Source organism: Nannospalax galili, unplaced genomic scaffold (genome assembly GCF_000622305.1).
Source record: "Nannospalax galili isolate Female #2095 unplaced genomic scaffold, S.galili_v1.0 scaffold829, whole genome shotgun sequence".
NCBI lineage: Eukaryota > Metazoa > Chordata > Mammalia > Rodentia > Spalacidae > Nannospalax > Nannospalax galili.
In genome coordinates this window covers 4,632,950-4,705,038 of record NW_008360329.1, presented here as the reverse complement: position 1 = coordinate 4,705,038, position 72,089 = coordinate 4,632,950, and the positions used below count along the sequence as shown (strand labels likewise).

The following is a 72,089-nucleotide window of genomic DNA, read 5'->3' as shown; positions in this document are numbered from 1 at the left end:
CCCCCTATTTGTCCTGACAAGCACACTATGATTACATTTAGGGTTCTCTTGCAATCCAGGACAATCTGGATTTGTCTTATCATGCTTTTTACACATCTGATGAGTCTCCTTTGGCATATAAGTTGATATCCATGAGTTCTAGGGATTAGGATATGAGTACTTTGGGGAACTTTTACCCAATCTATTACATACTGTGATTGTAGTCCAACATGAAATACATTACCCGTATTATAGTATTTCTCTAATATATCTTCTGCTAGAAATTTAGGTTTTGTTGCCTATGGAATTCTATTTCTTTTGAAAGCATTCCTACATATGCTACACAAAACTTTGTACAAGGGTATTCACTAAAGAATTTCTAGCAACAAAATGGAAACAAACTAATTAATCATCAACAGGAGATAAAGAAAATAAATTTGGGAATATACATCTTGTAGAATACATCTTATAGAAGCTACAAAATACACAAATATGTACTGACATTTAACAATCTTTAAAACATAGATATAAGAAGGTGAATAGCAATGTAGTTAATATAGCACTTATATTGATACAGCCCTATATAGAGTAAGGTTGCCTGTACAACATTATAATGAGCTTAACGCCATTGAAGCACACATTTTCGATCGTTAAGATAGTAGATCTGTGTTATGTGTACTTTACCACAATACAAAGGTATAGCAGAGAAAAAAGAGCCCAATTTCAATTGCATATAAGAACGTAGGTGACGCAGCAGTAGTGGCTTTCTGTGTAAGACCTGCACAAGACTGAGCCAACCAATGGTCCGTCATGGATGGGGGTGATCATGAGGCCCCACCTGTTGCTGAGGAACAGTCGATGGTTGCTGGGGGAGGGAGTCACGTTCCTCAGTGGTGTTGCCCTTGTTCATGTTGATAACCCACACCCAAATTCATCAGACAATGCAGTAGGCCACAAAAAAAGACATGAAAATGGGAGGGGGATTTTTTTGTTTGAAAAGAAGAAGTTCAGGGGATGGAGAGATGGCTCAGCAGTTAAAGGCACTGACTGGTCTTGCAGAGGACCCGAGTTCGGTTCCCAGCACCCACATGGTGGCTAACAACCTTCTGTAACTCCAGTTCCAGGGGATCCAACCCCTCTTCTGACCTCTGCAGGCACTGCATGACATGGGTGCACTTACATACATGTAGGCAATACATTCATACACATAAAATTTAAAAATTAATAAAATATTAAAAAATAAGGGATTCAATGGGTGGGGGAAGGGGATAAGAGAGGGACTATGGTCATAATATATTCTACCTGTATGAAATTGTGTGAAATGCCTGCAGTTGTAAAATAATAAATAAGTTCTTAAAACCTTAAAAAGGTAAGTTAAAAAAAATAAATATTTGAGAAAATCCACAATAAATTACTATGTTTCCATGTGAAGTAGACGGTGTTTGAGGGGAATTTTTTTGGTTCTGGGTTTTGAGACAGGGTCTCATTATATATCTCAGAATGGCCTAGAACTTACTTCTGTTGCCTTAGCCTCCTGAGTTCTGGGATTGCAAGTGTGTGCCACTGTGCTAGGCTCAGGTTCATAGCTCTAATCAAATTATCAAAGAGATCCACAAGTCAACAAGATTGATAACTGACTGATGGGCCAAACAAAGTCTAGAGACTAATTTATGTCCGTCAACAAGTAAACAAACTCTGACATGCAATGGTTGTGCTGATAGCTTTAGATATTTGAATTTGGGCCAGCAAGATGTCTCAGTGGGTAAAGGTGCCTGTCACAAGGATGACAACCTGAGTTTGATCCCTAGGACCTAACTGGTGGAAGGAGAAAACTGACTCCCTCAAATTGTCCTCTGGCATCTAAAAACAGGCCTTGACTTACACACATATCCCCACACCATAAATAAATAAATACATAAATAAATAAAGTAATAAAGTAATAAAGCAATAGAGTAATAAAAATAGATATTTAAATTCATACAGCATTGTCTGCTTATTTCTGAAACCTCTTACATAGCAAAGAATTATACAAACAGAATGCGTCCTTGAGGGCAACAACAAGTGTACCCATTTGTCCACTTATCTTCTTTCTAGGAGTAGGAAGAGCCCGCAGGAAACTGGGCTGTCTGGCAAAACCCACTGTGACCATCAGTACAGAAGGAGATGTGATCACCATAAAAACCAAAAGCATCTTTAAGAACAATGAGATCTCTTTTAAGCTGGGAGAGGAGTTTGAAGAAATCACACCTGGTGGCCGTAAAAACAAGGTGATGCTTGCAACAGTCCTCCAGAGACCTTTCATATGGATGCTAATTAAGATACTCTGTTAGGCAGCAATAGTGAACATACATCTGTCTCTCTGGTGTTTGTTAGATAAACCTTTGGCCAAACACTAAACTGAAGATGTTGAGAGCTAATATCCACTAAGATCTCTTAGGATCCTTGTGGAAAACACGTTACATTTTGTCCCTTATTCTAGTTTCATTTCTGTCACCAGGACAAGTACCCTGACAGGAAGAAAGGGTTCATTCAGCCTCTACTTCCAGGTCATAGTCCTTCTTGAAGACGCCAAGGCAGGACACAAGCAGCTAGGCACATCACATTCACAGTCAAAAGCAAAGGGAGAAAAAAAGCACACCCTCGCTTGCTCCCGGTTCCTTTTTTCCTCTTTTACTGTCCAGGACCAGCTGCCCAAGGAATGGGGCCACCCATAATGGGCTGGGTCTTCTACATCAATTAGCAATCAAGACAATCCCCCACAGATAAACCCACAGGCCAACCTGATCCAGATAATTCCTCATTAGGACTCTGTTCCCAGGTGATTCTAGGTTGTGTCAAAGTGACAGTCAAAACTACCTAGTATATCTTGCCTGGGTCAGGGAATGAAATCTGTGGTGAGCACCTGAAAATGCACTTTAAACATGACCCTGGTGCAGATGCACAGTGGTTCACTTTTACAAAACTATTTCTCTAGATTAGTTATGTAGCCCTCTCAAAAGCAAACATTCTCCATTTTCGTTTGTGTTAGCTGGTATAAATGAGATCATGACCCTGCAATGAATGAGTTACAGGTTCTCAGTGGCTTAAAATAATGGGCAACAGACCAGATAAAACCCAGCACAGAGTGGAGGAAGTGGGCAGCAGGCCCCAACCGTAGCCAAAGAACTATTGGCAGCTAATTACTGCTGGGTGAGGAACAGCTGATCTTCTTAAAGCGTGGGACTTTAGATAGGCTAACTAGACCTCAGTTGATGAACTTACGCTAAGGGATGTTTGGGGACATTAGCTTGACTCGATAGGCCTTAACATAAATGACAGAATGCACAAAATCCACTGAGGGGGCTGTGGGAGGTGCCAGTGGGGCAAAGGGTATAAAGATGATTAAGATGTTCTGTATGAAAAACATAAACATTCAATAAAAATTATTTTAAAAAAGAAACTATAAAAAATAAAAATAATAATGGGGAATAGTTTCTCAGTACATATAAAGTGTTGGGGTAGATACAGGGAGTTGAGTTGTGTGTGTGTGTGTGTGTGTGTAGGAGGATAGAAAGGATTTCTGCCCCTCTTAATCTCTCAGGGACCAAGGCCAAAGGAGAATCGAGTACCTTGCAATTGTACCACTGTAACTTGTGTTCTCTTCAGCCAGCAAGAGAGGGAGATTCTAGGCTGATCATTGTTACAACCTGAAAGAAATATGTAATTTTCACCACATCTCATGCCTCCAATTGAAATATATCATTTACTTATAATACATACTTTACCTGTATTTACCTGTATTGCCAGTTTCCTCATACTAGAGGGTGCCACATCAATGATGGCATGTCTCATTGGTTTCATAGAACCCAGAGGTTGGTATAGAATAGTTGATCAACAAATCCTTGCTATTTGAATGGTTGAACTCAATAGAGGATTGTTAATCTCTGCCAAGGGCACTATTCTGATAGAAGGAACTATTATGCCTTTAACAGATATTTGCTCAATAAACATGAGACTTCAGATTCCTGTACCATATGAAATGAAAGAATTTTGACCTGAAATAATTAATAAAAGTTGTCTCTGGCAAATTTAAAAAGAAACTAAAGAAACAAGTAAAATTAAAAAAAAAACTGGGAAATACTTTTGGGTAAGAAAAAGAACGAGGACTTTTCCCCTTTAAGTTTCTACATTGGAGTTTGAATTAACCTTGCGATGTTGTTAAAACTGACAATTTGTGATTCTTTATGCATAAAGATAATATACTTTCTGGATACAGTAAAATACAATAAAGTTTCACTTCCTTCAAGTTATTTTCACTCTTGTCAGTCTGGTCAACCGACAATTGCTATTGAACAAATTTTCAAATAAACATGGCAGTAATTGTCATCTTAAATACACCATGTCACAGCAGATGAAGAATGTAGCACCTGCTAAAATGCTAGTGTTCAAATGTGTCAACCTGAACTTGGTTCTGTTTTTCAGAGTACGGTAACCTTAGATAATGACCCCTTGGTTCAAGTTCAGGACTGGAATGGTAAAGAAGCTACCATAAGCAGAAAGCTGGTGGATGGGAAAATGGTGGTGGTAAGCAGTTTCTTGAGTTTTTTCTCACCTACTGTGGTAACACCTAATAAAAAAATCACTGAAGTAAATTTGTTCTAAACCACGAAAATGAATGTCAAACATTTGCAAATAAATGTATAATCATAAGTATTATAAATGTGTATGGATTGAGGTATTGAAACTCTAAAGAGAATTTTTAAAAAGTGCTCAGATTCCCCCATTCATGCGTGAACCAGAGCAAGTACAGACTTGGGTAATAAAGGTTTCAAAAGGGGCTGAAGATTGTCAGTCCTCTACCCTATAGCAGGATTGATTTCTTACTGTTTAAGGAGAAAAGGAAGTTGAAGTTACGGGTGTGAAGCTGAAATGGGCTTTGATGTATAGATGATTGAACACAGGTAAGGTGAATATTTGTTTCTACAAATATTTTCATGTATTATTGACCTAATCCTCAGTATAATCCTTCAAGGTAAAACCTAGTAGCCCATCTAACAGATGAAGGAACAGATTCACACACTGACTTACACAAGCAGAGAAAGCTAGAAAAGTGTGGTAATGTTGTCATTAAAACCCCATTTGTTGAATTCCAATTTATCCTTGTTTGAGCCCTTCTGCTCCCTTTCAGCATGGCTTCCCAGGTCACTTTTCCCACTTGAACAGAGGGAGCCAGGTACTGGTTCTCATTCCCAACACCACCAGCACCAAAGTAAATACAGAGGTAATGTATAACACAATGTAACATAGTTCAAAGGAAAGGTGCCAGATCTGTGTGGACAGAGGAAAAAGATATATTCTCACTTCTTAATAAGGAACTTTTTTCAGTGAAAATACAGTGAAGATTCTATTTTAGTCTTTGTAATATTAGACAGGGAGGATTAAAAATAATAAAGTTTATTGTTTCTTACAGTATCATTAAATCATAAATAGGTAAATAATGGTTCAATAAATAACAATTAATAGTTCAGGAAAAACACAAACTTAGAATCTGAGGGTATGGATTTCATCTCTGTCGTTCAGAATTTATAGGACTTCAGGCAAGTCAGTTATCTTCCTTACGATTCAGAGTTCTTACCTTTAGGAGGTAGGGAGTATCTTCACAGGTTTCCTGAGAGAATCAAGCATCATCATGTACATCTGTCTGTGGTCTGATAATCATGCAATGCTATATTCATGTAAGTTAGTGTTCTTATTTAAAAACTGTACAGTGTAATTTTAAAATAGCAAAAATGCTTCAAAGCATCAACTTAAAATATTTAAATAAAAGTTTCAGATTCCAAACTGTCTGCCTTGCTCTTTTCACATATCCAAATATATACATAGACCATATATTTACACTACTCGTATTATATACATGACAAGTAATATCTATCTGTATAATCTATATAGATCTGTTTTCAAAAATTTCTGGGAATGTCACATGTAGAGAGCACTTAGTTTGTTTTCTGGGTGTCAGTTTTAGAAACAGTACTGAAGCATTTTTCTGCCTTCTTTCGTCTTCTAGGAAAGTGCAGTGAATGATGTCACCTGTACTTGCAAATACAAGCGAGTATAAGAAAAGTCAGTCTCAAGGTCTTGTAACTGTAAACTGTAACCAAACTGCTGAAGCTGTTTGACTAAAACTCCAAAGTAAAATTGTACAACTGCTTGCACAAATATCATTGTTCTGGTTACCTTTTTTAATACGCCTGTGTAATTGAATACTTTAGCACTGGAAGCTCTGGGGTCAGGGTGGCAGAACTTGGACAATGCACAGCCAGGATCATCTCTCTAAATATCAGAAAGAACTTCATGTTGATTTTTTCTCTCATTAAACATAGCATATCCAGTCCAATTAAGTATGATCTTCACTACACTGAGAAAATAATATCACCTGTGAATAAAGGACTTAGGACATAATGTTAAACCAGAGTTGTATATGAAAGAAGCATTTTGGATCTAAGGCAACACTCTAATGGAGTGGCAAACTGTTACAAAGGGTGCCGCAACCAAAGCCACCATCGCTGAAGGTCGACGTGACACAGAGTGTTCTGCTTTCTCTGTGGCAAGCTTCATGCAGTGTTAGGCCTGGGAGTGATTTTAGAAACCACGTGCTTCCATCACCTTACTCTGTAGGTGGATAAAAAGGCCCTAATCAGTTCACTGTCCACATAGGCATCATCACGCCACACAGATAGCATCAAAAAGAACTGGAACCAGACTCCCTGTTTCCTGTTTCCCAGTTTCTAGCCTCTCAACCATCGCGAATCAGTTCACAGTGAACAGCCATGAATAAAGCATGCTGCTCTTTCAAACGGAGAAAAAAACAAGCTTCATTTTATCTTAGAATGTGTGGCAGTATGCCAATACTTAGTCCCAGTGAAGACGTGGTATCTAACCATGTGAGCTTTGCCTGAAATAAGATATGGCAAACATTGGTATTTTGGTAAAAGTAAGAGAGGGTGCTTGCTTAAGTTTGGTTGGATGATGAGGACATGAAAGCGTAGAAAAACAGTTGTCCCCTGAGCTGTGTAATCTAGGCAGAGAGGGTTACAGGTCTCTCCCAAGGTCTCTCAAGGCCCTGGGAAATGTGTTGCCTCCAGAACCCTCCGAGAAATGCACATATGGTGTCTGAACGTTAGTGCATATGTACACCTGGGGGCTGTGTGATAAGGAACACAGTGCTAGACAGGAGAGAATTCCCTTAGAGTGGTTTGTCAGAGTAGTCCAAGGGGCTCCCAGAAAAACACAGGCTATTGCCAGGGCTCTTGGTTTTCTCCCAAAACCGGAAGACAAGGCCCTACTGCTGAAGATAGGGCATACTTGGGACACAGGACTTAGAGCAATGGAGCAGAAACTGACCTGGAAGCCTTTACCTGAAGTTTAGCACTCATAGTTCTAGAGGATATTATGCAAGCTGCTAAGGGAGAAAATCAATCAATGGTCCAATCTTGTCATAAAGCCTAATAATCATAATGACCAACATAGCAAACTACCTCTACTGGTGCAGTAGTGGCACTGTTAACTGGGGGGCAATCAACAGCTATGTAATTGGACTTAAAACCCTCTCAATGAGCGTGAACTCATGGGTGGTACTGTAAACATGGCCAAAGACACATGGATGGCGAGGTCATAGATCCTAGAGAAAACCCTATCTCTGTCATATCTCTAGACAAATGAAATTTCTTACCATATGCTAAATATGGATCCTTATATTAACAGACAAGCATACCGTACACCACTCATCAAAGAAGCTTCTTTTTACAACAGATGGCGGCTAATGCAGAGTTCCACAACTGGTCCACAGCTGCTTCCACACAGAGAATATACATCTGAGAGATGCCCAGTCCTAGGTGACACATCTTCAGTTGAACCTCTATAACTAAGGTTCATGGAACACAGCAGAACAAGGGATAGAGAGAAAACTAATGCATTCGTCAACTCTCACCAGTGAAGCTTCCATATACAACAGCGCATGATCACACAGAAGGCCACAGCAGGCCAAATTTTAAAGAATAAGAGACTGCAAAGTGTATCCCTGTATAGGATGCCTATATTGAACCTCACCCACTCATGGCTCAGGGACCATTGAGGAAGAGCCAGGGGGCAGATTGTTAAAAAAGGGGGAAGAATCAGGACTGGTTCATGAACACAGGGAAGCAGAGGGTTTCAGGACACTGGAAGCTTGCATGTGTGAACTTGTGGCAATGGTAGCATTGAACACAGGATCAGTGCCAACTCAATCAGACAAGAGCCCAGAGTGGAGTGAGAAAAATGGGCAGCAGGTCAGCCCTAGTCTGGGAACTGTTGGAGACTGATTACTACTGGGTGGGAGAGAGTAGACCTTACCTATAATCTCTAGATAGGCTGACTAGACTTCAGTAGATGAATTTGTACTGACGGACATCTGGGTACAAATACTTGACTGGATAGGACTTAATATGTATGGTGGAATACATGAAGTCTGCTGGGGGTGTATGGGGGTATGGATGGGGGTAAGGATCTAAATTTGATTAATAGCTGTTGTATGAATTGTACAAAAGCTTAATAATTTTTTTAAAAAGTCTTATTGAGATACAGTTCATATTCAATAAAGTTCACTTGTTAAGGCATAGAACTCAGTAGAATACTTCACATATTTACAAAATTGTCAACCATAATCTAATTTCAAAACATTTTTATCATCTCCCAAAGAAACCTTGTATTACTAGGAATCAAGGGGTATATTGTTTTCTTGATTTTGAGTAATGGTTTTTGTAGTGGGCCTGGAACATCAAGCATCAATTTCACAAATGTGGAATATGTATGAAACATAATATTTTATGTTTGGAAGTATTTACTTTGTTTATTCCTTTAAGGAGAGACTAAAATGTGCTTCAAAATAATAGTGTCCTGGTATGTTCCAAATTGCAAACACTTTGGTCAATTTAGAGCAGTTCAGCCAGAATAATTTTGAGTCCAGATAGCAGTGCCCTTCTTCCTCTCAGTATTGCTTTGGATATTTTGTTTGTCTTCTAGAGAGTTAAAAGGTATGCTCTCCCCCACATCCCATGTTAACTCTTAAATACATCTATTTAGCAGACAAGGTTATAGACTGGGAATTAGCTAAGTGGTAGACCATTTGCCTAGCATTTGCAAGGCTTTGGATTTGATCCCTAGCACCATAAGGAAACAAAAACTTTCTAAATATAATTTTATGAAATAAAAGTTTTGTGTTTCTGAAGTGAGCTTGTAATAATGTTATACTCCATACAAAGATGGGACCAACAGGTATTTGGGGACTTGTCTCTAGTCTTACTGTTGTCACAGGATTGGGGTTGCCTCTGTGTCGTAAGTGTCTAGAACACTGGATGAATATCAGAAGCAGCTCTTTTTAGAAGCGAGAGAATAGGACGTACAAGACCAGGGTGTCTTGGAAAAGAAACTATTTGGCATGGGGCCCACAACAGACTCAGCTTTCTGTGTAGGGACATAGCCCTGATGGTAGTGCTGAGACTTAGTTGTAAGAGCACAGTGGCTTCACTGCATTTTGAACAAAATTTTAAGGCAGCTGGAAGAGGTGAGCAGGGTTTGGGAGAGAAGGGAATCTATAACCAGTGTAAATCTGCAGGTCATTGCTAAGGGTGCCCTGTGTGTACAGAGAGATCCAGTGAGGCCTGGGGAAGAAAAGGCCAGATTGCTGTGGAAAGAGCAATCACCAGACCTTAAAGAGGGCAGGGACTGAGGTTGAGACCAGATAGAGTAGACAGTCTCAGTACTCAGCATGGTATAGGGAAGAGACCTGGGATGCTCTTGTCTTGGTATTAAGGTTAACCTATTCCTAGAGGAAAAATGATGCTAGATTCAGCTTAATAAAACTTAAGACTTAGAAGGAATAAGCTGAGTTGCAGGGGTGGGTGACTATTATCAAAATACATTGTAGGTAAGTATGAAATTCTCAAAGAATAAATTAAAAATGATATATTAAAATTATTTAAAAGACTAAAGTAAAAAATAGTAATGACCAACACTCTTTAAATGAAGACAACAAACACTTTGGTGCTCAATAATATTGCATTCATAATGTCCATGCAGCAGAACAAAATTGTTATACACCACAAGAAACAGGGTCTATAAATGGAAAAAATATGATTTCAAAATGGACCCAGAAATGACAGAGATGATGGAATTAACAGACGAGACTTTAAATAATAAATATTCTTAAATGCTGATGGGTTCTGTGAACTTAAGCATAATGAGATAAATGGAAGATAAAACTTCTAGAACTAAAAATCAATGCAGTACATGAAATGAACATTTACTGATAGGATTAAGAATTAGAAACAGCAGAAGGAAAGCTTAGAGATTTTGAAGACATAGCAATACAGTCTACCCAAGCTGAAGCCCAGCTTTTGGCTAAAGAGAGCTCTTTATTAAAGTGTAAGCACCTTCCCAGAGAGAAGGGCAGCCACAACCCAATAACTGATTTGAAGGGGCCATCATTCCAGGATGGGGTCGTAGTTGTGAGCTTCGGAAGCCAAGCCTTTTAGCAGTTAGGGAGCAAAGCTTCAGTCCTGTAAGTGAGGTACAGTAGTACGCCCTCCACCTACCATATTTCTTTTGTGAACAATCTGGATTGTCTATGGAATGGTACAGATAAACCTTGATTTACACAAATCTCTCCCATAAAAACTCATTACAAAAGAAAACCTTGTAATGGTCTTCCTTTAAGTAAAGCTTCCTTTAAGTTTTTACTACATTTAAAAAATTAATTTGGATACAGCTACGCCTATTTTTTGAAACAAAATTGCCATTCTTCATAGATAAATTCCAAGAAGGAAGAGATTGGGTTTGGTTTTGGTTCACTGTATTCCCAGCAGGTAGAACAGGGCTTTGCATGAAATGCTATGTAAATATTGGATGAATAAACCAATGAAAGACTCAGGTTTCATGGACCATGAAGTAGTATTTCCCAAGCTTCGCCTCAAGGTGGTGCTATGTACAGTATTAAGGGTCACCTATGAAATGTGATTTTTTTCCTAATACAACCTTGATATCTGATCAATTTTTCTTGTATTTTTTAAGTCTTTTAAAACTTCTTCGAGTGGTTGGGGTGATGGCTCAGTGGGTAAAGTGCTTGCCTTGTAAGCATGGGGAATTGAGTCCAGTTCCCAGCACCCACATGGTAGAAAGCAAGAAGCAACACCTGCAAATTGTCCTCTGACCTCTACATGCATGTTATGGCATGCACACATCCATACATATACATATACACAAAATAAATAAATAAAAATATGGCCAGATATGGTGGCACATGTCTTTAAAACCAGCACTTGGGAAGCAGAGGCAGGCAGATTTCAGTGAGATTGAGGACAGCCTGGTCCAGTTCCAGCTGGGCCTCAGGAAATCCTGTCTCAGAACAAAATCAACCAAAATAAAATAAAAGCATATAAAGAAAGTTTTCCATCTTTCTTACTTTTTGGTATCTGAATTCATGTTCTTGCCCTCACCCTGTGCTGGGATTGAATCCAGATCCTTGACAGTACTAGGCACATTCTCTACTCCAAACGCAACTTCAGATTTGTTCATGTTCCTTGGAAGACACTGATGGCCAGAAGTCTTGACTTGTTTGCCTTTTCTTCCTGCCACCCATCTTTACCTTTATCTTGTCCCCCTAGCCTTTTCTTTGAATACTTTGTGAAAGACATTACATCTTAATCTTCAATGATTGTGTCTATCCATTATGATAAAAAGATTTCTCTGATACATTTAATATTTTATTTTCTAATGAATCATTCATTTCTTTTTATTTATTCCTTTTTTTCTATCACAATTTGCTAATCTATTCTCTAATGGACATTCTCTTGAACTTGAGGCTATGATGTTGTAAACATTTGTATGTAGACCTTGGTATGAATACTTTGATTTCTCTTGGGTAAATTCCTAAGGGTGGAATGGCTGGATCATATGGTAAACAAGTGCTTAATATGAAGGAAATGGTCAAATGATTTTCCAAAGTGGACTGCTACCAGCACTCCCACCAGCAGGGCATGAAATGCCAGTTTCTTCACATCCTTGCCAATAGATAGACGAGTCTTAACTTTAAGCTATTCTGGTAGGTTCTAAACCATCAGTTTTCTTTTTAGGTTTGATATATTTTCAATGTTGTAGAAGCTCTTTAAAACTTATGAGGTTTAGATATAAAGGTAAAAATGTGTAAGGGAAAAAATTCCTTCTAAGAAATAGAAGGAATAAAATCATAGTTACTTGTTTTCTAAAAGATTTACTCCAGACATAAGATCCAAGCATTCAGTGTTAGCCTTGCATATAGAAGACTAGTACAGGTCTAAGAGGAGTAACTAAACCCTTTCTCACCTTTCATCCCTCTTCCACGTCCCCCATAATCTCATATCAGAGTCCTCCAACGATGCTATTTTCTTTGGCTATTCAAAAAAATTTCTGTCTTTGAGATCCCTTTTAAAGCCAAGTATTGCTGGGAAAAAGAGTAGGCTTATCTCAGGAATTTCCGAACACTGAAGGAGCACAGGGCTCACCAGGTCTTTTGGGGGATGGAATGCAGACCACGGAGACAAGGTGGGGGTGGGCGATAGAAGTGGGGTTATTGATGCAACCCTAGTATCCCCAGGGGTTTGCTCTCCTCTCTGCTCTCTTACAAAACTGCAGATTTCAGTTTATTATTAAATTCAAACACTTGGCTGAGCTCTGAGTAGCATGAAAGAGAACAGGGCAATTCCAGCTCTGAAGAAACACTGCTAACTGCAGACCTTGTGCATTCTCCTCTGGTCTTCCTGAAATTGTCCAATTCAAGCAGAGATTAACACAAATATAAAATAATTATGTCAATTATGATAAATGTAAGCCAGCATTTGTCAACTCCATTAGCATAAAGAAGATATCATTTAAAAAAAATGGAAATAAAGAATCTTTGATTCCTAAGAGAATCTTTTCCAGGTTGTAAACAATTTATTCTTATAGAGTGTTATTTAAATTTAGGAGATAACATAAATTCACATTCAGGAGGTATGGTATTCATATACATACACAAATGAAATGGTAATAAGTAGGATGATACTAAAATAGCCTTATAGATCAAAGGTGGCTTACTCTATTAGAAACTCGGGGAGTCGTTCATTCTGCAGAACTTAACTTCATTTCCCAGTGAAGTCATCTAGCATCCCTGGTAGGGATGGTGATGGGCCTCTGACAGGGGGCACTGGATAGAATTCCTTCCTGGAGTGGGTATGTGGAGCTCAGGGGACAAAGATCATGGCAATGACTCTCGTGGCCACAGTGTCTTTTGTGCAGCTTGGGGGAGGGGAGTCAGTGTACCAGAAAGCTTACACATGGGGACACAAAATGGGGATTTTCTGTTCTGTCCAAACTGTAGTAATATTTGCCACTGGCACTTGTGGTTAAGTAGAGGGACTCTGTTGCCCTGCCATCTGGGTTAATTAAACAAGCATTTCTATGCCTTAGTCTACTCAACTGTAAAAATGAGATGCCAATTGTACCCACATCATAGCGTTTTTGTGAAGACTAAACTTTTTAATCTACATAAAGTGCCTAGAACATTGTCTGGCACATAGGAAGCACTACGGAAATATGACTTATTATTAGAGAGTTGGAAGCCTAAGAGCACTGCCTCTGAAAAACACACAACTAGCACTAGGACGAGACAGGAGGATATTCTAAAACCAAACTGATGAAGTTCAAGTCTCTCATACTTTAGAACTATTTAATGTACTTAATTTTGAGGCAGGAAAGGTTTACGCATTTTTTTTTACTTTTGCTCTTATTTCTAACTCTGTGGATCTACCATCGCTGTTAGCATTTCTGTCCTAGGTTTCAGAAGCTATCTTTTGCCTTTGTCCTGTGACTTGGTTTCCTTTGTTCATGTCCTTAGCCCTCATCAGTGTTGCTACAGTTAGATACCTTGCTTTTCTCCACCCTCTGACTACAATTAATTCAATTTCCCTCCTCCTCCTCTTCCTCTTCCTTCTCCTCCTCTTCCTCCTCTTCCTCCTCCTCTTCCTCCTTTTCCTCCTCCTCATCTTCCTTCCTTCCTTCCTTCCTGCCTGCCTTCCTGCCTTCCTGCCTTCCTGCCTTCCTGCCTTTTCTTTTTTTCATAAGTTCTCATGTATCCCAGGCTGCTCTCAAGTGACCATGTAGCCTAGAATGACCTTGAACTCTTGATTCTCCCACCTCCACCTGCTGGGTGTTAGGATTACAGGTATGAGTCACCATGCCTGGCTAATGGTGTGCTGGAGATTGGACCTGGGACTTCATGGCTTCATGTATGTTAAGCAAGCACTCTAAATGAGCTATAATCTCAGCTCCAATGCAATTAACTCTTTCAACATGATTTTTGTTAATTAAGACACACTTAATGGAAACATTTATAAATCTTCCCAACTTTGGGTACCTATTAAAATGAGAACCTCTGAAACAGGAGCTAGTTAAGGCAAGGACTGAGTCTTAGGAATGAGAATTTTCAAGAATTTGTCATCCAGATAGATATTCATTGATAGAAACCAGAAGTTCCCTGAGACAAAGGCCTTGCCCTAGCCCCACTGTCAGCAGTTAGTCACATCTCTATCTTGGGCCTGATAGAATGTCAGTTTCCAGACAACCCGCTCCTCTTGCCAGGATGGCTCTCTGCTGTCCTTACTCCAGGGTTATCAAACTAGCCACATTCGAGCTAAACACTTCTTTGTTCTGCTCAAACCAGCAACTCTAGGAAAAGGGCCCAAGGATACCTCAGCCCAGACTGCACAGCTGTGTGTGTGTGTGTGTGTGTGTGTGTGTGTGTGTGTGCCTTCTTTATTTTCTAGCAATATATAATTCAGCACCCCCCACACCTTTGCACAACTTGTCTTCCCACAGGGAAGCTATTATCACTTTTGCTGAACTGAATAAACCCTGTTCAGTCTGCTGCAAATCTTTTACCTAAACTTTATTTCTTTCTCTGTTTTTCTAAATCTAACATTCATAAGCACAGTGTTGAAACAAATGCTTTTAGTAATTAGAGATGATGACTTGGTATTACTTTTGTATAATTTTAGTATTAGAAAAGGCCTTGGAAATTGTCCATCATGTCTTTGCTTCAGGAAAGGCATCTCAGTTTCCCCAGTTCTTACATCAGTGGCAGAAGTGAGGCTAAAACCCCTGGATTACTAGTGATCTTTACACCATGTTTTCCTTTCTATTTTAATTTAATTCTGAACCCAATCTCATTTAAATCATTTTATAGTATTTTGTAGAATTAAAAATGCATTTCTATTTTATTGTTTTTTCTTTTGAAAATAGAAATAACAGTTAAATAGTAAGCAGAGGATACAACCATAGTAGTCAGGCAGGATAAACTAAAATTCTTCTTGAATGAATAAACATCTATAAGAAAGGGTGGTGATCATTGCAGACCTCATCTTCAATTCTCACGTGGTTCTCAGTTCATTAATTCATCTCAATCCATGAAGGTTTCTAAATGCTGGTCAAACATCATAAGAAAGTCACAGAAGCCAGCTGAACCAGTGAACACAGGAAAAGTCATAGTTCTGTGCTGTGAATATAATTTTCCACTTTAAGTGATTTCTTAGTCAACAAGTGAACTGGAGACTTTATACTGCTTAGAAGGTCTACCCCTATAAGAGAAGGATGCTCAAAGAGGAGAAGCACCGCAGACTTCTGATTTGAGCTGTATCACCAACCATCCACCCCACAGAGGGCTCTGTTCTCAGGCTGACAATTAAGGGCTCAGAATGGAAAAGACCATTTCTCTTCATAACTATAATGACCTCTATCTCACTGATATAGGGCTAGTGTACTCATTAGGCAGGGCAGCACAGTGTGGATGGTTCATCATACTTTAAAAGACTTGTGGGAAAAAAATTATGGCAGGGTTTCATTCTGTGGTCATGGCTGACTCAGAACTTGATGTGTTCACCAGGCTGGCATCAAACACACAGAGATCTACCTCCCTGTGTCTCAGTAGAGCTGGGATTCAAGCTCTGCATTACCACACCTGGCCAGAGGCCTGTGACAATCTTAATGTCTCTTTGTTTGTTTCTTTGTTTGTAGACAGGGTCTCTTTGTGGCCCCAGCTGGCCTGGAACTCATTCTGTAGACTAGGCTGACCTTGATCTCACTGACATCCACCTGCCTCTTACATCTGAGGGCTGGAATTAAAAGTGTCACCATGCCTGGCTAATCTTAATGTCTTTTAAAAGCAAAAGGGAAGAAATGCACTTCACTAAAGAATGTTTCTATTTTTCTCTCACACCAGGAAAATGTGAAATTTTAGGGCTCCTAAAAAAATCTATTCAATTTTGTCTGTAATAGAAAAATATCTCAAATGTTTAAAGTTACAGCGAAACCAGTTTTTAATATTGATATTATGGTGGGAGGGACCTATGAGGACCAAAAATGCTGGCTTATCATAGACATGGTTCTGCTTTATTGACCAGTAACTTCCGGTACATTTGCTCTTTGATTCACCCATCACTAAGCCTTAGGTTCCAATACTTTTGAGATGGTGAATTTGAGTAAACTCCCTAGAAGAACAATGCTGCCAGATGTAACCTTTGGATTGTTTTCTTGTTCAATCGTGGCTAATAGAGCTATTTTCCTGTCACTTGCTTTCTTAGCTCCTTATTTCGCCAGTCCCCACCCTTTCCTGCTTCCCTTTCTCACACAGAACATTTTGGAACACTCAAACAATGTCAAGTAGATGGTCAACAAAACTGATTATGGGATAAAATAACAATTTGCAGTTGTAAATTTATTTTTGTATTCAGTCACAACCAGTTTCAGACAAAGATGAAGTTAAGATAATTTTGGACCACAGAAAATTAATTCTCTTTGAGGAAGACATGAAATTCCTTTCTGCCTGCTGCATTTGCTTTCCTTGAATGCATGCAGAACTTCCAGAGAGATGCTGGTCCTCAGCACATGCTGGTCCTCCCATTGAATGCTGCCTATGGAATCCCTTGTTTAGGAAGTTCGTATTCTTCCCCTTCCAAACCCAAGTGCCTCAAGTTTCGAAAGTGTGAATTTAAAAAAAATTATTTTATTTGCTATTTTTATTTTATGTGTATGAGTGTATTGCCTGTATGTGTGTAAGTGTACCCATGTTGTGCAATGCCTGCTTTGGTCAGAAAAGGCTTGGCTCCCCTACAACTGGAGTCAGGGCAGTTGTTAGTTACCATGTGGGTACTAGAAACTGAACCCAGGTCCTTTGCAAAAGCAGTCAGTGCTCTTAACCACTGAGCCATCTCTCCAGCCTTTAAAAGTATGAATTTAAAATAAGAAAACATGGTTTTGTTTTTTTCAAAACTAGACCCATTAAAGCTGATAACTAGACAATATTTAAGCATCTTCTGATACTAAATTTGTTAAGAATTGTGAATTCTTATTGCAATCCTGCATCAAAGAAACTCTTTTTGTATCACTGTGTGTGTGTGTGTGTGTGTGTGTGTGTGTTTGTATGAGTGTGTGTGTGTGGAGGTCAAAGGGAAATGAGCTCAGGTGTCATTTCTCCTCAGGCACCTTCATCATGTTTATTGAGACAGGGTCTCTTACTGGTCTGGAACACAGCCAAGTAGGCTATGCTGGCTGGCCAGTGAGCCCAGGGCCAGTCTCTACCTCCCAGCACTGGAGCTCTAGGCATGCTCTTCCACACTCAGCTTTTTTGTGGATGTGGGGAACCAGATCAAGTACTCACACTTTAACAGCAAGCACTTTACCCACTGACCCATGTCCCCAGCCTCCTTAGCATTATATTTCAATCACAGTTAATTTCTCCATAAGCCACAGACAGACTCTTACCTAGCTTAGTTTGTTGTTGTTATTGTAATTTAAAATTTCCCTTTGGAAAATAAATTCAGACCCTTTCCAAATCAAAAAGTTTGGATATATAGACACTAGAGTGTTAATCATATTTAGCTAATGAAACCTCTATTCTTAGACATTTAAATCTATCACAAAAACTAAGCTCAGGGTTAGAGAGCTAACTCAGGGGTTAAGAGCATTGGCTACCTTTGCAGAGGACCCGAGTTCTGTTCCTAGCAGCCACATGGCACCTAACAACCATCCATAACTCCAGTTTCAGAGAATCTGACACTTTCTTTTGGCCTCTGAGGCACTGTATGTATTTATATGCACACAGGGAGAACACTCATGCATATAAAATAAAAATTAAAAAACTAAGGTTGAAGTAGCTATACAGTCATCTTTGCAGTGTTCTATTGAATATGCATGACTGAACATGCATATTCTTTTTAAAAAGATTTTTTTCTCGTGTGTATATGTGTATTTTTGTGACTATATGCCATGTGTGTATGGGTTCCCTGGGAGGCCAGAAGTGGGCATTGGATCCTTTGGAACTGGAGTTACAGGCAACTGGGTTTCAAGGGTGCTGGGAACCAAACTCAGATTATCTCTCCAGTTGCCCTGAACATGTATAAAGTGATCAAGACACTGGTTTGTTTTGCTTTGATGAATTTAGTATGTATCCCATACTGGTCTCAAGTTCACTACATAGCCCAGCTGACCTCAAACTCCTGATCTTCTTACCAAGTTTCTAAAGTACTCAAATTATAGGTCTAAACCACCATGCTGGCATAAAACTGTTTTTGAAACTATAAACATGTTTTGTTTCAGTTTCATAGCCAACAGGAATAGTCTCTGCTAGCAAGATAAAAGTCAAAAGGTAGACTTAGCAAAGATGGGTGTTATAAAGCAACAAACAGCTGCTTCAGGCCATAGCAGTAGTGGGACTTCAAATGTTTTAAGACTTTAAAAGACAGAGGAGGCAAATTCTAAGTAGGAACAGTTTCAGAGAGAGGATGGATTCTAAATGACATTTGCATGAAGGGAACTGTGTAAATACAGAGTCAGTAATGAATCATCAGAAAAGACTGATGAGGAAAATAACTGAATGGTAGGCTTTAGAACCAGGCACTACAGGAAGAGATAATCAGATCTAGCCTCATGGCTCTAGGGAGGTAAAGTCATTTTTGCAAATAAAATAACCTGTAGAGAGGTTACCTCATTTTTTCAGATACAATAACTTAAGACCAAAATACCTAGAAAGATTAAATTAGGTGACTAAGCCCTTAGCCCAGTAATTTTCTTTTTCATTGCATAGACAATTAATTGTTGTTTCTCCTGTTATAGACATACCACCACACCTGGCTTTGCATAAGAACACTTAAAAAAATTATGTGTATAAATGTGTGTGTGGTGCTCTGTGTGTGTGTGTGTGTGTGTGTGTGTGTGTGTGTGTGTGTGTGTAAGTGCAGTACTGGTGGAGACCAGAAGAGGGTGACAGATCTGCTGGAGCTGGAGTTATAGGAGGCAGTGAGTCACTTGGTGAGAGCTGGGAATTGAATGCATGTCTTCTGCAAGAGCAGTATGTGCTCTTAACTACTGAGCCATCTCTCCAGCTCTTACATAAAGACATATTTTAAATGTGTAGGTTTCTAAGCTCACATCCTAGGAAGTCTGTCTTGAGAGCTGGAGATGAAGCCTGGGATTTTCATGCTGTACAAGGTCTTCAGATGGTCTCCAAGTGGGAAATCTCATTTGGGAGATGGTGCTTTGAAATGTAGATCATCAGGGAATGGGGGAACACCTGTACCACATTCCTGTGTTAGGAAAGAAAATCTTGTCAAGCTTTCTTTGACTCTGGGTGGATAAATAAATATTTGCTTTATCATATCACTGGTATTCCTTATCCACATTTCTTGTTTTCAAAACTTCTTTCATAGCCAGAAAATGGAGGTCTACTATTACTGGAATTTGCAAAGGTCACCCACCTCTGAGTCCAGACTCCTCACAACTTTGGATGACAAATCCCATGGAAGACCTGGGCATGCTGGGTAGAATAGAACATTGAGTTGAACCCAGGTTTGAACCCCACCTTTGTCCCTCTGAGGCTGATGGTGCTTTGCTAAGTACCTCTGTGCCCTCTTCAGTAGGACCTTTACCAGTGTGCTGAAGTTTTAAGGAAAAGAAAGATAGTACAGAAAACTATAGTTTCTCCAAAACTGTAAAGACCAATACAAATTATAAAAATGGTCATAAGCATTCAGTTCAATAAATTTAAGAAATTTACATTTTTATTTATTATTCGTGTTTGTGTGTGTGTATGTGTATGTCTGTGTCTGTGCATGAGTGCTACAGTGCAGGTGTGGTGATCCGAGGATAACTGGGAGTCAGTTCTCTCCTTCCAATATGAGATCCAGGTATCAAACTCAGGCTATCAGGACTATACAGCAAGTACTTTTATCCACTGAGCCACCTCATTGGCCCAATCCAACATACTTTAGTAACAATTAAATACCCACTACAAACAACCCATTGTAGCAGATATAGGAAAGTAGAATCCTCAGCCCTTCTTCCAAGAAGGAAAAGTTCCATAGATGAACTGCATACTTCCCTCGTCCCTCATCACCATAGTCTTTCATTTTTTAACATCGATCACAAACACACCAACAATATCTCAACTGTTCCCTTTTCCTAGACTGAGATGGAAATTAATGGGGTTAGTTTTGAAAGGAATTTATATTAGTTACTTTTCTGTTGCTGTGATAAAATACTATGACCAAGGCAACTTACTGAAAAAAAGGTTCATTTTGGCTTATGGTTCCAGAGGGTAAGAGTCCATCATGATGGGAAGGCATGGTGGCAAGCAGCAGGCCACCACACCCAGCTCTTGTGGCTTCTTGGGAAGTGCTATGTTTTGGGAAAGATTCAGAAAGCTTTTTAAGCCAAGCGTGGTGGCTCACGCCCTTATTACCAGCACCCCTGAGGCAGAGGCAGGTGGATCTCATGATACTGAGGCCAGCCTAGTGTACATAGTGAGTTCCAGGACAGCTTGGACTATAGGGAGACCCTGCCTAAAAAAAGAAAGATCTTTGTAGGCCTTGGGAAGGAGACATTGCCTGATGATGTGCCTGACTCTGGTGTCATACTCTTTTGGAGAAGTAGCAAAGGGTGTTTGTAAAACTTATAGTTTATTATTAGAGCCAAATTCCCAGTAGTAGGTAGGGATGATGTATGTTTGGTTTACTAAACAGCCTGTTTACTATATTTTGGGAATCCTGAGCAGCTTCATTCAGTTCATCCAAAGTTAGATTCAAAACCGGGGAGGTAAAAAAAAGCTGTGGAGAGAAACTTAATTTAAAAGCTTGGTGACTGTGTATTTAGATGTGATAAGTGTGGCGTGTTTTGGAAATGTGGAACTGGCTGCCACAAGCACCTATATTATCTATCATCTATCTATCTATCTATCTATCTATCTATCTATCTATCTATCTATCTGTCGTCTATCTATCATCTAAGATCTTTCATTATCTAGCCCAGGCTAGCCTTGAACTCCTGTAGATCCTCCTGCCTCAGTGTTGTGCTACCACATCTGGCCAGCACAAGTATTCTTGACAAAGGAGACAATGGTCAAGAGAATAGGGTATGAAAACCCACAGGAATCCAAGTCAAGGACCTCCCTGTGTAACTTGTTACATAGTTTTACTCCTGGCACTTCCTCTGTCTTCATTCTACTTGCCATCTCTTAGGGTTTTTTTGTTTTTGTTTTTGTTTTTTTTTTTACATCTACAGTAGCTTTAATAAAAGGGGACATAGGGAACTTTTCTAACTTGTCTCCTAGTCACAATTACAAGAACTCCAAGTCATTCTGCCACTTGAACTATCCTTTTATTATTTAAGTAAATGGGGGGTCCTTTTTGAGACCTTCAGGATCTGTGGTCCTTCCCCTTTCCCCAGCTATCTTGGCAGGCCACCCTTCTTCAAAAGGAGTCACCTCAGTGGCTAATCTCTACCCTTCAAGCTCTTTTAGCACTGAACTACAGTTTTTTCACTTATGCACGTGTATATGCTCCTCTTCCTCTCCCCCACCCATTTCTAGACTTAGCCACCATACTCGGGCCTGGCCTCCTCCTCTGCCAGGCAAACTCTAGTTCATTCTTCAGCACCAAGCTCAGGCAACACTTCTTAGTGAAGTCTCTGTGGGTTCTGTGGATGAAGTTGGTCTTTCCCTAATAATCCTGGACTAAATATTTCTAGGTTGCAGTGAGATTGTCCTCTATGGATTTTCCCAGTCAGATGAGTGAGCAGCCCTGTCATTGGAAGGCCTGCGCTTCAAAATGAATTTTCTTTTTCCCTGGAGGTAAGGATAGTTCACTGGTATTGGTGTGCTACTCTATACACAGGTGTTTACCATAGGAAGGCTTACGTTTTACTATAGAAAGCCCATCCCCTTTCCTACTTGCAAGTTTCAAATGATCTCTTACTGGAAAACTATTTTTAACATGATAGTGAATTAAAGGACAACTTTGAGTTATAACCAGTACTCTCTTGAAAAACTTTTGAAGAAAAAATTTTCCTTTCATTGTCCCCATTTAGAAGGCAGTAAAATCTTCCTCTAATTAGTATGGCCAATATTGTTTCTTACGGAGCAAAAAAGCTTTGATAGGTGCAGCCATGATGGGGTTAATTACGCCAGAAAAAAAATCTGTGGGAACAGATCTGTTTTAAGTGGTAACTAATGGAATAATGCTCTGTTTTCTCACTTTAAAGGCTTCATCTCATATTAAGTCATAAACAATGGTTCCTGTAGTCATTAGATTCTACAAGACCAGTGTCTGACTCTTGAGCTATAGGGCCTTGTTAGAGTCTAATACTATGGACAAGGATTACAAATCTGCTTTGTTACTGTTTTCATGCGTGTGCATGGTGTGTGTGTGTGTGTGTGTGTGTGTGTGTGTTTGTGTTTGTGTGTGTGTCTGTATGTCTGTGTGTATGCGTGTCTGTCTGTCTATGTATCTGTGTCTGCATCTGTTGGGAATCCTACCCAGAGCCTCATACATGCTAGGGAAGCACTCTATAACTGAGCTCTATTCTTAGACTTTGTTCTTGTTTGAGACTGCAAATGATGTTGATACAGAATCAGGCTTGGGAGACACTGCCATGAGATGAATACTTCTCATTTATTCAAGCTGCTTCACTGGAAATTTTTCTTCGTTCCTAACTCCCATCCCATCCCCCAAGCAGTTCCATTATAGGATTAGATTCCTTTCAGATTTAAGCAACCTCATACACCCTGTCAGGTGAGCCATAGAGAACTGATGATCTTGACTTTCTCAACTGGAAACACAGGCATTCCCTGTGCAAAGGGAGTTCCCTGGATTTCTGGGGCCAGTGAAGGAGGAGAGAAAAGGGCTCTGATGCAATTGATTAGATCAAAGGTAATTCTTTGTCCCATGTCAGGAGGTTTTCTGCATGATGTGCATCTTGTAAGTAAGGCACCAAGTTAATGAGTGCTGTGGTCATCTGGCTGTTCCGTCTCAAGGCCATCTCTTAATAGTAATAAGATATGAGAGGGATCTTCTTTCATCTCAGCTTCTTTGTTTTCCAAGATCTTCTGTGGTTAACTCCATAAAATTGCAACTCAGCCCTCCGTTTGTAATTATAGCAGGAAAGGTCAGAAGACTAATTATTTCATTTATTCAAACACCAGGAAGACAATCTTGGAAATGGTTTCTAAATCTAAGTGTCCAGCCCCTAGGGATACCCTTGCAGAGTCAGGACTTTGCTCAATCCTATGCCGTCACATCTGCAGAGGGATGGAGCTTACAAATCATTTTTTAAAGTTCAGTTAGAGGATGAATTCAGAATAAGTTCAGCAGTGAGTGGTTTCCCCTAGGGTTCTCAGAGTCTCCCCTAGCGTGATTGTAAATGTGTGGATTTTATGTCCACCTCAAAGGGATTCTGACTACTGGCTAAGGTCTAAGAATGGGCATCCCTAACAGCATATAAGGTGCTTCTGGGGCAGGTGGCCAGTGTTTGACAGAAAGGGGTAGGAGGGAAAGAGAACATGGGCCCATTTGGGGAGCTCAGTAGTTACCAGTTCAGAACTGGGTGCAAGGTCCTCCAAATTACATCTTCATGCAGCTACAAATCAGGGGGAGGGGAGAGAAAGAAAGAGAAGAGAGAGAGGAGAGGGAAGAGAGAAAGAGAGGGAGAGAGAGAGAGAGAGAGAGAGAGAGAGAGAGAGAGAGAGAGAAAATGGCTACAGGGGCAGGCTGAGGTCCGGCTGTGACTTCCTGATTAAACTTCCTGGCCTCCCTGACTCTCATGGTCCCTTGGCTTCTCTGCTTCCTTTTCAGCTCCAACTTTTACATTAAGAATTAAAAAATATTTTACTTATCATTTTTATTTTATGTGTATGAATGTATTGCCTGCGTGATTGTTAGTGCACTCACATTGTTCAATGCCCATGGAGGTCAGAGGAAGGTGTCCGATCCCCTGGAACTGGAACTACAGATAGTTGTTAACCACCATATGGGTGCTGGGAATCAAACCCTGATTCTCTGAAAGAGCAGTCAATGCTCTTAACTGCTGAACCATCAGCCCCAACTTTTACATTTTACCTGGACTTACTTTTTTAAGATAATTTTTGTTTCTCCATGATTTAACAATTTCCAAGCATGCACAATAATTTTCCCATGCCAAACCCAGACTCCCTTGCAACGGATGCTCATCATTTAGCCCTTGGACATTTCCAGCTTTGTTTTCTGTGCTGATTCATGAACAATCAGATGGTGTCACAAAGAAATGCCCCTGCCTGCACGTCCTTTCAATAACTATTTGGTGCACTCTCCACCTCTCAACCTTACACCAAAGCATCATTCATTCTATAAAGGCTTTTCCAAGTGGCTATAATATCCCTTCTGAATCTTGGATATAGGTGTATGACAGTACACATTACTTTGTATTGAATTTATTTATTTTAAGGTCTATCATCCGCAATGCAAGAACACCATGTTTGATATTGTCACTAATATTAACAAGAGTACAAGTCACAGTGGTAGCTCTCCTATGTCACTGCAAGGTGCTCTGCTTTATGCTTATATGAACTAACTCATTGGTACTACCTATGTAAAACACCATCCCAGGTGAGAAGATTGTGTGTCTCATTTGATAGTAGGTATTTTGTATAATTACACATTTCTTAAATATTTATTGAATGAATGAATGACTGGTATGCCAGTAAATAAATAATGGCTATTTTGTTTAGTTTTGTTTTTTTGAGACAAGGTCTCCTGTAGCCCTAGCTGACCTGGAACTTGCTATGTAGACCAAGCTGGCCTTGATCTCCAGCCAGAGATCTGTTTGCCTCTGTCTCCCAAGTGCTGGGACTAAAGGCATGTGCCACCATGCCCAACTTAATAATGACAACTTTTGAAAACAGTTTCTAAATTAAATAATATTGACTCTCGCTACTCACAGAAACTATCTTCAGGAAATCCTGGGCAGAATTTCTATCTGTAGACAGAATCAAAAGGAGGGTTAGAAATGATTCTTCGTGAAATTTTTCCTCTGAGAATTAGTTCTTTAGTTGCAAGCTTCAATAGGAAACCTAGAAAACAGGTATTAAAATAATACACACATGTGAAGAGACACATAGGAGAAGTGATCTTAAAAAACCAAGTCAGGGGAAGAAAGTGAAATTGTGCCATACTGTTCCATCCATCCCTGAGCCCCATCTTGCCTCTACCTCTGGAGCAAGTCCTGTTCTGAGAGAGCACCAGGCTCTGGCTTGGTCCTCACTTGGAAACAGCATCATCTCACCCTTTGAGTTTGCGAAGAGTTTCTAGGGCACTGGTGTCTCTGTTCTGGCAATTGGGCTTTCTTCTTACATTTTACTCCATAGTGCTTCTTCTGTAAACTGCATCCACTGATGAAATTGCTGTCTTATCCTAGGGTCTGGGCCTGATATTGTTAATCAGCCTTCTGCTCAAGTCCCAAGAAGTGCCTTGTCATCAGGATACTTATATGTGCCTGGGGAGAGGTGTACAGCTAAACCTCTGAATGTGCTGCCTGTCCCCATGAAAAATCTCTTGTGACACAGCAGCTGTGATTAGTGATCACTGGGTTAAGCCAAGGCTTGTTCATCAGTACCTGCTATGATCACTCTTGTCTTCGCAGTGGCTAGGCAGGTGAACTGAACAGGGAATTGGGAAGGCCACAATCTCAAATTGCCTGAAACCTTTGAAGATGATATAGACAGTGACAATCATTCCAGGGGTGCAAAATTATTTGTGATTTAAGGCCTTGGCTGTTTGGAAGAAGAAATAGCTGGTCCAAGAGATAATGACATCAAGAGACTCTAACATGGTAAACATGAGAAGTTGATGGGGGCTGGGTGTGGTCAAAGTACATCATATACATGTAGGAAACTATTGTAATTAAACCTGTTATTTTGGGCTGGAGAGATGGCTCAGTGCTTAAGAGTACTGACTGCTCTTGCAGAGGACCCGGGTTTGATTCCCAGCACCCACATGGTGGCTATGAACTGTCCTTACCTCCAGTTCCAGGGGAATCCTAAGCCTTCTTCTGACCTCCGTGGCATTGCACAACACGGGTGCACTCACATCCATGCAGGCAATACACTCATACACATAAAATAATAAATAAAAAACCCTGTTATTTTGTAAAAATTATATATGCTAAGAAAGAAGAAAATATAAGATGCTTAAGTGTATTCAACATGAATGATAAAAATATAATCATAGTCACTCCTCAGTTTCTGTGAGTCTCCCTCACTCACATAACAAAATCCATAGATGCTCAACATTTGAACTTCATTTACACCTTTGCACCCTATTCCTACACTTTGAGCATCTCCAGGGTACTGATAATACCTAGTACCAGGTGAATGCTCTGTAAATAGTGGCCAAACTGCTTTGTTGAGAGAAGAATGTCAAGACAGAGGAATAGCACTGAACGAAGTGTCAAGATGGAAGACGGCATGGATATTAAAGTGAGGTGAACTTTGATTAAACTGGTGTCTGTTCTTGCTGACTGAGTTGTGTCTACGTGGTTTTGGAGAGGCCATATGTCATACTGGGACCCTATTTGCTCATCCACAAACAGAGAATTCACTAGAGGCCACTGACCTCAGAATAATCTATGGTTTTTCTAATTACTTTCTGAATGTCATTGTGAAATTGCATTAATTGAAAGAATCAAGGAGAAAAGTAGAATAATAAATTTACTAACAATATAACATACTTCATGAAGAAAAAGAACATTTTAGAAAAATAACTTAAAATTATAGATTATTTATCTATGATTCTCATGTATTTCCTTCTGTTACTCAAATTTTAAATTTGTATTTCCAAATCATATTTCTAGGCAACTATCTAATGAGTAAATGAAATACTGTACTTTTTAAACATCTGTTCAGCAAGATTTAATGTTTCTGGCATTTTTTGCAGCCTATAAAATGATTGTGTTGTGCTCTGGAATACTATTCTGTGATAAATGTGTTTTAAAATAAAGATAATATATATTGAAAAACCATGAATATGAGAACTGAGAGATCTCTCACCTACTTGATTTAAAAAAGTCTAGGTTCTGTATTTAAGAGGAACCCAGGAGTATGTCAAAGGACACAGAAAAAAAAAGCCATCTATAACTAAACTAAGGACAGTGTCCCAGGGCATGATTTATGAGAAAACAAGAATGACATTTGCATAGCTTGGCAAGGCAAGTAGGGGAAAGAGCAAGATGTGATGACTGCTTCTGTGCCCTAAGGAAACCAGCAGTCAGAGCCCTGGGCTGGATGCGCGGAAGCGACTCTGGAAGCACCAGCAACACTCAGGCTCATAGTTCTGGCCGACAATGTTATTGAAAGGATGCTGATTCCTTCCTTTGACTCACCCAGAAGAGGAAAACAAACACATTTTATAAAGCATACACACTATAGCAAAGGAAAAGAACAGGGCATTGCCTAAGATGCTTTCCCCAGGCTGGGACTATTTTCTTTGAGAATTTAAGAAATTAATAAGGAAACTTGAATAGCGTGGCATTGCAAGGGGACTATGCATGCCACAGCAAATTAACAATAATAATAATAAATAATAAGTCTATGAAATGTTAAGTGTATTCTAAAAATTCTTAGAACAGTGCAAATGTTAAAAACAATACAATTAAACTTCAACAAATATTTGAAAAAGCGGAGACTTCAATATGCTAATGAGTTTGAAAATTGGAAAAAAATTTCTTTACCAAAAAGATCGAATGAGTTCCCAGAAAAGGGGGGGGGATAAGCAAAATCCCTTTAAAATAATAAATTCATGGCAGAACGATGCTAGCACACATACACAGCGAATGGTTAATCAATTCAAAAGTGATCAAAGGGTAACCTTTTTTGCTGTATCAGATGGCACTTGCTTCCTGGAATTTTCAGCTATCAGTATGTAACTCTAGAAGTTGGCTGTCTCTTAGCCAAAATGCCTGTGACTAGAAGTATTTCAGAATTTGGATTTCTTCAGATTTGGGAATGTTTCCTCAAATATTACAAGCTGTCTTGAGCATAGGATCAAAGTATAACCAAAAAGTTCATTCATGATTCATGTACATCTTATATGTAGAGTCTGAAGGAAATTTTATATAGTATTTTGAGGGCACCTGAATTCTGGCTGTGACTTGGTACATGAGGTCGGGGTGGGATTTTCCACTTATGGAATCATGTTGCCACTCAGAAAGCTTTGGGTTTGGAGAATTTCATATTTCAGGTTTTTTAAATTAGATAGCCCCTGACACCTGAGAGTGCTTTTAATAGACATGCCCAAAGACTTTTTATTTATTTATTTATTTTGTCATTTGTGCTTGTTGATAGACCTTTGAGAGTGACTGCTGCCTTTATAAAGGTAAAATGAAGTCTTGGTAGAATTCCTTGCTCCATGCAGTACTGACCATGGGAGGCAGCTTTGTGGTGTGCACAGTGTTGGGGGGGGGTGTAGAAATGTGAAAATGGTCCTCAAGCTGCTTTCTTTGGTATGGAAATTAGCATTGAGAAATCCAGTACAGTGTCCTGAATGCTGTCAGACTTTATACTCAGGTTCCCTAGGTCTATTTTGAACACCTATATGGTTGAAAGGCATTTTTGAATTAGCATGTACATTTATTGAATATTTACACTTAAATTGATTAATCTATCTAATTCCTTATATGATAAGCTAATTCATACAACACAGTATAGCCTTTAATACATGTAGGACATTCTGTAGTATCTAGTATCTATGCACTTCTGAGAATAAGCATTCGAAAATAATTTGAATCATGAATTTTTTTATGCCAGAAAGAACGGCAAACCTTTTTCCTATACTTACAATAAAGAGGGCAAGGTAGAGTTGGTCTTCTTTAAGGGAGTGACAGTAGATATGCTGACCAGGCTCCAGTGGAGTAACTCATGCCAAGGGACATCTGAGGACAAACTTAATAGGCCTTACCATATATGACAGAATGCGTGAAATCCAGTGGGGGACTATGGAGGGTGCAGATAGGGGAAGGGGTCTAAATACAATCAAGATACAGTGTATGAAATGCACAAAAATTCAATAAAAACCATATATTGAAAAAGGAAGAAAAAAAGAGAAAATCATCTCTCTTGGGAAGTGTAGTTATAAATTCTTAACTGTCCAGAAGGCACATAAGGAAATCCATATGTTGTAAGGTTGTGATTGATCTTGAGAGAGTAGTTATATCCCACACATAGACACTGCAATGCAGAAAGCAGTTGAAAACACTCAGTTGAAAGCCACACCTTCCACCCTTCTTACTAAAATATGAACCACCTCCCTAAGCCTTCTTAAGAGAAGTCTTAGAATCCTCACTTCAAAATCCCCACTCACGTGTTTTCATTTTAAGCACATCGTGAATGCCACTGTTTATCCATAATGTTATTTCCTTAATCAATCATTTGACCCTTCCCAAGTCATATTCTTGATGATTTTTGGCTGACCAGTCAGCCAATCAGGCTGTCATCAAGTGTATTGCACTGTTGACTTCTGTGAACTAGGTCTGCTGAAACTTCTGGCTCTTGGTCTAGAAGTTGAGTTTTTACTTTTTAATCTACTACCTATTTTTGTGACTATGATGATTATTTCAAAATAAGTATCAACAAAAGCAAGTTTCAGTTGAAGTTAGCTCGACTGAGAGAATAAGTCACTCTTGTAGGCATTTGTATAACACAACTTCAGTAACAAACTAACATCTCAATGATTATACAAGTCTACCTGTAGTGTCTACTAAACATAAAATACTCACGCAACTAGATGAAGATAGAAATGTCCAGAAATATGTAGTAGTTTTTAGCAATGTAAACTTGACGTATTGATTAAAATTGGCAACAATTTCCTAAAAACATGAGACACGTTCATTGATGTGAAGAGATGACCGTGGTACATCATTAAGGAAAGATGAAGGTGAGGAGGGTAGGTGTGCACATAGCCCTGATATTTTATCCAAAGTCTCAACAAAGAGCATTTTAATATCCCATGTGTATGTTTGCACATGTGTAGGAAAGTACTGAGAGAATACACCCGGAATTATTGAACTTAAGATCACCCTAGAGTTGAACAATTTCTTTTTCTTCCATATCTACGCAATTTTAATTTTTGAATTAAGCACTACATTTTTTTTTTATTTTTATTGAGACAGGGTTTCAGTACACAGCCCAGGCTGGCAAACTTGCAGTCCTCCTGCTTCAGCCTCCTGAGTGCTAAGATTACAAATGGGGATATGCTACCATGACCAGTGACTTAATGCTTTTTTTAAGTATCAAAAATATTCTCATTTTGGAGCTGGGGATGTAGCTAAGTAGTAGAACGTTTTCTGAGACTATGTATGGCCCTGGATTCAATCCTTAGTATTGTAATATATATGTATGCAATATATATGCGCATGTACATATATATGTATATATTTCTCACCAAGAGGAAAAAAGAGCATATTAATATAGTATTGTCTCTTGAAAAGTAGTCTCTTTCTTCCTTTTAACAATGCTGGAGATTGAACTCATAATCTTGAACATGGCTTGTCAAGTAGCTACAAGAAAGCAACATCCCCCACCCTGAGAAAAAAATTCTTATTCTGAATCATGCATATCGAGAAAATTAAATTTGCGTTTCATGAATTTCTAGACTTGAAATTGGTCTCAAGGATACACTTTCACTCTGTAGTCCCTGGTGAAAAGAATTCAACATTTTGAGAGTTCTAAGACCAAAGATGTTGGCTTTGAAAGAAGGCTATTCTGCATCCAGGGAAATTTTCCAATTTTTCCAAGTCAGACCTCCTGCTCCCAAGTCTTCTGAGACAATATGATTACCACAACTCATGAAACTGGTGACCACATGAGAAGTGAGGCACAGCTAGGCAACCTGCAAATGGCTTGACATTTAATATTGCTAATTTAAATGATAAACATTACATAGCCTTCCAATTCTACAGATGAGAAAGCAGAATGTCACAGAAACTGATCAGCCTGCTAAAGGTTGCAAGCTTGCCAGCAACGGAAATGGAATTTCAATGTGTCTAGCTCTAAGGTTCAAGGATCTTTCTAGTCTGTAAGAAGATTTGCAAGATAACCACAAAAATGTCATAAGCATATCAACATCCACTAAACACAATCTAAATGCAATGACAAAGTTAAAAGTGATGGTATCCTTAGCACATAGATTTCCAACAAGAATATTGTAGTTGGAGAAATCAAATAGAGCCATGGGGAATCTTGGCAAGCCACACGATAAATGTAGGAATGCACATTTCACCCAGAGAGAGGGGATTGTAGTTAAGAGGGAAGTTAACACCCAGATGGCAAATATAATTCACAGATGCCTGACATTTGTGCTTTCTTACTGGATCAGAGTTCACTGGTGGAAGCGTCACAGCGCAAGCGCCTTCCAGAAAGAATGCTCAGTGCTTCCTTGTAAGCACAGTCACTCTTGATGAGCCTCTCCTGATCCAGCTCTTTACCAACATGAGGTCACAGCTGGAGCCCACTATGGCATCTGCCACCTTCTCTGGCTCTCTTTCTGTGATTTTCATGTTTTCTGCAACCTTGGGTACCAAAGTGTTTGAGCTCCCTTTTCTCACTCCCTTTCCCAAATTTAGACTGAACTCTTCTTAATTTCTTTTACTTTTTTCCTCCTTTTTTGAGACAGGGTCTCTTTTTAGCCATAACTGGCCTTGAACTAGCTGTGTATTTCAGTCTGGCCTTGATTTCACAGAGAGCCACCTGCCTCTGCCTCCCAAGTGCTGGAATTAAAGCGTGTGCCACCATGCCTGGGTATTCCTTCGTATTTTAAGTCTTTTGTTCCCTCTCTCAGATATTATCTCTTGAGCATCTTCTGTGAAATATGCCCACTATTTTCAGAAGCCCTCTAGTGTACAGCTCCTCCCTTGAAGTCATAACTATAATCATCCACAGTAAAAGCAAAAATCATGGCTCTGGAAAATAGTTGAAGTCTTGTGTTCCCTAAATCCAGACCTACATTACAAAGTGATTAAAATATACTTTGCTTATTAAGTTCTTGGCTTTCTGAAAGCAAGAACACAGGGTGGAGGATAGAGTAATGGACTCAGAATATCTGGAGACCAGTTGCAGCTCTGCCACTACTGATGGCTTTTAGGCTCTCCCTGGGCTCCCACACAAGCTGTTCCTCTGACTAGAACAGTACCCTTCATACACACCATTGGCCAGCACTCTACTCAAGGCAACCTTCAGCAGTTTTTGTATATAACCCCCTCCCCCCAATTAAGGCTGGTGAGGCATCTTCTCATATCGCTCAGTGGTTCTTATAATCTTTATGGTATGGACTGATCCTTGCATTCCTTCCTCACTCGTCTCATTTGTACACAAGAACGTCAAGCACAAAACACACTTCTTGGGCACTTAATGTCTTCCTTGCACTTAGCTGTTTCTATAATGTAAACTACAGAATGTATATGCAATTTTAAAAGCATATAAAGTGTGAGCAGCTGTGATTGCTAAAAGAGAGACTGTAAAGAAAAGAGACCCAGGGTATCTGTTGTTTGTGGACTGAAAACAGTTCTTACAGAACAAGTACAGTTTGCGTACCACTGTAACTGCAGCAGGTCACAAGGTTCTTCTGCCTTTCCTGAGGTGCTTCCCATGATGTTTTCATAATCACTGTGGGGTCAATGTAATGTAAATGCTTTGACAGTCCTATGATGCTATCTGCTATGGGTACTTCATAGTACTTAATGCAATCTAAATGAATCTCATTTTCTTTTGTGAACTAGACAGAGTAAGTCATAACATAATGCTAAGTCTGAGGTATATCAGATGGATCAGACAGAGACCTACCCCCAAGAGTTCATAGACAGGGATCTGAAAACAACTAAGATAATATGACATGAACACAAATAAGAGACAAACGTGGTGTGTGTGTGTGTGTGTGTGTGTGTGTGTATGTGCGCGTGTGTGTGTGTACGTACCTGGATGCCCTCCTAGATGTTTCTTGGTGACTTCTGATATCATGGCTGGTCTGTTTGTAAGGTCCTTTCTGGTTTTTCTAGTTGAGATCTTCACCTTTGACTATAGTCAGTTCTTAATGTTGTTTGCTTTATGAAATGAAGACCAAGTAGGTTACAGTTTATATTCAGAAAGTGCTTTGCCAGCTCCTCTGTGAGTTCCTATTTGCACCCACTGAACTGCATGTGAAGAGTTCCCTTTATGAGCAAGAAGGCAAGAGAAGTTACTCAAACGTCTTCAAGACACTCAGGTTGTCATTAGCCACCGACCTTCAATGGAGGCAGAGCTGATGGCTTAGTCACTTTTTCCGAAAATGCCACCATTATAAAGTCAAAGAGTCAAGAGTCAATGATCAGTCACTGTGACCAAGCATGAAATGAATGAAACACAGGCTTACCTTTGACTTTGCCTCTTAAACCTGGATAGGAAATGTAAAACAGTTCTCATAGTGTGTCCATTAATGAGAAGAAAAAAAAAAAGAAAAGAAAATAAAGCATACCTACCTTTTAAGTGTTTATCTTAAAATTGCTGACAAGCTCCCAAACACAGGTATCAATTACGCTTTAATAAAGGAACTTTGCCTCAAATAACAGGAAAACCTGGGCTTGAACCCTCACTTAGCTGGTACGCACAAGCTGTGGAAACTGTCCCTCTCGCTGCAGCTTTGTTGTTAGCCTTTATTATCCAGAAAGGGGTCTGTTTCCTCTTCAACTTAAAAATTGTCAGAAAAATATTCTCATTTCCTCACAAAGAAATAAACACAGGCAAAGGTCAGAGGGATGCATTCCATGGACACTGTCCACAGGGGAGCAAAGTGCAAGGCAAACAGCCTGGACCAGAATGCCTTCTCTGAGAGCCCTTAGTTTCTGAGACTGCATCCCCAGGGCCCACAGCCCCAAAGCAAAGCCACGCTGTTACAACTGCAGACCTTTCTCCACAGTTTTGAGGAAATATTGTGCCTGCTCTGTATTTTGTTTTCAGTTCTTGAGACTGACCCGAAGCATACACCTTTTGTAAATTAATTGCTGAGAATGCACTCTACCACTGAGCTACATCTATGGTCTTTTTTAACTTTGAGATGCTCCTTTGTAAGTTACCTAGGCTGGTATTGAACTCACTGTGTAGCTAAGGCGGACCTTGAGTTACAGTAATCTCCTGACTCAGCCTCCTGAGTAGTAAGGATTTACAGGCATGTGGTACCACACCCAGTCGATGTGTGCAAGTTTGTGCTGTGTTTGAATATATGTGAATGTGGTTGTTCCTGTGATCATGTCTTCCTTTGTCATTCCTTTGTCTTTTCATATTAAAGACTGACAATCTCCCATGCCCCCTGTTTGAGTGTTGGGCCCGTGCAGAAGGATGGGGCATGCTGGACTTTTCCATATCATTTCTCACTTTCTTCCTTTGCTTTGCTGTTATTTTGCTGGCATTTTCCTGTTCCAACCCATGTCTGCTCTTAACATTTGCCTTGTAAATAAATTTACACCTGCTCATCCTGTCCTTCATATCCACTCTTTGTAGGGCTACTGCATTCATGTTTCTAAAATTCAAAGAGAGGGTGAAATAGCCTGAGGGCTAAAATAGAAACTTGGATCATTGAAGACAGACAGAAAATGCTTTTATTTGGTATTCTATTCTATATACCTTTATCCCATGCACCATGGTGTCTTGGACACAGCAGGCTTGCAAAAAAAAAAAAGAAAGAAAAAAGATTTCTTTAAAATTATTTGCCAGTGTGAACATTTCATGATGAAACTGTTTGAAAATGTATACCTACTAGTTTCAAGGAAAGATAATCACTAAAATTTTGGTTAAATCTGTGCAATTCTCATTAATGCATAAGGAGACATTGTTCAAACTGTATTGTACTCCAAACTGTGTAATACTGGATTTTTTTTTTCCAGATGGGGTTTCACTATGAAGTCCAGGCTGATCTTGAACTCACACTCCTCCTGACTCAGCCTCGCAAGTGCGGAGGTTATAGGCATGTACCAACACACTCATCTCTTTATTTATTTTTATTTTCTGTGTATGAGTATTTTGCCTGCATTGTATGTAAGTGCACCCATGTGTGCAATACATGCAGAGGCCAGAAGAGGGTGTTGGATGCCCTGGACTGGAGTTACAGATGGTTGTTAACCATCATGTGGGTGCTAGAAACTAAACCAAGGTCTTCTGCAAGAGCAGCCAGTGCTTTTTTTAAAAAAAAATATTTTTAATGAATTTTTATGAATTTCATAAAATACATCTTATAGTTAAACACCCCCATCTGTGCCCCCAATAGCCCCCCTGCCAGATTTCATGTTTTCTGTCGTATGTTAAGGCCTATCAAGTCAAGTTTGTGTCCTGAAATGTCCCTTGGTGTGAGTCCACCTACTGGAGCCTGGTCAACCTATCTAATATCACTTCCTTAAAGACCACCTCAGGACTGGAGAGATGGCTCAGCGAATAAGAGCACTGACTGTTCTTTCAGAGGACCTGGGTTTGAGCACCCACATGGCAGCCATGAACCCTCTTTAGCTCCAGTTCCAGGGGAATCCTAAGCACCCTCTTCTGACCTGCACGGCATTGCATGACATGGGTGCACTCACATTCATGCAGGCAATACACTCATACACAAAAAATAAAAATAATAAAATAAAAAAAGAAGACCAACACTCCCTCATCCAGCAGTGATCAGTGCCAATAGTTCCTCAGCTAAGGTTGAGACTTCCTATCCATTTACCCACTTCTTTGTTGGGTTTTTGTCTGGTTTGAGATTCAATGGGTCTTGCACATGCTGTCACCATTGCTGTAAGTTCATATGAGCAAGTTCCGAACTGCCTGGAAAACTCTGATTCCTTGTGGTCATCCACCACCCCTGGCCCTTACAGTCTTTCTACCCCCTCTTTGGCCATGGTCCCTGAGCCCTGGGTGTCAGAAATTTAATATAGGCGACCTGTCTAGGGACAGGTACTCTACAGCCTCTTATTCTCTACATTTTGGCCAGTTGTGACTTTCTGTGTTAATCACTATCTGTTACATAAGGAAGCTTCACTGGTGAGAGTTGAGAGATGCATTAATATTATCTCTACCTCTTGTTCCACTATGTTCCCTGAGTCTCAGGTGTATAGAGGTTCCATTGTAGGTGTGTCACTCAGGGCTGGGCATCTCACAGACACTTATTTTCTGTGTTCGACCAGTTGTGGAACTCTGTAATAGTGTCCATCTGTTGCAAAAAGAAGCTTCTTTGATGAGTAGTGAGAGGCATACTTTGTACATATAAGAATATCTCTTTAGCATATAGTAAGAAATTATGTTTGTCTAGGGATGTGACAGATGTAGGTTTTTCTGTGGGCTCTATAACCTCTCCAGCTATGTGTGTTTGGCTATTTTCACTGTACCACATGTAAGTTCCATCCCATAGAACAGGCCTTAAGTTGAATTAGACAGCTGTTGATTACCCCCAAGATAAAAGTGTGACCATTACACCATAGCTAGCGCTCTTAACCACAGAGCCACCTCTCCAGTCCCCATCATGATCACCTTAATAATGAACTTAATACTGAAGTGTAAGTCTCCTTGTTTTGTACTACCCTTCTTAGATGATAGTCCACTAGCCTTGTGGCAAAGATGACACTAATTTAATGAGAGGGCATTCCATCTTATCTATGTCAGCAAAATCAACTCTTTAAAGACTGGTTTCTGAAGGAAGTAGCATTGAGTGCATTGCTTGTATATCCATTCATACTGCAGAACATGAGATGTGGACCCCTCCATTCAACAGGATAGCTCAGTGTTTACAAAGTTCTATGTCTTTCCTGAAACATAACTTAATGTCACGTGCAGAGTAAATTTTAATCTTCCATAGCTCAGGTGTTTGGAACAGAAATTGAGCTGCTTCTAAAACCAGTATCTCTTCAGGTAAGAATCTGGCAAGTCTGCTTTACTATTTTCCAAAGTAACAACATGAAGCTTCTCTGGGTTCAGCTACTGTCTTACATCTCACTTTGCTGTTGAAGTTACCAAGCCCCTTTCCCACAGGTTACTATTCTTGTTTACATGGAATCGTTAAAGGAACCTATCATTATTTCTAGATCTAATTTGTACCATTTCTCCATTGATGATCAGGCACTAACTATGAGGACAAAGGAATACAGTGCCACTGGCCCCAGATAAATATTTTTGAAGGTTTTAAAAATTATTATTTGTTTTACAGGAGAGTGATGGACTCTCAGTAACCTAGTTAAAGTTCTCTTCGTGGATATTTAACTTTATCTCAGAGTGAATGAATCTGGACAAAAGTCTCTGCCTTAGATTTGGTCTTTGCTCACCAGGAATATGTACCTGTACATTTGTCCCGAGATAGTGGCATTCTTGGTGGCCATATTTGGATGAAATTGTCTTGACATGGAGCCATACCAGTGATCTGCTGTTCCTTGTTCCTCCGATCTTCCTGTGGTTGTCCTCTGTTGTTCTGGTGATAGATCAATTGTCCACCTCAATTTTGTCATCTTTCTAGACGGTCCAGGCAAATGTCACCAACCCTCACAGTAGCCATTATGTGAGATGACCTGGTGCTGACTGCTCTGAAATGCAGCAGTCTCTATACTTGGTGGTATTTGTTTTTACTTAGCTGTCTCCTTGTATACCATCTTCCCAGTATGGAAATGAAGCTCCATGAAAGAAAACTGGTGTCTGCTGGGGGTGGCTCACTGTTGAATCCCCAGTGATTAGTGCAGTGCCTGAGTCATACAATGAATAAACAAATGGGCTTGGTGTCTTGTGCTACTCTAACATAGCCTTCCCCAAGAGAAACAGAACATGGGCCACATGTCCAATTAAAATTTTCTGGTAGCCACATTTAAAAAGTTGAAAAGATTAATTTTAGTAATATCTTTCACTTAACTTGTGTCAGCTATCATCATTTCAACGTAAAATCAATGCAAGAGATTTTCATTGTAGATTACACTTTATATTTTATATTAACTTCAAAATATGGTGTGTATTCTATACTAATAGCACATCTTGATTCAGACTCTAAATTATCTTTTGAAACATTTGACCAATATTTAGGGTTCACAAAACTTACAGTTTGAAAATTAGATTGACATATCTAAATTTTTCCAAACATATTTAAAATTTTGCAATAACTAAACTGAGAATAACTTTATATCTTTTAATTGAAATTAAGTAAAATTATATATTTGGCTTTCCAGTTGCACTGACCACATTGCAAGTGCTGAAGGGCTTCACGTAACTAGAGACACATGTATTGGACAGGCCTTCTCTATAACACGTTTAAATCACAGTGCTATAATTCACATACAACAAACAAAATGTGATAATCATTTCAATATATCTATGACAATTTATCAATAAAAATTAGAATCAACATGTCTCCCCAAATAAAAATATTGTCAAAATTATGCTTGTATTAATATTATTTAACTGTATTTCCTTCCAAAAGATATTATTCAATGAGAAGCAGTTGGGTCTGTGTTAGCAGCCGCATGTTGCATCACCACAGTCTGTGGATCCAGGTGCAGTCCCTAGTGGGTGGCTATCATTACTACGCCATTAGCAGATGCAACTAAAAACTGTCACTGTGAACTAACTTAATCAAATTTTTATAGTATACCACTTTCCTCCAGAAAATCCTGTTTATGGTATCCTCTTCCACAAACGTTGTTGGCAAGGCCTTGGGAGAGTGATATGGGCTTGGGAGTTAATTATATGCTCAGTAGGTACTTCTCAGCAAGACACAGTGCAGTAGTTCACCTCTCTCCAACATCCTGAATTGTGGGTATGATCATAGGCCTTTGTACATGTCAGCACCGTCCATCATTCTGGTATGAGGTAGGGAGATTGAAAAACATGATTACTTTAGAAAAATACCTCAGATTAGTCACTATGTCAAAGAAGAAAACAGGTTTTGATAACTTGTGACCACATCACTTCTGAACATTCAAGTAAAGCCACACTCTTTAGGTCTGGATGAATGTATGGTTCATAATGTATCTCAGAAATGGAATGACCTTTCTCAGTATGAGGAGTATATTTTGGATTGGGACAAGTTTTTTAAGGGTTGGTAAAAATCAACACTATATTATAATTTAAGGGGTAGAAATAGTGATGCTAAATTACTATTTTTTTAAAGATTTTGTGTGTGTGTGTGTGTGTGTGTGTGTGCATGTGTGTGTGCCACATGCATGCTGGTTCCCAGGAAGCCAAAAGAAAGCATTAGATTCCCCTGGACCTGGAGTTACAGGCAGTTATGAGCCGCCTGACTTGGATGCTGGGAATTGAACTCTGGTTCAGTAGGCACTCTTAATCACTGAGCCATCTCTTTAGTCCCTTAAATTATTATTTTAATCAAATCTATGGCCTACATTCCTAGCCAATGAACTTAATGAGTTTTTTAAAATTGATAGTAAAAATTTCATACTAGAAATCTAGACCACTTTAAAATACCATTGCTTATTTTGTCATAATTTCTGAGACAACACTGTCCTAACTAAAGAGCTGTTTAAGACTAAGACTCTCTAAGGTAGTTCTTATATTCTCTAATTAAAAAGAACTACACGCATCATTGCAGTATTAGTAAAAATAAAAAGACAAGAGGGTCAAAGTTCGTCCAAGATAATTGTCCTCCTCTACAATGGAGTGAGTATGTATGGAATAATAGGGGGAAGTTCCATGCACCAAGCATTTAATAGTCAAAACAGGAACGTTTAAAATACTCTGTTCATGGTTAAAAATAATTTGTACTCTAAGTCCAATGACCATTGCCAGGGAGAACCAAAGTTGAGAAATTTCTATTAAAAACATGACTCAGAGGAAAAAATACAGGGGCTGGTAATGAAGGAAATGATCTGGGGCCATTCCCCACTGGTCGCTCCTATAGTCACATGGTCAGGGCACCTTTAAAAGGGAGTTATCTGGACTCAAGAGGGTCACAGCCCCTTCCCCAACCCTGCAGCCTCTTTCTCACCTCGAAGAATAACCTTAGGAGATTTACAAAATGTGTGATGCCTTTGTGGGAACTTGGAAACTCGTCTCCAGTGAGAACTTTGATGATTACATGAAAGAAGTGGGTAAGTGCTGAGAGTGGCAGGTTTGCAAACTTTTTCTGGTAGGCAAAAGGGCTTATAGCTGGCTTTCACCCTGTGAGCACTGGCTGAGGTCAAAATGCTGTTTTCTATATGAAGGCTGGAGAAACACAAGAAAAGAAAAAATCCGTTCTCGAAGCTTTCTAAACCAAAGCTTCTAGCTGGTGCTTCCTACAGGTGAACCAATAGGGAAAAGGGTTTGATGAAAACTTATATGATCTGTAGAATAACAAGACGTTGCATCCACTGCCAAATGTGTGTTTCTGTGGTTTTCTTGGCTCTTTGCCTGATTTTCTTCTATTTCCTTTTGCATGTAAATTTTGCAATAACTTAGAAAGAAAAATATCTTTGTAGCATGAAATGATTTGTACTTAAAACCAAAGCCTATAACATTTTTCATCTTAGAAAAAAATCATTTTGGTTAGCAAATAATGTTAGCAAAATACGTTAAATTCTTTTCTGTCTCAGGGTTAAGATACAGAAATGTGCGGTTATTTTATGGTAGACAAATTCTTGACTTCTAGAAACATTTTTCTTCAAAGGATTAAATATTTCTTGGTGTAGAAATGATATGCGGTACCATGGAATTACTGAGTAACTGAAAAGGAGAGAGGCAGTGTGGCATACACAAGGCGTATGTACATGCCTCCTTTCTGATAACAGGCACAAAGTTTCAGGTTCTGTTGGCATTGCCAGCATGCTGCTATGAGAGTACTCACCAAACAACGGTGACAGGTGACAGTTAACATCGTGACAGTTGATCTGGAGGGTGCTTCTCAGCGGGCTTTTGCTTTGAGACCTTTCATGATAAAGTCAGATCCCAGATTCCAGAGTATCTTCATTAGGCTTTAGAATCGAATCCCCTAAGTCCCCCCAAACTTAATGTGATACAGTGGGCACACTTTAGGTTATCTGTAAATACAGTTCTTCTTGTTCACAGATAAAAGGAATATCAGGAATTTCAGCATGGCTAACTTTCTAGAACATCAACTAGCTGGGATTCAGCATCCCTGTCACCATGCAGTCGAATAGACATGTCAGGATTTGGGGCCACTGTTAGCTACTAACTTTCTGAAATGATTTACACTTGTAATAATCACTTGAAAACTATAGTAACACTGTTTAAATTATAAAAGGTCATAATTAAAGGTAGTAAGTTTCTTCCTGAATGGAACTGGCAGCTATAATTGAAGCAGAGTGGGCGCATATTACCTTCCGGAGTCAAATAAAAACAGAAAGAAACAAATGAAAACAGTGGGTTTTTTTTTTTTTTTTTTTTCCCCAGGCAGGGTCCTAGAGCCCTTCTCTAGTTGTGTCCCTTCCCTGTTGGTTCACTCTGCTTAGTTAATGCTGTGTTTTGTGGCACAGAAAGGACTCAAACTAGAAATATATCATTTCCCCACTTGTGGCCACTTTTTGGACAGGGAACAAAGTCACAGCATCTACATTGCTCAACTTGTGCTGTATTTTTCTATCAGTTCATCCCCATTTCTAACCTTTGGTTTCCTTTAGTCAAAGAAATTGCCTTGAATTAAGTATTTGTGTCAGAAAGTCAGCACGTCTGTGACTGTGGAAATTCTGTGTAAATAAGCAGCAGCTACTATTAAATGAGGTTGTAAATTATCTATCCCGTGGTCTGCACAGTGAAGCATTTCCTTCATTTAAACAAGTAATAGTTCACAACTTGAGTGACTGAGGATCAAAGTGTTTCCAAACTAGTCTAACTATGAAATTCTTACTAAGTTTTAAAGTTTTCACAAATGATATTTACTGAATTCCACTTAAATTTTTCTTATAAATTATTGGGAATGATATTGCAGTTCTAAAATGGCATGAATTTTAGAGAACTTTATGTTTGGAGAAATTAATCACAATCTTCATTTCATGGTTGAGTAATTTGGAAAGGAAACCTAGAAAACTAGACTTCATAACAAATACTGTGAAATAAAACTCATGGACACTCAAAATAGATGACCTTTTAACTGAGTAACTGTATTATCTCCAAACTCCTTGTGGATAACTTGGTCTCTAATTGTAAATTTTTAATATAATTTTTAATGTTTAAGAAAGAATGAAGTGGTCATGTTGCCTCAATCATAAACATAAAAAGCGACAGTAGATACACATATGCAATTAGCATATTATATGCATATTATAGATATATGACATATAAAATATATATACATATACATATGGGTATGAAGATTCAGTCTCTCTCTATATATATATATATATTTTTGTTGAAATTAATGTTGAATCTCCTGAGGGAATATACTTAGGACCAGAGAAGAGGATATGTCCAAAGTAAGTCTGTGTTGACTATACCTGAGAGCTTCTTTAAGAGTTAGCCTGATGTCTTAGCTGCACACATTGTTTAAAGAAGCCTCATGAAACTTGCAGAGCCTTCCTCGGGATCACACACTCACATAGTTCTTGACTTAGATAAAGATGTGAGGAGAATGTAAGCTTGGCATACTTTCTTCTCCTAACTGCAGGGGTGGGCTTTGCCACCAGGAAAGTGGCAGGAATGGCCAAGCCTAACATGATCATCAGTGTGAACGGAGACGTGGTCACCATTCGATCTGAAAGTACCTTTAAAAACACTGAAATTACCTTCAAACTTGGCCAGGAATTTGACGAAGTCACCGCAGATGACAGGAAAGTCAAGGTGAGGCACTAGGAACTGGTGCAGAGTGAATGCCTGGCTTTGACATGCCTGTAAGACATGATTTCATGATAATGGGAAAAAATGCTGTTCTGTCATAAGCTGAAGACCCCCGAGCCTACGTCTAAGCAATTCCACTTTTAATATGCTGTTAATGAATATCCCCTCTTTATTAAGTTGTCCTGGTATTAAAAAGTGATTATTATACTTTATGTGCTATACAATAAATAGTGTAATTGGTGTGAATTATAGCAACAAATAATTCTACAGAAAGTTCACAAAAATAGTGAAAAAAGGAAGAAAAATCACATGTAATACTGCTATCCCAACATATTGGTGATCTATTTTCTTTCACAGTAGTTTTTTTCAAATTGCAATTTTGCATTTTAATTTTTATCCATATATGAGTTCTATGTTATTGTTTTCAAGGATCTTTTTTTTCTTGTTGGAATGTATTTGTCATTTAAATTTACTAAGGACCTCAAAATATATCTTTGAACCAAGGTTCTATATTTTAAATTTTATTTTCTGTGTTCATATACAAATTGCAATCACTTTTCACTATGTCCACAGAGCATCATAACCTTAGATGGGGGAGTTCTGGTGCAGGTGCAGAAGTGGGATGGAAAGTCAACCACCATAAAGAGAAAACGAGAGGATGATAAACTGGTGGTGGTGAGTATCATCTAGGTACTTAATTCTAGGACCCACTGCCAGGTTACCCCAGGATCATGACTTTAAGAAACTCAACTTAGAGGGGCTGGAGAGATGGCTCAGTGGTTAAGAACACTGACTGTTCTTACAGAAGACCTGGGTTCAAATCCCAGGACCCAAATGGCAGCTAACAACTGTCCACAACTCCAGTTCCAGGGGATCTGACAGCCTCTTCTGTCCTCTGCAGGCATTGCCTACATGCAGGCAATACACACATACACATAAAATAAAAATAATAAATAAAGTATTAAAAAAAGAAACTCAACTTGCTTGTGTAGAGCAAAAATGCCATTTTTACTGAGCTTCTGTTTCCACCTTAGCAATAGTCCTTCATGTTTGCCTATTTATTTTTATTTGGTGCTGGGGATTGAATCCTGGGTCTTGCTTGCTGAACATGTGTCCTACCACCAAGCTATATCCCTATTCTCCTGGTGCAGTCAGCTCAACCCAAGCACACCCTCCCTAGGGAGTACCCTCTCTCCTTTCAGCCACTCTAAGCCTGAGTCCAGCAACACCCTCACCACGTTGATGTCACTAATTTACCAGGTAGATTTTCCAGCTCCCTGGGAGGAAGACCTATCTTCTTGGTCCTTACACTCCCTAACCTATTACAGTAAGGGATGGATATATACTAAAAATGTAGGATTCCAGAACAAATGTGTTTAATGGAATATTTTTTCCTTTCCAACACTGAAAGATACAAAAATTGAATGTTTGGTGTTGTCCCAGTGTTTGATCATGAATTTTTCTGTGCCTGTGTCTAGGAATGTGTCATGAAAGGCATCACTTCTACAAGAGTTTATGAGAGAGCGTAATCCAAGGGGACATGGCCCTAGACTGAAATTTGCATCGAACGCTACAATACTTGGCTGGATGTATTGTTGAAAAGGATATTACTTTCCACTAATTAGCAAGCAACTAATTTTCCTTGAAGTTGGATTTTATTAAATATGGTTGTGTTGATTAAATAAATAAAACTTTTTAGATTTAGAAAGTGGTGTAATGACATTTTTATTGTGCTGTATAATTTTGTACTCATAATTCAGTGAAGAAAATAGACAATTATATCATTACTTTCTTTCTGATATAAGTAATAAAAGATCTTTCATAATAATGCAAGGTTAAAAAGTTAATATAGGGCTGGAGAGATGGCTCAGAGCACTGGCTGCTCTTGCAGAGGACCGGGGTTCAGTTCCCAAAACCCATATGGTGGTTAACAACTATCCTTAACTCCAGTTCCAGGAGATCAGATGTCCTCTCTGGCCTCCATGGGCACTGTACATGTGGTGTACTTCTATACATGCAGGCAAAACACTCATACATATAAAATAAAAACAATAAATAAAATGTCTTTTAAGTTAATACCCAGGAATTTTCCTAGGTATGAGACAGTACCTCAGTACCGTGAATGGTTATCGAGCCTTTCTTTAGCCTGTCTACAGTTAGGAAACTATCTGTCTAAGAGCCAAGGTAGTTTTAAATGCAGTGGAATTGTCCACAGCCAAGTGGTCCATGTGTACACATTTCATACCTGACCTGTCCTAGAGCTTTGTGACACAGCAGAACATACAAAGCACATTGCTGAAAAAATCTGTAGTCTCCATTGTGTAAGAGAGAGGACAGAGAGGGAGGAGGGGGAGGGGGAGGGGGAAGAGAGAGAGATAATGTGCTCTCTATGTACCTCAGCTGGTTTTGAATTTGTAATCCTGCCTCAGTGTCTCATGTTGCTGGATTACAAGCATACACCACCATGCCTAGCTAGTCTGAAATTTTTAGATTGAAACATTAAATCTAAAACAAATTTTTTAGGCAATCTTTCATTTTTATAACAAGATAACAAGATTCTCGAGGCTGTGTACTTTATGAAGAAATAAGTTTACTCAGCTCACAATTTTGGAGGCTGAAAGCCCAAGATTGGGCAGAGCCGTAGATTTGACCACTGATCTCATGGTAGGTGTCATTATGGGGGAAATGTGTAAAAGACAGGGATGAACATCTTATAGTGAGAAAGAAAGCCAAAGAGCAAGGAAGGGTCCATCTTGCCATTTTCAACAACTTATTCTTGTGAAATCTAACTGGGGTTCCATTGATCCCATTTGAGGCGAGCCCTCGCCCCTGCCCCACTCATCCACTAATGACCTAATCACCTTTCAGTAAGTTCCGCCGCTTAAAGTTCCCACCATGTTAACGTAACTATGCTGAGGACCAAGCTTCTAGGATATGAACCTTTGAGGAACAAACTACATCCAAACCATAGCACCAGGATGGATCTGGAAGCAAGCAGAAGCCACACCGATATTTCAAAAATGTTCACTCCAGAAAAGTGTGACAGGCCTGTTCGTGAGCAAAGATGCAAATGTTACTCAGTAGTTTCCAAATGTAGCTTCTTTTCAGCAGAACATTTTTACTCAAATGAGACCTCTTTGGAATCCCAATGTCTAAAACACATGTACACACACACACACACAAACAAACAATAACAGCAGGGTTTCCTGGGCAGTGTATGTGTGTGTATACATGTGCCTGTTGCATGTATCTGTTGTAGAAGCCATGAAGCATCTCCACAGATTATTAAGCTTTTGCATATATAGATTCAAACTTCTAAATCACAGACTTACATTTTATAGTAAAACAAAAGCCTATTAAGGGGTAAAGGGAAATGTGTGCTACAGGATGTATGCTGAGTGGCATGTCAGACACAGAAAGACACTTGCCTCATACGTGGAAGTTAAAGGAAAGAAAGAAAAGTCACCCTGCATGTGGAATAGTGATTTGCAGGGTGGGGAGGAAGTGTGAATTTATTTAGCGTATGTTGTGTGAATGTACTGAAATAGTACACAGACTCATGCTAACCCCAACTAACGTGCATAATTAATACATGCTCATCAAAAACAAAACATACGCTGTAAATGTTATTGTTTGTGAAGTCCTCTTTGACATGGACTGCTAGAGCTGTTCATTTTCTGAGCACCTATCGTGTATGTAACACTGTGGTGTACAGGAGCCACAGAAGTGGATTAGGCTCCTGGTCACAACAGATTTACTTTAATCACAAAAATAGACCCACAGTCTGGGTTCAGCAGAGATTTGGAGAACTTAACTAAAAGTTTGCAGGAGTTGGTTAGGAAAATTCTTGGTAAATCAATATTTACTAAGAACAAACTGTGGAGTTAAGACACTTTGCATGATTTATGTCATTGATCATCAGAATAATCAAATGGGAAGAGTTAGCATTTCTATCGAGGTGAAAATCGGTGAGAAAACTGAAGTTCCTATGACTGCTTCTGTTTGGGGGGCAGCCTCAGTTTCAGTCCTGGGTGATTGCTCCTAATTAGGGGTGATCTTTTCCTAGGGGTCAACTGTCTGAGAGGTATCACTGTTTCTGAAACTCAAGGTCATTACAGGCTTATGACAATGACTAGAGACATCTAAGCATAGCACCAGGGGGTCTGGAACAGGAGACTTTGAAAACTGACAGTTGAATGTCACTGCAAATCTTGACAGACACTCCTTAAAATTTGAACACATCTATGTGCAGAGTTGAACAGGAATCTGACCCAAAGTCAAAGAGGTAAGTAAAAATGAAGGCAGAGTTGCCAAGATTCATGATGCATTAAGTCATTCATTGGGCATCTGTTAGACACAAGTGAAGTCAGTGCTTTCTAGCAATCGTGGCTTCTAAATTCTTATAGCAATCTGATTACTGTAACTACTACAATACTAGATCCAAATAGCCAATTTTCAGCAACAACATGTTTGCATTTCCAGGACACACAAAGAAATAGGAAAAGTCTATTCAAAGGAGAAATTGGAAATCTGTGAGTTGTTGATAGGAAGCCATACCAAACATGATGGTAATTCCTCAAAAAATTAAGCATAGAATTACCATGTTATGCAGCAAAGTCAAAGCACAATTACAAAAATATCTGTAGACCCACATTCATAGTAGGTTATTAACAATACATGAAAGCAAACTGAGTGCCCAACAGGTAAATGAATGATCAATGTATATACATGAACACACAGGCACACCCGTGCTCATGTATACATACTCAATAAAATTACTATGGTCAGACTTAAAAATGAAGGAAATTTTCACAGGCTTAAAAGCATAGATGAATCTTAAGAATACACTAAAAGGCATAATCCTGTGATAAAAACATCAAATACCATGTGATTTCACACACACAGTATCTAGTATATAGTACCTATAATAGTCAAAATCATGCTGACAGAAATCATTACAGACAATTGTAATAGACACTCCGGGCTACTGAAGATGCCAGAAATGTGGAACATCTACTGAGGAAACTTCCTGGCAATAAGAGAACTCAACATGGGAAAGTGGCAGTGTGCACTGCAGGGTCAGGGCTGTAAGGGAAGGGCTATCCAGCCTGTTGGAGCTTATGAACTCTGGATACTGAATATGGAGCTGCTACAGGATTTAATGTTTGTCCTGCTTGGTTTCAGTCTCTGGTTTGATCTTTCTTTGCCTTTCTTATGTTCCTCCCTTTTGGAACGGCAATGTTGACCCTATGCTGGTGTCATTTAAGTATGTAACCTTTTGAATTTATAGTGGCTCATAGCTAAGAGACTGTCTTCAGTCTCAGTAGAAATTTTAGACTTTGGAAATTTGAACAGTGTTGGAGCTTTGGGAATGACTGAAGTCAGACTAAATGCAGCATTGGAAGAAAGCCATGAGTTTTTGGGAGCCATGGACAAATGTTCTGGTTTGAATTTCTAATGTCCTTCACGGGCTTGAGTTTTGAATGCTTGTTCCCCACCAGTGGTACTGTTTGGGAGGCCACGTAGCCTTTAGGAGGTGGGGCCTGGCTGGCAGAAATAGTCACAAGGGATGGGTCTTTGAAGGTTTATTAGCCTGGCCTCGAGTTCTACCCTTATTTGTTTCCTGGTCTACTGTGATTGAGCAGTCTGTGCTACACAATTCCACCACTAGGAGCTCTGCTATCCTCCCCTCCCCTTCATGGGCTGAAACTACTGAAACTGAGACCAAATAAATCCTTCCTCCCTTAAGGTGTGTCTGTCAGGTATTGTGGTCATAGGAAAACAAAGGTAACTAACACTCCATCTAGTGGTAACCAGAATGAAAGACTTATCACAAGATTGGGTAAGAGAAGCACAGTGTGCTAAAAGCCTGTCTGTAGTCGTGGTTAAAGGACTCTAACAAGGAGGGGCTGGAAAGATGGCTCAATGGTTAAGAGTACTGGCTGCACTTGCAGAAGACCTGGGTTTGATTCCCAGCACCCACATGGAAACTAACAACTGTCTGTAAGTCCAGTTTTGGGGACCCAATGCCATCTTCTGACCTCTGTGGGCATTGCACAGCATGGATGCACTTACATACATGTAGGCAATACAGGCATACACAGAAGAAACAAATAAATAAAAATAATAAAAAAATTTCAAAAAAGAACTCTAATGAGAGGTGCTAGTTAAAAAGAAGCAAATTCCATTTATTTCTCTTGTCTCTCATTCATAAAAAAATTACTTAACATTTACAGTGTACCAGACACTGTCTTACCAATATAGAAGTGAGTATGAAATGCCCTTTGTTGATGCACTTTTAGAATAGCTTATAAGATGGCTGAGGGATAAGTAGCTGTAATACTATAAGCTATGTTGGTCAATACATATAAGGTCTAATTGTATCACATAATAGGGATTAACTAGTTCTGAACTAGTTCATCAGAGGAGGCGATGTCAGGGTTGGGTCTGGGAAGATGGGTAGACAGTGTACATAAAACCAGCTGCACATGACACAGGTACTTAGTTGGACTCACCTTAGCCATTTGGTGAAGCTATTTACAAAGATAGGGTAATAGTTAAAGGCTTAATCATTAAATAACAAAACCTCAGACACAAAATTGTTTAAATAGTAATGACATTATGAACTCATAACAGAGCTTCTAAAAATAAAGCAATGTCCAGTTCCTCCCCTCTTTGCTCTGCCATTATCAGTTCAGGCTCTATCTTTGTGTTGGTGCCACAGTGGATGTAGCTGTGTAAAATCACAGAAGAAAATGAAGTGGGCAGAGGAAGGCCAGTGGCCATCTCTCCCTCTTGACTGTCTCCCAAGGGTGGGGAATGTTAAAGAAGATAGTAATTTGGTATCCCCTTTTATCACGTGAGCCAATTGAGCTAAAAGGGACCACAGTGTTGATTTATGAATCAATCAATGTCAGGAAAATAAAAACAAGGATGAAAGGCAGGCTGGAGATCTTTACCTAACTACCCCACTGGCCAACGTGCATAGCTGAGAATATTTTCTACCTTTCAAACACAGTGAAAACACATTCGAAACCAATAAAACTAGAAAGCTGATCTCTATTTGAACATCCAATCTGACTACACCTTCCACTTTTGATTATTTTGAGCATAGTCTTTCCAAAAACTGACTCTAGGTTTTTGTTTGCCCTCTTCATATATGACTTTTCTACTTATAAAGGTGTAACAGTTCCCATTTCTTCTTTACCTCTCTTCTTCAACAGCAATTGTTTACGCTACCTGTTATTATTACTTCCTGGTGCCCAAACATCAATCTCTTGTTTTCTTTATATGTAAAGAGATATTTCTCAGAGTCAAAGAAATATTTGACATAAAGCAGATAAAAATCAGAATATTTGCTGGGCGTGGTGGCACATGCCTTTAATCCCAGCACTCGGGAGGCAGAGGCAGGTGGATCTCTGTGAGTTCAAGGCCAGCCTGGTCTACTTAGTGAGTTCCAGGACAGCTGGGGCTACAGGGAGACCCTGTCTCAAAAAGCCCCAAAAAATCTGAATATTCTTTGTCTGACCACTGACTGTCTAAATTTCCAGATCTTTGAGATAACTGGAGTTCAGTGAAGTGGCATCAGTCCATTTAATCAAATCTTTCTTAGACTTCTAAGAAGTCAATTTCCATCACCTGGATTGGAAAATATGACTTGAGAAGGAGTTGCAGAGATTTAATTTACTTGCTGTTTTTTACTTTTTAGAATGTAGATGTCAGGCATCATTTTCCTCTAAAACTCTCCAAAATTTTACCTTCATACTTTCAAGTGGTATCTTTTAATATAAAAATTATCTTGCAAGCCAGCCATGGTAAAACACACCTAGACTCCTAACGCTTGGGAGGCTGAGACATAAGGATTGCCAATTTGAGGCTCTTTTGCACTTCACAGGGAGACCCTGTCTCAAAACAAAACAAAAAGATTACTTTCTAAACCTGAAAAATTAGTTTCTAGGCATTGACTCTACCTCCTACCTCCTTTTAAAGGCTTTAATCAGAAAACACCACTTAGTGATAATTATCACCTTTCTTCTAGTCCTCAACTACCCTTGATTGACAACAATGATAATATTAATAATACCCTAGACCTCACTTCAAGCAACTGTAGGCATTTTCAGTTACATTAACAATATCAATACATCAACCCTGCAAGGAAGGGAAGGGATGATATTATTTTAATGAAGGAGATGTGTTGGGCACCATGACTTGCCTGAACAAAAAACAGCTGAGGCAGACCCGGTAAGGATGCTCTTTTTGGGTGGGAAAACATCTCAGCAGAGTGTTCATCAGACATTTGTCAGGATGGTCCCTCAGGATAACTCAGCACTTCCTGTTCAAAGGCTGGTCTCTACCGAAATTGACTCCATTCTACAAGCAACAGTCATTAAGCAATTCTTGGGTGTAAACCTCTTTGCTAGAAGCTGTAACAGTTGTCCTGAATTAAATGTCACATGTTAGTGTTCTGTCTCTTAACTTGGAGGGAAATAGAATGAGTCAACTCTGGTGCCAGGAACCTCAGACTCCCCGAAGCCCATTGGCCACCTTAGGAATGTCACGTGACGAAGATGATCTTTAAAGTAAGCTGCTGGAGGCACTGGGATGCCCACACCTCTTTGATCTTCTGTTGTGAGTGCCTCCTCTTCTGAGAAAGCTGTCCACGATGATTGAGGCCTTCTTGGGAACCTGGAAACTGGTCTCCAGTGAAAACTTTGAGGATTACATGAAAGAACTGGGTGAGCAACGCCACTGTAAGACTTGGAAACTGACAAGGGATTTTGTGAAGTGGCTGGGTTCCCACTGCACAATGAATTTTCCTACAATTTTCTTTTTGTTATCCTGAGTGATACTCATGTGAGGAGAACAAAGTTCATGATTGCATTTACTATTAGTACATCTTTTGCTTTTTCTTGTTATTAGTGATAATTGCATCTTCTAACATTTCTATGCCATGTTCGCAGCTGTCTTGCTCTGTAACCTGTGCATCCTTTTGGAAGATACTTCATACCAACCTCCAAATGGAATTTCTTTTTAGCTGGCTCATTTCATTGAATAGCTTTTCTGGATTTCAAATTTATATAGAAAAGTATCTATAATTAAATATATCAATTGAATTTCTTTCAGGGTTTTCTTTGTTATAGAACAGCAGTAGCAACAAATAAAATTTCAAATCAGTTTTTTCAGAGCTCTAATTCATGTGAGAGCCAGTTAAAACATAATTTTGAAGATTTTCTTTTTCAAGAAAGTGAATGTTTTTATATTACTGAATATCTTGCTATTGGCTGTCTCTCAGAAGTATAAAGCCTTCCTGTCCTTTATCTCTAATTCAAGTTCAGTGGTCAGACATCAGTCAGAATGACTTATGTTTGTAATGGCTCCTCTACTAATGATGGAAGAACAACAGATATCTCATATTTAATTTATAATGACTTCCTTTATAATAATGAACTATACGCAAAGTCAAAGATTTCTTCAGTTTTAAAACTTATTTTTAGCCAGGCGTGGTGGTACACGCCTTTAATCCCAGCACTTGGGAGGCAGAGGCAGGTGGTCAAGGCCAGCCTGGTCTACATTGTGAGTTCCAGGACAGTTGTGGCTACGGGAAAACCCTGTCTCAAAAAAGCCAAAAAAAAAAAAAAAAAAAAAAAAAAAAAAAAAAAAAAAAGAAAGAAAGAAAGAAAGAAAAACAAAAAACAAAAGCTTATTTTTAAATCCACCAATGGATGCTGACAATTATTAATATGTTTACTCATGCTAAGCAATGAAACAATACTTCATCCCCCCATAATAAGTCAACCTGCTTATAAATGTGGTATTTGTTCCTCTTTCATAGCCAGTATTAACTTCTCAGGGTTCATATAAGAACCTCGGGGATGGGTGTGGTAGTGCACACCTATAATCCCAGGAATCAAGACATTGTTGCAGGAAGGTAGAGTTCCAGGCCAGTTCAGGCTACATAGAGAGATCTGTCTCAAAAAATATATCTATGCCTACATCTATCGATATCTAGTTCTATATCTCTATCATCTATCTGTTTATACATACATATACATATACATCATGTATAGAGAGAGGTGGGAGAGGGATGGGAGGAACTTGGGAAGGCCAGAATAACACTAGTATTGATGGGAGCTGGGGCACAAGGAGGTCTCAGTCCACTCATTTTAAATCCTTTCATGTGCTCTTCCAACACACCTATGAGGGGAGCATTAATTATCCACATTTTACTGCTCAGAAAGCTGAATGGGAGACAAGCTGGCAGGTATGAAGGCTGGAGCTCAGGTTTTAACCATCTCACTTTCCCTGGAATCCACATGTCTGTTTCCCTGAAGTTCAGGGCATCACAGCCATTCATAATTTGAATGGAAAGTAGAATTCAATGTGCATTTCAGGGAGGAGTCAGTGTTTCTGTCTACCTACCATAGAAGTCAGATCTGACCATGGAAAATCCCCAATCTGAACAACACGGCCACGCTCTAAGCATTGCATTGTCTTTGCAAAGTTTCCACAAGGTTAAGTGCAAGCATTTGATCCCCTGAAAGCCATCATGCAAATATACATTTTACATAAAGCACAGATGTCTCAGAAAGTGAATTTAGCTTTTCAAAATGTTAGAATTATTAGCGCTACCTTCTGGTTGGGAGGGCCTGGCTCAATTTAGGCACCACAGAGAACATAAAATAAGTTACTATGGCTGGACATGGTAGTATACTCCTGTAACCCCAGCCCTGGGAGGCTGAGATAGGATGATTTTGCATTCAAGGCCACCCTGGGCTACATATTGAGACCCTGTCTCAAAAGAAAACAGGCACTATATGTTAGCCAAAATTTTAGTGGGGGAGTATGCATTCTTTGAAAACTGGCTTCCAAAATGCTGGTTGACACATCTTTCTAAGTATGTGAACAAGGCATATTGCCTTTTCTGTCTTACAGGAGTGGATTTTGCAGCCCGGAATGCAGCGGCTCTAGTGAAGCCAAGTGTCAATATTGGTCTCAGTGGGGAAATAGTGACCATCCGAACAGAAAGTTCTTTCAAGAACACTGAGATCTCCTTCAAGCTGGGGGAAGAGTTTGATGAAACCACTGCAGACGACCGGAAAGTGAAGGTCAGTCGAAACCAATTCTTCCTGGTATTCAACAATTGGGAAAAAATAGGTGGTTAGGCATGGTTTATTAAGCAGAGTTTGGTTTATTATGAGACCTGTTTGGGCTTGTTTAGTTCTTATCCATCTATAAAGTTAATCTGTTTGCTAATTATTCACATGGCACAATGGAGCTGACATGTTTGAAGTATTCTTTTTGTTGCTGTTGTAAGAGATAAGGTCTTCATTATTTAGTCCAGGCTGACTTGCAACTCAGAATCCTTCAGCTTCCCCTTAACTGAACGTCACCTCATCTAGCAAAACGCATTCACTTTTTCCCCAATTTTGTTCATTATTACATAAAAGTTCATACAGAAAGAAATATTCATTAAGGTCCTACAGCTTAGTCATTCTTTGTCTATGAGAACATCAATTTACTTATCTTTTAAGACTTCTAGGTTAACAGTATGAAGCCAGGATAAGAACCACAGAGAGGATTCTGAACAGACTGTCTAGGGCTGTAACCTTTTTCTTTATGAATTTCTAGAGCATCGTAACATTAGACAATGGGTCAATGATTCAAGTCCAAAAGTGGCTTGGCAAAGAGACAACAATCAAAAGAAAAATTGTGGATTCAAAAATGGTAGTGGTGAGTATTAGATTTTCTTTGCTCTTTTTGATACACACCTATCAAGCTCCCCAACTGTTTTTGTGCTGTGAATTGAGGATTTGTGCTGGGATAAAAAGGGTAGAACAAATTCAGCCTATCAATTGTCATCTATAAAAAATCTCTCCTTGTTTTCAGGAATGTAGCATGAACAATATTGTCAGCACTAGGACCTACGAAAAGGTGTAAAAAAAGGCAGACACCAGTGAGACCTTGGTCACTACAGGAAACTTGCCACTGAAGAAAATGTGCCTCAGCGACAGTGCTTTAAAACACTCTCAGCAGAAGTTGGCTCAATAAAAGCATTAACTCAAATGCAGTTTTCAAACTGTTTAATAAAGGTTAGGGATAGTCTTCTGACTTAGTAAGGTAAGATTTTCTTGCCACTGTCGTGACTGTTGGAGCACCAGTGTCCCCTCTGTTCTCTGCCCACCTGATTGCCACAGCCCTTGAGCTCCCACCAAAGGGCCCATTTCATATAAGTGAAGGCACTCTTCTAGAGTCATGTAGAAATTCATGTGGCCTCAAAGGGGGTTACATTATGTCACTGGAGCCTATTTGTGAAGCACAGGTACTTCTCAATCAGCATTGCTCAATTTTTATCTTGATAGAAGCCAAGCCTTGCTTAAAGATAAGTTAGCTGATAGCAACAGATGATAGGTGGATGGATGGAGAATGGATGGATATGTAAATGGATGGATATATAGATGATAGATAGATGATAGATTTTTGAGATCACATCTGTCACTGTTTACAACTCTCCTCCCCTCTTCTACACAATGACATTCCATCAGATACCAGTCCCAAATTTCTAAACGTCTAGTGAAAATATCATTGTTAGGGCCACACAAAGTTCTTCATTGCGTTTGAGTGCTCCTGGACATCAGAGCAAAACAGAGTAATGAGATAAAACGAAACAGCCGAGAGTGGCAAACGGCAATGGCCTTCTGCAGCAGGGGGATGAAAAAGAAGAAGACAGAGGAGAAATTATGTAACTAATCACATTGTGCCTTTGATTGAAAAAAAAAAATGATAACAGCTAGCCAAGCACAGGTCCTAAGAGCCATGTCTAGCATTCAGTAAAGTAGAACATTCATGTAATTTTCCCTGCAAACTGGATGAGAAACTGGAGGTGAAAAGAGGGTTACTAAGAATTACACCCACCTAGTAGACTTGAAGGGGGATGTCCTAGAAACGAGGTGCATAGCCACCTTTGGAACGGTGACACCAAAGAGCACTGAACAAATGACTAAAGCAAGGGATAGCAGCATGATGTGCCTCCTTGCCCAAAGGAGCAGGTCAGCTATCATACTGACCTTGGACCCTTGAGCTTCAGCTGTGTCCTGCAGTGCTGGCCCTGGAGCTACTCATGCAGCACAGTGTGAGCATATTAGATCCCACACAATGGTTCTCCTCAGAGAACTCGAGCATGAGAGCCAGGCATGCTGGGACTCACTTGTAATCCCAGCCCTTGGGAGGTAGAGGCAAGACCATCAGGAAATCAAGGTCATCCTAGGCTACAAAGAGGGTGTGTGGCAGCCTGAGCTACATTAGGCCCTGTGTTAAACAACAACAGCAACAACAACAACTAAACAAAACAAAAAAGGAGAGAAGAGAGAGGGAGGGGGGAGACTGGGAGATGGGGGGGGACTGAAAGATGGTCATTTGCTCTTTAGAGGGGAAAGGAACCTGCAGTCCCTGGTCATGTTCTGGAAAAAGTGAGCAGCACCCCACAACCACCTACACAAGAACTGGAGATGGAGGAATGACAGCTGCTTCTGTGACAGCTTCCCTCAGGGGCTCCACAACCATGACGAAGAAGTAATTACTTCATTCAACACTTGGCACTTGCTCATATACAGAGGTATGATGAAGAAAACAATGTACTTGTCATTTTCAAGACATTGCTGTCCTCAGATGTACTAAATGTTAGAGTGCAAAAACCCGATGTTCAGTGCTTTCTGGGAAGTCATTCACTCAGCAAGTTCTCCCTTGGGTTGCTGTTGTTTTGCCTTAGGTGCTGAAAACAGCAACGTGCTAGGGATGGAGTTTACAACTGCCTTCTGATCTTTCATTAAGTCTCAAAGCATAAATGCTAGGTTTTTATTCTCTGTCAAGTCTTGGCAAAATTTTTGTGGAAAAATAGGCTGGGGAGATGGCTCAGTGGGTAAAGCACTTGCTGTGCAAGCCTGAAGAACTGAATTTGTAGCACACACAATCCTAGAACTCATATGGTGAGATGACAGGAGAGGCAGGAGACTCTTCAGAAGCTGGTGAGCCTCTAGTCTGGAGTTTGCAGAGGCAAATGATCTAGTTTGCCTTCAACTGCTGTGACAAAACACTCTGACCAATACCAACTTAGGGAGGAAAGGCTTACATCTCCCAGGTCACAGTTCATCAGGGAGCCCAAGGTTGGAAATCAGGGCAGGAACCTGGAGACAGGAGCTGGAGCACAGGCCATGGAGGACTGCTACTTACTGGCTTGCACCCCTGGCCCCTGATCAGATTGCTTTCTTGTACAGCATAGGCCCACCTGCCCAGAGCTGGCACCACCCACAGTGGGCCCGGACATCCCACATCACTCAAAAATCAAGAAAATATCCCATAGACATGGCCACAGGAGGCAATTCCCCAGTTGAGACTCCTCAACCCAGGTGTGCCAAGATGACATTAAATCTATCCAGCACAATTGACCTCTTGTCAACTTTACATACAAAACACATCACTATTAAATCATATAACCCTTCCATTTCTTGTCCCCAAGATATGATATGAAAATTAATATCACAACATAAGACAGTACAACCTTAAAAGCCCCACGGTCCTTTAAAAATCCAAACAAAAGTTCACAGTCTCTTTTAAAAGTCTCTTAACTGTGGGCTCCTGTAAAATCCAAAACAAGTACTGTCTTATTTCAAAGGGAAGAATCGGGCACACCTAAGCAAAACCTAAGTCCAGCAAAGTAGCTTAAGGCTGGACATCTAGGATTCACGTATGATCTTCTGGGCTCCAAAGGGTTTTGGAAGCCCTACTTCTCTGGCTCTGCCACCCACAGCACACACAGCTCATCTCACAGGCCCAGGTCAGCTCCTTTCCACATCTGCTGCCCTTGGTGATCATTCCATGATTTTGGCATCTCCAAAGCGTTGAGATCTCCACTAAAACTGACTCTTCACCTTAACCAGTGGGTTTTTCTGGCCTCTCAGGGTGCTCAAAGCCTCAGCTGCTCTCTGTGACTCCTTCATGCTTTCAACACCAGAACCATGCAGGAGACTCTTATACATTACCAAGTCCTGCTTCCAGCTTGAGATGGAGGGTTGGGCTCCCTCTGGACCACAGCTTCTGTGCTGACCCTGAGGAAATACTTCCCGAGGATTTTGCCATAGTGATGCTGGTCTCTTGTTACTTACAGCTGATTTTCAGGCCCTGCTAACCAGCATCAATTGTCCCAGTAAAGCAAAGGTTTCATCACTTCAGTGGTTCTGGTCTCTTCTTAATCATAGCTGATTCTTCAGCACCAGGCAACCAGAAACCACAGATTCTCAACTCAAAATATTCCATAAGCAGCCCTTATAGTCTCTGCTTCCCTTGGAAGCTTCATTAAGTCGGGCCTCCATGTCTACAGCTCTCTCAGCATAACTGTTCCAAGATCTACAGCAACAAACTTGAAGCACTCAATAGCTTTTCCAGCCCAAAGTTCTAAACACTTCCACAATCCTACCCCCAAACACCAAGATCAGGTCTGTCACACCAGTACCCCACTCTCAGTAGCAATTTCCATTCTAGTTTTGTTATAGGACTGAGTTTGCAAAAAATCACCAACACCACTTTAAGAAAAGTAACAAGGTAAATTTTAATTTTTGACCAGCCAGGCTGTCTATCTCGGGAGTAGAAGCAGCCCTGATCATTTGCGGGTCAGAGTATTTATAGGATTATAGAAATATTATTTAAACAGGACACTTGTGAACCAATCAGGTTTGTACAACATAGCAGTACTTTGACTCTATTAATCAACAACCAGTCATTATACAGACAAGTGATACAGTCATAGAAGTTGTCAATCAACTTTGTAATTTTAAAATTTGTCAACTCCCTAGCTATAACAAGTATAGTAAGAAAGCTGGAATCAGCAGTTACCGGGTGGTCATACAATAACAGGGTGGTCTTATACTTTGTGTCAAGGTGACCTAAAATAGCAAGCGAGTTACAGAAGCGAAAACAAGCAGTTAGCCAGTTGTAAAATGTCTGGAATTAGCACATTCCGTGGTTCATGGCTAGGACAATTTCCCAAGACCCAAGGTTGCCCCCCTTTTCCTTTTGGTGTGGAGCAAAGTTGCTGCTAAAATGGCTCTGAACAAAATGGAGTAACTTAGGTAAGTTTGCTGAGCCAGTTCAGTTTGTTTCTCCATTGCTGTGATAAAACACTGGCCAATACTAACTTGGGGAGGAAAGGGTTTATTTTATCTTACATCTCCTGGGTCACAGTTCATCAGGGAGCCCAAGGTAGGAACTCAGGGCAGGAACATGGAGGCAAGAGCTGGAGCACAGGACATGTGAAGGAACACTGCTTAGTGGCTCAGTCCCCTGGCCCATGCTCAGCTTGCTTTCTTATACAGTACAGAACAACCTTTCCACGGGTGGCAACGCCCACAATGAGCTGGGCCCTCCCACATCACTCAACAATCAAGAAAATGCTCCACAGACAATTCCCCAATTGAGGCTCCCTCTACCCAGGTGTGTCAAGTTGACAACAAAACTATCCACCACGGGAAGCATCAAGAGAGACCCTGCATCAAACAAGGTGGAAGGTGAGAACGGATACCTGTGGCTGTCCTCTGACCACACATGTGCCATGGCACACTCATGCCTACATTTTCATATACAAATATACACATCATATATACACACACATGCACACATCATAGACACATACACAAAATTGGGGGAAATTATTGAAACTAATACTTAGAAACATTAGTTTTCACTAATAACTTGTATAATCTCTCTTTTCGTACATCTAACATGCTTTTAAAAATCATTATGTTGCCAGGCATGGCAGCAGGCACCTTTAATTACCAACACTTGGGAGGCAGAGGCAGGTCAGTCTGGCTTACATATGGTTTACATAGTGAGACCCTGTTTTAAAAAACACATCATCTCTTTTTAAGTAAATTATAATGATATATTTTTATATTACATTGTGTTTTTAGAAGAAAAATAGTAATACAACCTTTTACTATAGAGAACTGAAATAAAAGTCATTATTTATTTTCCAAGAAGATTTAAAATAGAAGGACTGAGACAAGCTTATATAAGCCACACAGGAAATTGTTTTACTTTGAATTTTTTTAACCCAAATAAATTAGTAGTAAATTATTATATTCACAGCCACACTAAACTTTATAAGAAAACATTAATTATTCAAGGATCAATCACACTAATGTTACTGTTAATATTACTATCCAATGAGAGTTCATCAGATTTCTTTTTATTACCCAACAGTATTTAATAAATTTGACAAAAATAATTTGTTCTGAACATTCTTAATAAATTTAAATTTTCACATATTTGCACCCAAAATGCATAATAATAAAAGGATATATTTTTCCCACAGGATGAAAAAGATGACTACCCTTAAGACCGGTATCCAAAAAGAGATGGAATCTAGGATAAAGTAGCAAGGAACAACTTATCCAGAACTCATTACATGCTCTTCAGTGTCTATTTTGAACATTTAAGGAGAAAATAGTCTTATCGTTTTTGAAGTTTGGTATCCAGCCCCTGTGTCCTTACTGTAGGATGGTGGGGAGGGACCATCCAACCACCAGCTGCACCGATAGGACAGGTCTTGTGTGTTGCCACAGAAAAGTGGAAGTAGATTGAGGACCTGTGGGAGTCAGACTTGTGTCACCTTCTGCCCTTGGTGGTTACATGACAGTTTGGGAGAGCTGCCTAACCTCTGCAGTTTTCTCCCCTGCCAAATGGACACCTTGCTACTCCTCGGGGCTGAGATGAACACACAGGTGACTTGAAAAGGACCAGCCTGGGAAGCCTCTCAGTATCTTGGTTTTCCTGGATCTCTTCCCTGATGACAAAGCAATGCGGATGGGAAGAGCAGGAATGCCACAAGTGAACTGAAATGGGGCAGAAGTCAGCACAGGGGAGGGCTTAGCAGGTGTTAGCTTAGGGAAAACGGAGCAAATTAGCTCATTAGACATTTCCTTTGAAGAAAATGAGCAGGGGAAACAGATTCTAGTTAACTTTATAAAATAGTACAGATTTCAGCAGATGCCTATCAAAATAACTTTTCAATATATAAGTTACAAAGTTGCTTCACAAAGTAATCTTTCTTGATTCTCAATACTTTACAGGTGATATAGACCTGAACCTAATTCCCATTCCTCTAGTAATTCATAAAGGTAGATAACCCCCCCATACACTTTCATTATGGATTTTTACATTAGAAAATGATGTCAGGGGAAAGGGGTCAGTAAGTAAAGTGCTTGCCTTGCAAGTGTGAGCACCTGAGTTTGATCCCCAGAACACACTTTAAAAGCTAGACACAGTGGCACACACTTGTAATCCCAGGACTGGGGAGGTGTAAAGAAAAAGGTGAATGGCTTCTGAGGAACAACACCTGAGGTTCTCCTTGGCCTCGTGCTCACGCAAGCACCTACACACACATGCATCTGCACACACGTGCACATGCACACACATAAACCTCACACACACGAACATGCACAAGCATAAACAAACACAAAGAAATGATGTAAGGACTCTGTGTCCCACAATATGGAGTCATTGTGGTAGAGATGGTTCGTTTCTCCCTATAAATCTAGGGTTGCCTTTAGTAACAGTGTTGTTGCTAGGCAGAGTCTGCCCTGTTCCATTCCTTTCCTGATGGGACTTAACAACCACTCTGTACTGGAATCCCAGTGGAAGCAAACATACCTCTATCTGGGTCGAGACAGTCAATAAGGGATTAGAAATATAACTCAGCATGTAAGAGCACTGGGTGCTCTTTCAGAGGACCTGGGTTCAGTTCCCAGTGCTCACATGGGGGCTTATAATCACTCTTAACTCCAGTTCCAGGGGCACCAACACTGTCTTCTGGTCTCTGAGGGCACCCAGCACATACATGGTGCCCTTATATGCAGGCAAAGCAGTCATACAAACAAAATAAAAATCATAAAAGTAAACTTCTTTAAAAAGAGACAGCTAATAAGTAATCCACGCCTTCCAACACAGAGGACCCTGAAACACAGGCCCAAAGTGAAGGAATCCAAAGTTTCTGAGTGAACTCATGGGGACAAGCTGCCTGCAGACCGGTTCCCCCTCCACTGGGAGGACATCCAACAAGATCCAAACCCTCAGGCTGAGCCACTGAGATCTTGACACTTGTAGCGGCTGGTTTTACTCTCAGTTCATACAAAACTCAAGAGATTCCATTTTAACAGCAAACCACCATTCACGCACGTGGTCCAGTCTGGGATGCAGCTACAAGTCTAGCTTTCAACCACTTGATGGAAGAAAGATTGGGCTGGCCAAAAAAAGGAAAACACAACTTAAACTTGAATTGAGTTGATCCTCTGACCTAATTTTAACTTTCCATAAAGGGCATGTGTAAATTACACTTTACCTCACAGCCTTGTATCAACTCAACTACTGAAAATAAAATTGTAAGATGCAATTAAGGAAATTAAGTAGGAAGGTTTGTGCCCAGGTAATACATGATTTAAGTCACCTGAATTTCTATGTATTTTATTTGTTCCCTACAAAATCACACACACACACACACACACACACACACACACACACACACACACACACATTTTTTTGATTATGCTTCACAATTGGAAAGGACTGAATCATAAAAAATGTCTTCTATGACATTTTTATTCTGATCCCATAAAGGTCAACCTACTTGAATGTATTTGGGAAATGTTAATATCTCTACTAAATAAAGGAAGCAGAGACACTGGGGGGTTTCAGTGTATGCTGTAATGACCAGAGAAAGAAGCTGACATGCAGAAGCCCTGCTTTGTGTCCCCAGAGAGCGCCTTCAATTCGCAGGTGTTCTATTAGAAATAACGAAGTGGAATCTTCCACTTGCCTTTAGGAAAAGAGCTCAGGCACATTAGAGTCTAGCAGGACACAAGACTAACTGTGTTGTCTGGAGGGCTTGGGGACCTCGTCTTCCCTGGTTTCATTGCCAGCCTACAAAAGAAAACTTATTAGTTACTTTGGGGATGGCATAAATGCATTCATCACCATAGTAACCAAAAGATTATCCCCTGGTAACTGAGGAAGTTAGAAGGAATGGCTTGCATTAAGTAAACAATTTTAATCTCAGCATTCTTAAACTTAAAGAAAAGCATTTGTTTAAACATGAAAGAGGAGGATTTGGATATTCAGTCCAAGGTTCTGCCTTAGAAGATGCCCAAGTGATCACATTCTAGGAATTTAAAAAAATATATTTTATGGGCTGGAGAGATGGCTCAGCAGTTAAGAACACTGGTTGTTCTTGCAGAAGACCCGGGTTTGAATCCCAGCATCCACATGGCAGCTAACAACTGTCTGTAACTCCAGTTCCAGGGGATCTGATGGCCACCTCTGTCCTCTGGGGGCATTGCACGACACAGGTACACTTACCTACATGCAAGCATACACATAAAATAAAATAATAAATAAAATATTTAAATTTTTTTATTTTGTGTGTATGAATGTGTTGCCTGTGTGTAGGTAAGTGCACTGTGTCATGCAATGCCTGTGGAGGTGAGAAAAGGAGGTCAGAAGAGGGCATAGGATCCCCTGGAACTGGATTATGGAAGGTTGTCAGCTGCCATGTGGGTGCTGGGAATGGAACCTGGGTCCTCTGCAAGAGTAGCGAGTGCTCTTAATAACTGAGCCATTTCTCTAGCCCCTGTGACTACATTCTAAAGGTGAATGAGATTATTGTCTCACAGGGCGCCTAAAAAGCTGAAAATCAGGTCTGGGAATGATCTCCAGATCCACAGGGAAGCCTGACACTGTAGCCTACATCTGTAATTCAGTACTCCTACAGCAAAATAGCAGACGGGACAGGAGAATCCTAGGAAGCTCATAGGACACGGTCTCCAAAAAGGCAGAAAATAAGAACTGACAGTTGAGGTTGTTCTCTGATCTCCACACATACTCCATGGCATACATGTACATGTATCCACACATGCATGCACATACATTTCACACACCAATACTTTAGAAAATGAAACTGTACGAAGTCCCTTTCTGTGTGGTTGTACTCACCTGGATCTTCAGTGGTATTCTCACTCTTTCCATTTGCTCACTGCATTGGATGACAACTGGATACCACGTTTTTGATGTTTAATGTCTGTCTTCCTGATTAAAACCCATGAGGGTAGGAACCATGGATGTATAACTAGAACCTTGAATAGTGCTCTGCACTTAATCGTCTCTTTATAAATTCACATGGAATTGACTGACTGAAAAATAGCATCCAACAGAAAATCATAAATACCTTGTTCATTTGTTACACATTAATTATTTTTATCTCTTTTCCAAATGAGCAACTGTATATAGCTTGGAAGCAATATATAAGGGCTATCTCCACCAAGTGCTATATGGGTCTTCTTTTCTCATTCATTTTCTTTGGATCTTTGGGTGTATGACAAGAAATTTACCTTTGTCAAGAGTTTGCAAAGGCAATCAGTCACAGGAAAAAGAATTGAATCTGTAGTATAGCAAAGCTGTGTCAATTTCACTGATCTAGTTTAAGTATAGATATATGCAGCTAGTTACAATGTGGCTCTGGTGTCTGTTAGTCATTCTTTCTCTCACTGGGGTTTTGATGGCTTTGTTATTGAGGAATGTTCTAATGCCTTGAGTCCAGTTCAGCTCAGATCTTCTCTCGTAGCTTTGATCTGTACCTTTGGCCGATACATTGGTCTCAGAATCTCATCTTGGTTCAAGGTCACCTGGTCAATTTCATCAGTCAGAAACAATTGCTGATATGCCCAAAGTAGAAAAAAAAATGGTGGGGGGTGCCTGAAATTACTTCAATGTTTCAAGTGTTCTCCCTTGGCAACATATATGGTTTAATGGTTATGCTTGGATTTCATCGTTATCCATACGTTCATCCTAGGGACTGCTGAAAACTCTGCACAGCTCTTTTCTTGTACTGCCTCTGAATACAGGGTTCAGCTCTTGTGGGAAGGTTTGAAGGCTTGCATTGATTTGGGCAAAAAACCTTCATGTTGACAGTTGGAGTTCTTAATCAAAGAGGAATGACCAAAACTTTTGACGGTATGAGTGATATCATTTTTATAAAATACATATCTGCTATACCAATCATTTTTTTGTTTGCTTAAGACAGGATGTCACTGTTTAGCCCAAATTAGCTTTGAAGTTACAATACTCCTGCCTTAGCCTCCCCAATGCATTTTTTTAAATAGATTTTTTTTCCTACCATAATATAATTTATTTTCTTCAATTACATTATCTTGGATCTGGCAGTAGGTAAGTTGGTTGGTTGAGAAAATTCTCTGTTTGTTATTACATCCCTTTCTGAGTTACCTGGACACTAGTGGAAGATGAGACTTTGCTCTACTAGGTATGATCCTCCTTTCTTACTCAGGTTGAGGCCAAACCACATGAATAGTGATGGTCCTGTGTGCCTGAGCCCTTGAAGACAAGGACTTTATGGTTTGGAAATGAATTGATCATGAGATATTTATTTCTGTGGTTGTGAGAAGTGTCAATTTGTGCACTCAAGAATGCAAAACCTGGTGATAATAGTTGTCTCCCAGCCAGAATTAGTGCTAGTGTAGAAAGCGTGTCAGGAAAACATGGCAGCCATCACTTATGTATGAACTGGGTTGACATTTGCTCCTTCTGGTCAAAGGCGGGGCCTCTGATTTGTCACCTGCCTCACTTGATCATCATTTCTACTGATTATTGAGAAGAGAAGGAGTGCTCCTAAGTAATCTCAGTGATGTCAAGATCTCTGACATTGGGTGTGTGTGTGTGTGTGTGTGTGTGTGTGTGTGTGTGTGGCAGGGGGTGTGTGATAGTCACTCAGAGTCTAGGTACTGGAAATCAATGCTAGTCCAAATCCTATCTCTCATTCTAGTTTTGGAAACAAGTTGCCCAACCTCAACATCCAGCTTTCCTCACTGATAAGAGAGACACAACAATTGTATCTGGCTCTTGGGAACTGAAAGGATTAAATGAGACAGTCTGTATTAAGTATTTCACATGGGAACACTCCCACACTGAGGTCTCAATACCACTAGTATTATTTTATTGGAAACCATCTCTTTATAAAACCATGACTTTATTTAAAATTCCTTTAATTCAAAATTGTCATAACAACTAAGAACTGCTTAGTTCTCAAGGTTTTCTAAAGATGAATACCTTAATTGTGGCCACCAGGCATGCAACAGTGCTGCTTCTTGTGCTTACACATGAATACAATTTCTGTGTTCTGCTGTGGCAGACTGACCTCCTTGTCTGCCTACTCAGCCTGCCTGGACTATGTGAACTATGCCAAGCCTCCCTCACCTCTGAATATGTCCTCATACTGAAGCCCTACATTTCTCTCCCACAGCATAGTTGAGACTCCTATTACAATACCCATGGGCTTTTCCCTCTCCCCTCCCTCTAAGAATTCTTAATTGTGCAGACTCGGGATCAAGAGTCACCAAGATACACACACACACACACCATACTTTCATAATAAATGCATGGAAGGACTTAAGCACTCGTAACAATGTAAGAGCATCCAAAAATTATTGAAGGTTCGAATGGTACTTTCATTTTTAAATTTTTTAATTTTTTTGACTTTTTGAGACAGGGTCTCCCCGTAGTCCCAGCTGGCCTGGAACTCACTATGTAGACCAGGCTGGGCTCAAACTCACAGAGATCCACCTGCCTCTACGTTTTTATGTTTTGAAAATACAAGGAAACATTATGTGGGGTTTTCTTTTCTCCTGATGGATAGACAACAGATGATTAAAGAGTCATTCATTGCCAAGTCCTGACACTGCCTTTCTCCATTGGGTCTCCAAGGAGAGTCACATGCTTTGGATATCTTTAAAAGAATTTCCTGAGGCCTCAGCATCTCATTGGCTTCTCCTACATCCCACCCAGCGCTGTGCTGAACTCCCATCCATCACAATGAGCAACAAATTCCTGGGCACCTGGAAACTCGTCTCCAGCGAGCATTTTGATGACTACATGAAAGCCCTGGGTAAGAAATGCTTTGTGACATGCTTGCTGTAAGATCCTTAACATAAATGAAGTTATTTAAGTGCACAAAACTCACTGACTTCCTATCAGTAGGTCATCATTGGAGACTTGGAAGAAAGAAATTTTAAAATGCTAGTCAACCCATATGCTAGGCTTTCTTGAAAACTAACTTCGTAACAACTAGTGTGCTCATAAAACAAAGAGTTGAATACTAGAAAACTGCAATTAAAATTTTTAATCTTTAAATAAATTAAAATTCTCTCTCCCTCTGCCTTGTATTTGTCCATTATGAAATAATCATATAGATGTGTGGAGTTTGAAAAATGAAATATTTCCTAGGTAAAGGGTGTTCATAGCCTAAGGAAGGTGCAAAGAGAGAAAAAAGGACTGGTGGAAGTGAGCTCAAACTTGGTCCCACTAACCCTGACCTTCCTGCTTTGGGGGCAGTGACTATAGATAGAAAACTAAGTCATTCTAGAAAACAGCTTCTTCAAGCTAGTTCTAAAAATTGTTCTAGAGACATAAACATGACAATAGTAAAGGAACTTTAGAAAATTCTAGAGCTATATAAATATAATAGAGGGTGATATCAGGGGCTTTACTTATTTGTTCAGAGAGCTTATGCAAAAGTGATTTTTAAAAAAATGTGTGTGTGTGTAAATTAGGAAACTAGAATGGGGGCTGTATGAAGAGAGGAAGAGATCTTAAGGTAGTGGGGGCGGGAGAGAGGAAGTCATGATATGTATGAAAGTAAGGGGGAGCAGATATGGGGAGGAAGTAAACCAGTAAGATAGGGAACACAGATGGGGGAAGGAAGAGAAGGTCAAATACAAACAAAATGTGTAACACATACGTATGAAAATTCCATCATGGAACTCATTGCTTAGCATACTAAATAAAATCATTTTAAAATTAAAAATTTTATATTAGATTAAAAGAACAAAACCATGTCATCATTGCCTAGAGACGATGAGAACTTATGGGAAAGGATTCATATTTGAAGACTGATTAGATTCATGGACTTCACTTTGTAGGTGAGGAAGAAAATACAAGGAAGTCTCAATGAGGGACTCATGTCAGTGTTTTGAAATCATAGCTCTTAAGGCCCCTTGGGATTTGGTGAATGAGATCTCTCTCACACTCTACATCAGAGATGATGACTTAGTGTTAATAGCCATTATTAATTCAACTGTGAACCTAAAAATTTACAGCCATTTTTGAAAGAGATGTATCCTTGCTCTGGAAATTGTTACTGAAATAACTGGAATATGTTAAAGCTGTAATGAAATGCTTCTTCTAATCATGTGGTTATTAAGTTAAAAAATCCTCCCCCCCAAAATATATAAGTTAATTTTTTAAAAAATGTCCTCAGTAGGGTCAGTGAGATGTCTCAGCAGGTAAAAGCACATGCTGCTAAACCTGACCACCTGAGTTGGATCCCTGGGACCTACACTGTAAAAGGAGAGGACCCTGAAAGTTATCCTCTGATCTACACAGAGACACTATGTACACACACACACACACACACACACACACACACACACACACACAGTGTAAATTTAAAATTACAAATAAAATAACAAAAGTTGAATGAGAACTAGAAGGAACACAATTTATGGATTTTTAGAAGTCACACATCATTTCTTATTTAGTGTAGATGAAGATGTAGAATTTTTTAATACAAAAAAGTAAATCTAAGAATTGAGGTTTCCAGTTAAAACTAGTTTTTCCCTCATGGGTTTCTTATTCTACATTTATTCTTTTTTCATATACTTCAGTAGTTTGGTAGTAGTAGTAATAAAACTTAAGACTAATTAATTGTATGTTTTCCCACTGCAGAAAAGTTTTGAAAAAATCATTTTATCTATGATCTTTTGTAACATTACAGATATTGAAGTTTGTTGGATAGGTCTTTCTGTGGTGTTACTATGCTGACATATAATTACCTGAACAGACAGCCTACTCTTAAATGCGGTTTTTAAGAGTGGGTCCAAACATGGAGGACACTCATTCCCCTAGAGATCTCTTAGAAGCATCTGTCTCCTAAAGCTGTGCTGATAGAACTATCTTGCTGGAATTCTGGCCTTGGAACTATGTCCAGAGTTTGACCCCACCCATAATTTTATTCAAAATCGTTTCTCCAGCTTCAATTGGGGAAGTACAAGCTTGGGTCCACCCTAATCTTAACAGACCATCTGGCTTTTTCATCCCCAGTTCTAGAATATCTCATTCATCCAAGGTCACATGTCCTTCCCAATCTCCACTGTGTGCTGTGGAGATGAGGAGCTGCCTTTCAGTGCTTTAATATGTTAATTCTCAAGCTCACCTACATTCATTCATTCATTCATTCACTCATTCGCTCATTATTTTTTAGGGGAGAGTACCAAATTGAGGTTGCCTAGGAAATGAAATCAGGGGCCAAGGTTACAAGACACAAGAGTACAAGGTTTTGCTGGTGTTAATTAAAAGTCAGTCCAGATTGTATCCACTAATGAAAGTCATTCACACAGTTTTTCCCACCACATTTAGGAGCCACAAAATTTCAGAAATGAGACTCTATCAAGGATATGAGGGAGAGTCTTCTCTATGTCCATAATACATTGCTGAGGAGGAAATACCATAGAACAGTGTATATCTGCTACTGTCTCACTAAAAGTAGTTATAATGCTTGTGTGTACAAATGAAGATGTTTTTAATGCTTTATACAAATCCAAAATGGCAGGCCAGGAGTGGTGGTGCACACCTGTAGTCCCAGCACTTGGGAGGCAGAGGCAGACGGATGTCTGTGAGTTCAAGGCCAGCCTGGTCTACATAGTGAGTTCCAGGCCAGCTGGGACTATAGGGAGACCCTGTCTCAAAAACGCCAAAAAATCCAAAATGCCTTATTTTATGATGGAAAATAAGACTGGGTATGGCAGAAGTGGACAAACTGAACTCTTGCAGTTGAACATTTTCACTCTTTAGATTCTGTAGGCATTTCTAACAGTAACCTGGTCATGTATTTTCACTCAGTGGTGAACCAAGGGAGGAAGCTGTTAGGAAGTGCCACCACCTGCCACGTACACACATCAGAAGGGACCACTGAATACAGAATGTGGCCACCATCACCCCCCAGGTAGGCCGGCTTACCCAACACAATCTGATACTGCCTTGCTTTTCAGGTGTGGGGTTAGCCACTAGAAAACTTGGAAATTTGGCCAAGCCCAGGGTGATCATCAGCAAGAAAGGCGATTATATGACAATAAGAACTGAAAGCACTTTCAAAAACACAGAGATCTCTTTCAAGCTGGGCCAAGAATTTGAAGAAACCACAGCTGATAACAGGAAAACCAAGGTAATCTTTAACATTTTTTCTAAAAGTTGGCCCAGTCAGCTGATAGTATTTAAAAGGGTGAATGAACATGCCTTGCAACATATCTGTCATGGCAATGGTCCAACAATCAATGAACCACTTCTTTGATTAACGGAGTTCAGGCAAGCCCACCCACATAAACTTGTCTTTGCAGACCATTGTGACGCTGGAGAGAGGATCACTGAATCAAGTTCAGAAATGGAGTGGCCAAGAGACCACCATAAGGAGAAAGGTGGTGGATGGGAAAATGGTAGTGGTAAGCATACTCCCAATCCTCAATACAGAAACAATGCTTATGGATACACTGATTATGTTTGTTTCAAAATGTTCCTTATTCTTCAAAATACAAAGTCAGAGTTTATGTTTGAGTGATAAACTATAAAAGGTTCAGCTTTAAGTACTTAAAGTGCTAGTCCAACATTTTAAAATAGTAGTATCTGAAAAGTAAAGTCAACAAAAATATGGATAAATATCACTTGTTTGGACTCACAACCAAAAAAAAAAAAAAGTCTAAATTTCAAAAGCAACTCATAATACAGAAAAGATCAATTGTAGAATATTTGCAGAAAAAGCACTTTGCTTTCGGGAATCCATCTACACCTACACTGAACCAATGTAAAAAATGCAAACGATGCTCCTGGAAAACTCCTATACGTTAGCAAATAAGAAAGATGAAGAGATGGCCTCTAAGGAGTTTTTAGGCTATGCTTCTGCATCCACTAATTAATACATACATTGAATGCACATACATTCCTATAATATCTTTAATGTTTCTTTCTCAGTGTATAGTGGCTCTTAGCACTTGGTGTGCAATAGATTTACATGAGGAGTCAATCAAATGCAAATCTCTTAGGAAATATGCATTCAAATGTTCTTTGAGTAATACAAATGTAAAAATAGTTTTTGTATTGGTTACTATTCTCTTTGTTGTGGCCAAAACATGCTAGGAAGGACTTAAGAGAGAAGGGTTTATTTTGACTTACAGTTGGAGAGAACACAGGCCTTCAGGACAGGGAAGTCATGATAGCAGGGGCTTGAGGCACTTGGTCCTGGGACATCAGGAAGAACAGAGAGACAAATGCTGGTGTTCAGATCATGTTCTCTGTTTTATTCAGTCCAAGATCGCAGCCATGGAGTGGTAACTGCCCTCTGGTCTTCCCACTTCAATAACCCAGTGTAAAATCTCCCTCACAGACACACCCAGAGGATAGTTTTGTTTCTGTGGTAATTCTAAATCCCATCAAGCTACCAATCGACATTAAGCATCATATTTTTGAAAAAGCATTCTTTCTGAGATTTAAATGCATGTAAACTCTGCATAAAAATTTGCTACTTTATTAAAATAATGTCCTCAATAGTAATACAGATCAACTGTAAAACCTTTTCTCAAGCTATAACTAAGGATCTATTGGCAATTGATAAATGCCGGGAGAGAGTCAGTTTTCCTTACTGAAGTAATGCCTGGTAGATTTATTAGATAAATCCCAAGGGATAAACCCACACCCAAGAGTGTTTAGGAAACACAGACTAGACTAGAAATGTCTTTTAAAAAATTAATAATAATGAGCACATTAGTGTGCGGGGGATAGTAAAGTGAAGGTGGTGAAGGGGATGGGTCTGAATATGATC

The 72,089-nt window shown here is 39.6% G+C and overlaps 4 protein-coding genes across 4 annotated transcripts in view; all 4 read left to right on the top strand.

Annotated features, from left to right (window-relative positions):
• Positions 1 to 6,073, top strand: part of Fabp12 (fatty acid binding protein 12) — a 7,009-nt gene extending 936 nt beyond the window's left edge. The window contains exons 2-4 of the mRNA XM_008826076.1: positions 2,074 to 2,246; positions 4,441 to 4,542; positions 6,023 to 6,073. Coding sequence (XP_008824298.1) covers positions 2,074 to 2,246; positions 4,441 to 4,542; positions 6,023 to 6,073 — 326 coding nt within the window. The remainder of the gene's footprint in view (positions 1 to 2,073; positions 2,247 to 4,440; positions 4,543 to 6,022) is intronic.
• Positions 6,074 to 40,295: 34,222 nt separating this feature from the next.
• Positions 40,296 to 44,816, top strand: Fabp4 (fatty acid binding protein 4). The gene is made up of 4 exons (XM_008826075.1): positions 40,296 to 40,434; positions 42,945 to 43,117; positions 43,688 to 43,789; positions 44,593 to 44,816. Exons 1-4 carry the CDS (start codon positions 40,362 to 40,364, stop codon positions 44,641 to 44,643), a joined length of 399 nt encoding a protein of 132 aa, XP_008824297.1. The 5' UTR covers positions 40,296 to 40,361; the 3' UTR covers positions 44,644 to 44,816.
• Positions 44,817 to 51,727: 6,911 nt separating this feature from the next.
• On the top strand, positions 51,728 to 55,096 carry Fabp9 (fatty acid binding protein 9). The gene is made up of 4 exons (XM_008826074.2): positions 51,728 to 51,849; positions 54,047 to 54,219; positions 54,743 to 54,844; positions 55,001 to 55,096. Exons 1-4 carry the CDS (start codon positions 51,777 to 51,779, stop codon positions 55,049 to 55,051), a joined length of 399 nt encoding a protein of 132 aa, XP_008824296.1. The 5' UTR covers positions 51,728 to 51,776; the 3' UTR covers positions 55,052 to 55,096.
• An 11,900-nt stretch (positions 55,097 to 66,996) lies between these two features.
• Positions 66,997 to 72,089, top strand: part of LOC103727956 (myelin P2 protein) — a 5,419-nt gene continuing 326 nt past the window's right edge. Inside the window, exons 1-3 of the mRNA XM_008826072.2 lie at positions 66,997 to 67,109; positions 70,270 to 70,442; positions 70,615 to 70,716. Coding sequence (XP_008824294.1) covers positions 67,037 to 67,109; positions 70,270 to 70,442; positions 70,615 to 70,716 — 348 coding nt within the window. The 5' untranslated portion in view covers positions 66,997 to 67,036. The remainder of the gene's footprint in view (positions 67,110 to 70,269; positions 70,443 to 70,614; positions 70,717 to 72,089) is intronic.

What these genes read in the sequence shown, in the direction of transcription:
- Fabp9 (XM_008826074.2), top strand. Translation starts at nt 51,777, where the DNA reads ATGATTGAGGCCTTCTTGGGAACCTGGAAACTGGTCTCCAGTGAAAAC. An exon ending in CAGACGACCGGAAAGTGAAG is followed by an intron (nt 54,220 to 54,742) that starts GTCAGTCGAAAC and finishes ATGAATTTCTAG; the next exon opens with AGCATCGTAACATTAGACAA. An exon ending in TGGATTCAAAAATGGTAGTG is followed by an intron (nt 54,845 to 55,000) that starts GTGAGTATTAGA and finishes CCTTGTTTTCAG; the next exon opens with GAATGTAGCATGAACAATAT.
- Fabp4 (XM_008826075.1), top strand. Translation starts at nt 40,362, where the DNA reads ATGTGTGATGCCTTTGTGGGAACTTGGAAACTCGTCTCCAGTGAGAAC. An exon ending in TGATTACATGAAAGAAGTGG is followed by an intron (nt 40,435 to 42,944) that starts GTAAGTGCTGAG and finishes TCCTAACTGCAG; the next exon opens with GGGTGGGCTTTGCCACCAGG. An exon ending in AGGATGATAAACTGGTGGTG is followed by an intron (nt 43,790 to 44,592) that starts GTGAGTATCATC and finishes GCCTGTGTCTAG; the next exon opens with GAATGTGTCATGAAAGGCAT.